This window comes from Oryza glaberrima, chromosome 1, assembly GCF_000147395.1.
Source record: "Oryza glaberrima chromosome 1, OglaRS2, whole genome shotgun sequence".
NCBI lineage: Eukaryota > Viridiplantae > Streptophyta > Magnoliopsida > Poales > Poaceae > Oryza > Oryza glaberrima.
Genome location: NC_068326.1, coordinates 18,829,516 through 18,899,387, shown reverse-complemented (window position 1 = coordinate 18,899,387; position 69,872 = coordinate 18,829,516). Strand labels below are relative to the sequence as shown.

General features: G+C 42.1%; 6 protein-coding genes and 1 long non-coding RNA gene across 18 annotated transcripts in view; 4 read left to right on the top strand and 3 right to left on the bottom strand.

Annotated features, from left to right (window-relative positions):
• The first annotated feature begins 19,187 nt into the window (after positions 1–19,187).
• LOC127771054 (uncharacterized) lies at positions 19,188–22,971 on the top strand. 2 transcript variants are annotated; one of them, XR_008017065.1, is made up of 5 exons: positions 19,188–19,940; positions 20,065–20,163; positions 20,230–20,332; positions 21,400–21,483; positions 21,584–22,971. It is a non-coding gene; the product is annotated as an uncharacterized LOC127771054 (long non-coding RNA). The 2 variants fall into 2 exon arrangements; XR_008017064.1 differs by having other exon boundaries at positions 20,226–20,332.
• A 7,000-nt stretch (positions 22,972–29,971) lies between these two features.
• Positions 29,972–33,599, bottom strand: LOC127761276 (probable protein phosphatase 2C 5). 2 transcript variants are annotated; one of them, XM_052285581.1, is made up of 11 exons: positions 33,041–33,599; positions 32,820–32,948; positions 32,607–32,709; positions 32,334–32,447; positions 31,735–31,814; positions 31,572–31,625; positions 30,946–31,062; positions 30,768–30,822; positions 30,643–30,675; positions 30,461–30,507; positions 29,972–30,264 (listed from the first exon to the last, which is right to left on the bottom strand). In XM_052285581.1, the coding sequence occupies exons 1-11, from the start codon at positions 33,373–33,375 to the stop codon at positions 30,138–30,140; spliced, it is 1,194 nt and encodes a 397-aa protein (XP_052141541.1). In that variant the 5' UTR covers positions 33,376–33,599; the 3' UTR covers positions 29,972–30,137. The 2 variants fall into 2 exon arrangements, with proteins under 2 accessions (XP_052141541.1, XP_052141613.1); XM_052285653.1 differs by having other exon boundaries at positions 32,334–32,444.
• Positions 33,600–36,140: 2,541 nt separating this feature from the next.
• On the top strand, positions 36,141–49,138 carry LOC127760221 (uncharacterized). 2 transcript variants are annotated; one of them, XM_052284438.1, is made up of 16 exons: positions 36,141–36,580; positions 36,671–39,244; positions 40,228–40,669; positions 40,840–41,068; positions 41,569–41,733; positions 42,034–42,306; positions 42,395–42,640; positions 42,759–43,127; positions 43,214–44,524; positions 44,611–44,667; positions 45,447–45,875; positions 46,640–46,863; positions 46,947–47,080; positions 47,744–48,004; positions 48,077–48,255; positions 48,384–49,138. In XM_052284438.1, the coding sequence occupies exons 1-16, from the start codon at positions 36,217–36,219 to the stop codon at positions 48,495–48,497; spliced, it is 7,371 nt and encodes a 2,456-aa protein (XP_052140398.1). In that variant the 5' UTR covers positions 36,141–36,216; the 3' UTR covers positions 48,498–49,138. The 2 variants fall into 2 exon arrangements, with proteins under 2 accessions (XP_052140398.1, XP_052140399.1); XM_052284439.1 differs by lacking the exon at positions 36,141–36,580 and having other exon boundaries at positions 39,100–39,244; positions 40,228–40,323; positions 40,859–41,068.
• A 324-nt stretch (positions 49,139–49,462) lies between these two features.
• Positions 49,463–52,296, bottom strand: LOC127760222 (putative protein ABIL2). Of its 8 annotated transcripts, none has more exons than XM_052284440.1 (10): positions 52,179–52,296; positions 51,707–51,837; positions 51,279–51,361; positions 51,039–51,189; positions 50,835–50,934; positions 50,619–50,711; positions 50,355–50,403; positions 50,177–50,274; positions 49,892–49,998; positions 49,463–49,799 (listed from the first exon to the last, which is right to left on the bottom strand). In XM_052284440.1, exons 1-10 carry the CDS (start codon positions 52,219–52,221, stop codon positions 49,626–49,628), a joined length of 1,029 nt encoding a protein of 342 aa, XP_052140400.1. In that variant the 5' UTR covers positions 52,222–52,296; the 3' UTR covers positions 49,463–49,625. The 8 variants fall into 8 exon arrangements, with proteins under 8 accessions (XP_052140400.1, XP_052140404.1, XP_052140401.1 ...); XM_052284444.1 differs by having other exon boundaries at positions 49,463–49,793; XM_052284441.1 differs by having other exon boundaries at positions 49,892–49,995.
• Positions 52,297–59,096: 6,800 nt separating this feature from the next.
• LOC127776935 (uncharacterized) lies at positions 59,097–60,444 on the top strand. Its single transcript, XM_052303509.1, has 3 exons — positions 59,097–59,699; positions 59,816–60,029; positions 60,440–60,444. Exons 1-3 carry the CDS (start codon positions 59,097–59,099, stop codon positions 60,442–60,444), a joined length of 822 nt encoding a protein of 273 aa, XP_052159469.1.
• A 2,327-nt stretch (positions 60,445–62,771) lies between these two features.
• LOC127766592 (protein NONRESPONDING TO OXYLIPINS 2, mitochondrial-like) lies at positions 62,772–65,311 on the bottom strand. 2 transcript variants are annotated; one of them, XM_052291689.1, is made up of 3 exons: positions 65,075–65,311; positions 64,853–64,974; positions 62,772–63,347 (listed from the first exon to the last, which is right to left on the bottom strand). In XM_052291689.1, exons 1-3 carry the CDS (start codon positions 65,206–65,208, stop codon positions 63,328–63,330), a joined length of 276 nt encoding a protein of 91 aa, XP_052147649.1. In that variant the 5' UTR covers positions 65,209–65,311; the 3' UTR covers positions 62,772–63,327. The 2 variants fall into 2 exon arrangements, with proteins under 2 accessions (XP_052147649.1, XP_052147642.1); XM_052291682.1 differs by having other exon boundaries at positions 62,772–63,013.
• A 4,011-nt stretch (positions 65,312–69,322) lies between these two features.
• LOC127758667 (ribonuclease 3-like protein 1) overlaps positions 69,323–69,872 on the top strand; it is a 5,533-nt gene continuing 4,983 nt past the window's right edge. Inside the window, exon 1 of the mRNA XM_052283964.1 lies at positions 69,323–69,872. This exon is cut by the window's right edge and continues 26 nt beyond it. Coding sequence (XP_052139924.1) covers positions 69,512–69,872 — 361 coding nt within the window. The 5' untranslated portion in view covers positions 69,323–69,511.

The following is a 69,872-nucleotide window of genomic DNA, read 5'->3' as shown; positions in this document are numbered from 1 at the left end:
GTCGTTGCTAGAGTTGGACAGTATAACGACTAGAATTGGTATCTTCTCTAGCCGGTGTCAACAGACAGCATAACAGCTAGAGGGATAGGAGGTTTGTGTGGGTTTAGTGGGGTGAAAGTGTTACTCCGACAACCGTGAGTGGCGGCGGAGCGGCTAGGATCACATAGAGCCCAAGAGTTAACTGTGCGGCATGCTGTGGAGGTCGAGGGAATAGTGAAGCTCCGACCACTATACGCATCGAGGCGTGGGGTGCCAGGAGCAGCACTTCGATCTTAGGTTTGGTTTTGCCGGGCTTTACAACCAACGGTCCGACGTCGGGGATAGTAAACTGTGAATGTCCCTATGGAAGGCGTAAAGTTCCAACCGGTGGCTTTTTAGTGGCTAAAGGGGTTATTTGAGATAAAAGAAAATATTTGAAAAGGCAAATATAAATTCAAACAGTATTTGAAAATATTAAAATAGCAAATTTGGGGTCAAAAGATAGGGTTTGAATTTAGATGAATTTAGGTCCAAGTTTCACTGGAATCGGATCTACGGTTTAGGAGATATGGGCTTCTAAAGATTGGGTTTTGAATTAAATCTAGAAAATACGAAAATGTACTGTTCATGGGCCCACCTGTCAGCCTTTCTTTTTCTTTTTCTTTTTCTTCTTCTTCCACCCGTCATCTTCCTCTTCTCTTCCAGCTGAGCAAACGAGAGGATGGGGAGGAGGGGCGCCATGGCTCTGGTGGTTGGGAGGCGGCGACGCCGACGGAAAAGTGTGTTCCCGAGCGTCGTGCGTCCGGGGAGGGTGGTTTCCAGTGGAGAAAGAAAGAGAGATGGCCGGAACAGGTGATGGAGTAACTTTGCTCCGGCCGGTTATGGGGTTGACGGTGATGGCTTCAATCGAAGGGGGAAAGGAAGGGGAAACTATGGGAATGGGTTTGCCTCGTCGAGGCGAAGGTATAGGTGCGAAGATTTGGCCGGAAATGCTCCGATGAGGGAGATCGGCCGACGGCCGGCATAGGGAGGAGAGAGAGAAGAAGAGCTCGAAGCTCAGTTATGTGGGAAAAGCGAGGGCTGCACCGGCTATTTATAGGCGGCGGATGTCGGTTCATGAAGGTCGGTTCGCCGGAGGAGGATGAGGAAGGCACGACGATGACCTCGTGAAGGAAAAGGGGACTGTCGGGTCCCAAAACTAATGATTCGGTAATCGACATATTAAAACTGTATCAAGCCCTGAATCAGTAGATTGATACAAGTTCAATGATCTAGATCGTCTTTGCATTTGTTTAGACATAGTTTTGAAGGAGATATTATTACATAAAGTAATAGGGAATTTATAGGATTGTGGCTAACTATTATAGCAGAAGCTTTAGAATGACTTAACTCTGCTGTTTTGCTATAGACTTAAACCATTTAAATTACCTAGACTTGAGGACTAAGTTAAAAGGGAATTAACTTATGTGATTGAACTCCTGACTTTGGCAAGAACATCAAATGGACTATGAAAAAGGAAGTTGAAGCAAGGGTGAGTACAACGTACTCAGCAAGCTATTATATCAAATAATGAATGCATGAAATAGTATTTAAGTAGATCTAGGTTTACTGGCAGAAAGCTGATAATATAGAAGAAGAAAGCCTGGGATGTCTTTATGCAACAGTATTTCGTAAAATCTTGAGTTAAGTTTCTAACCAAATACCATATGAGTCCCGATACTCAATTACGTGAGCACGGCTATTCGAATAGATTCATTTATACTTTACTGCAGTAAATGTACGCTTTACCCACAGTCCACGACTTGCCAATATTCATCATCTTAGTCGTAGCCCAGCCTTAGGTTATTAACAATAGTGGCACCTGTTCCATGAACTCTAGTCCCCATACGCTTTGAACGTAACGTTATCAGCAGCGAGAGGAGTTCTGGCGTTCCCGAGGTTTTTAGAGAGAACTGGATGAGATACCCCACGTCATCTCAACCAGGTTTTCACAATACACACACAGCGATCGCAATATAATCAAGATATTTACCTGCGCCTAGGTAAATATCACATTTGCCCTTCGCGGCATAAGTTTGCCTCCTTCACGAGGACTTATATAAGAACCACTGTACAGAGGTACCACATTGTTAATTAACCTAATAACTAGGTCTGTCCCCATTCTAGAAGCTGTGGTTGTACTCGTTCATTTGACATAAGTATTTGGTGGCAATTATATCGATCGAGACAGTACTAGCCACCCAGAAATTAACCAAATCTTACGTATTGTCCCAATCTAAGTTCATTAAATTTTATGCATATTCTAACTAAGCATGGCTAAGAAAAATCTAGCATATATCTGGTTTGCTATATGTTCAAGTTATGCATTCAAAATCATGAATGGCTAATGCATAGAATAAAGCTATAAAGTATAGGATAATTATGCTCGAAGGAGAGGAATAATAACTTGCCTTGCTCCAATGCAAATAAATCCAAGATAGGCAACTTGATTATCCGATGCTTGAAATACCACAGGTTGCCATTTAGAATAAAATAGACTCTATTAAAGAAAAAGAAGAACCAAATTCAATAAAAGCCATAAATAGCAAGAAAACGATGAAGAGCAAGAAAGGCTAGGTTTGGGGTATAACTATCTCCTTAGTATTTTATGCGTAGGCTCTAATGGGTTGGAGGCTAGGTTGGAGAGGGGATCAAGATTAGGCTTTGGTGGAATAGTAGCTAGGGTTTAGTTGTTCTCGAGTCGATGCTGAAATAGGATAGCATATCAGCTCGTATTTCATGTTTAAGCTATGGGTAGTTGGAGGGTAAATGGCTGGTATGGAGTTTGGATAGCAGGCTGGCTAGGGTTTCATTTGATTGAGCCGATATCGAGGTAGGATGAATATCGGTTGGGATTTGGGTGTTTGCTAGTTGTCATTAGAATTGGGTAGTATGACGACTAGGTTTGGTGTCATTTCTAGCCGGTGTCGATAGACGGCATATCGGCTAGAAGAATAGGAGGTGGGTATAGGTTTAGTGGGGTGGAGGTGTTACTCCGACAACCGTGAGTGGCGGTGGAGCGGCTAGGATCACATAGAGCTTAAAAGCTAACTGTGCGGTGTGCAGATGAGGTCGAGGGAATAGTGAAGCTTCGACCACTGTACGCATCAAGGCGTGGGGTGCCAAGAGCAGCACTTCGACCTTAGGTTTGATTTTGCCGGGCTTTACAACCAACGGTCCGACGTTGAGGCCCGTAGACCGCGCAAACGTCCCCATGGAAGGCGTAAAGTTCCAACCGGCGGCTTTTTAGTGGCTAAAGGGTATTTTGAAAATATAAGGAAATATCTGAAAGGCAAATCTAAGTTTAAATTGGAAATTCAAATGTAAGATTAAATCAAATATTTATTCAAATGGCATTTGAATAAATTAAGGAAATTCAAATAAAATATTAAAATTGCAAATTTGGTACCAAAATGTAGCTTTTGAATTTACGTGAATTTAGGTCCAAGTTTCATCGGAATCGGATCTACGGTTTAGGAGATATGGGCTTCTAAAGATTGGGATTTGAATTAAATCTAGAAAATATGAAAGTTACTGTACAGGGGCCCACCTGTCAGTATCTTATTTTCTTTTTCTTTTTCTTTTCTCCTTCTTCCTCCCGTCTCTTCTTTCTTCTCTTCCAGAGAGAGCCGAGAGAAGAGAAAGGAGAAGGCGAGCGGGGCGGCGGCGCTCCGGTGGCTGGAGGGCGGCGACGTCGGCGGCCACGCTTGTTACCGAGCAACACGCATCCAAGGAGGGTGGTGGCCGGCAGAGGGAGTTAGGGAAGAGGCCGGAACGGCGAGGACAAAGCCTCGTCCGGCTAGGAAAGAGAAACCTCCGGTGGGGCTTGATACGGGATGAAAGAAAAGGGGGAAAGGGGAAAAACGGATTCACCTCGCCGAGGCAAAGCCAATGGCGCGAGGGTTTGGGTTGTGGAGCTACGGTGGAGGAGATCGGTCGACGGCGCGGCAGCCGGGTATGAGAGGAGAGAGGGAAGTGAGGGAACTCGGTTATCTCCAGGGAGAGGGGCGACCTCATCGTTAATTTATAGATCGTGGAGGTCGGTTTGGAGAGGAGAAGGGGAACTTGTCCGTGGTGGTGGCGGCGTGGAGAAGAAGACGACGGCGCCGACTTTTGCTTGCTTAGCGGCGACGAAAAGGAGTTGGCGGCGGCGTGTACGTGCACTGCACGTGCGCTTGCGGGAGGAGGAGGGGGCGGCTCAGCTATGGGCCTGTTTGGGCCGGCTCGGCTTAGCTGGGCCGGCAGCCCGAGAGGGAGGAGGAAATAGAAGGTAAAAGGATTGGGCCAAAAATGAAGAAGGAAAGGAGTTTCGGCCCAATGACAAAAAGGAAGAAGTTTAATTTGAATAATTGATTTGGATGGGTAGATTTTGAAAAAGGATTTTGAATAATTTGAATTTGAAGGAAAATTGACTGAGAGAGTTTAGAAGGAAATTATATTTGAATATAATTTCCAAAAGAAATATTTCTCTAGTTGGTTTGAGTGCAATATTTTGGAGAGGGAGTTTATTTAATGCACTCAAATAGAACTTCAAAATATTCAACACCATAAATAATATGGCTCTAGATTTGAATATTTTTGAGTATGTGGAGGGAATATGGAGGGAATAGAGTAAATAGAATTCTAGCCCAAAATATGTGGTATGAAATTTAGAGAATTAGATATGGGCTAAATGAAGTTTTGAATTTGGGGCGGAGGGATAAAGTCTATTCAATTAGCACAAGAGCAATTACTCACAATATTTGTAATAATAATATTTCTTGTGCCGAAGAGGGAATCAAGCCATAGGGATTAAATTGGTGGCTAGATCAAAAGGAGGAACTTGAATATTTGGATCGAGGATCAAATGATAGGTTTAAGATCAAAGGATAGGTTTAATATCAAAGGATGAGTTAACAATTAATTCCAATAAAATTGGAATTGCTTTGGTTTAGGTTCTAGGACAATATGGGAAGATTTCTTGGACCATAATTCATAATAGTAAAAAGGGTTTTTCAAACTAAATTTAAATAAACGAAGTTTTAGGCGAAAGAAGGTTTTAGATTAAAACCAAATCAAGGAATACTTCAAAAGAAATTAAGTAAAAAGAGAGGTTTTATAGAAGTTAGTTTTAGAAGGTCTCGCTAATTGTATTTTCCTAGTTTAAAGAGGTTATTAAGAACATAAGACCCGGCATGATGCAAAATTAGAAAATAGCTAATTTTTGGTATGTTACAGGGACGGCGCTGGCTTCCGCTCGTGATTGGTCGGCGACGGCGGTGCTCACACGTGGCGGCTACTATATGGTTGGGCGGCGGCTGTTGACGAACACGGCACAGCGACGGTGGCGGCGCGACTTGACGGCGACGGCAAGGAAGCGGCGACGGCGCACAAAACTGTGGGCGGCGGCGGCGTGTGCGTGTGCGCGTCTGCAGAAGGAGGAAGGGCAGCTCGGCTGTGGTGGCTGGGCCAGCTTGGGCTGGAGGAGGGAAAGGGTTTCGGCCCAGTCTAGAAAGAAAGAAAGTCTAATTTTCCTAGAGATTCAAATAATTGATTTAGAGGAATTTGGATGGCTAGATTTTAAAAAGGATTTGAATTCGGAGATATTGATACATGGAGAGGGGTTTTAAAACAAGGATGTTCTAATTTATTTGAGTGCAATCTTTTGAGAGATAGAATATAACGGAATTTATTTGATGCACTCGATTGAGAGGGAAGGGAAATAAATAGGATGTTAGCCTCAAATTATTTGGCAAGAATTTGGAGAAGTATTTGAGGCTAATGGGGAACTTGGGTTTAGGTTCAAAGGTATTGTTGGAGGATTTCTTGGACCATGATTCATAAAAGTAAAAAGGATTTTTAAACTAAATTTAAATAAAAGAAATTTTGGTCGAAAGAAGGTTTAAGATGCAAAATCAAATCAAAGAGAATACCTCGATTTAACAAGATCAATTTTTAGAATAAAACCACGAAAGATTTTAAATACTAGATAGGGATTTTATGCATGTTAGTTTTAGGAGGTCCCTCTAATTATAATTTCTTAGGTTTAGGAAGTTATTAAAAACATAAGAATTGGCATGATGCATATTTAGAAAATAGCAAATTTTCAGTATGTTACATCCGTTGACATCGGCTAGACACCTAACCTAGTTGTCATACTATCTAATTCTAATGACGACTAGCAAACACCCAAATCCCAGCCGACATTCATCCTACCTCGATATCGGCTTAATCAAATGAAACCCCAGCCAACCTGCTATCCAAACTCCATACCAGCCATTTACTCTCCAACTACCTAGAACCCTATACCACTTTAAAGGATATATTTATACCCCAAGCCTAGCCCTTCTTGCTCTTTACCACTTTCTTGCTATTTCATGATTTTTATTGAATTTGGTTCCTCGTCTTTCTTAGTAGAGTCTATTATCTTTTGGATGGCAACCTGTGGTATTTCGAGGATCGGATAATCAGGTTGCCTATCTCGGATTTGTTTGCGTTGGAGCAAGGCAAGTTATTATTCCTCCCCTTTGAGCATAACGATCCTATATTCTTATATCTCTATTCTATGCATTAGTCATACATGATTTCAAATGCATAACTTGAACATATAGCAAACCAGATATATGCTAGATTTTGCTTACCCATGCCTAGTTAGATTGCATAAAATATAATGAACTTAGATTGGAACAGTACGGTAGAAATGGTTGATTTCCGAGTGGCTAGTATTGTTCCAACCGACATAAGATTGCAAGTACATGTGAAGAACATACGAGTATGACCGCATTTCTCGTATGGGCATAGACCTAGCTAATTAAGTTATCTAGCAAAGGTGGTACCTCTGTATAGTGGTTCTTCTTAAGTCCTCGCGCAGGAGGCAAATTTATGCTGCGAAGGGCAATTGTGATATTTACCGAGGCGCAGGTAAATATATGAGATGACTTGTGCACAAATTGTTTGTGAACCCTGATTGCGATGACATGGTGTCATACAATCAGTTCTCTCTAAAGACCTCGGGAACACCAGAACTCCTCTCGCTGCTGATAACGTTACGTTCAGAGTGCATGGGGACTAGAGTTCATGGAACAGGTACCACTGATGTTAGTGACTGAAAAGCTTTGCCATGACAAGGCTAATGTGTTTGGCACGTCATGGATTACGGGTAAAGCGTACATCTACTGCAGTATGAATATTCTTAAAACTATTCGAATAGTCGTGCTCGCGGTTATCGGGCATTGGGACTCACAGTGGCATCTTGGTTAGAAACTTAATTCCAAACTTTATTAAATATTGTTGCATTACAAAACATTGCTGGTTATCTTACTTCTACATTCTCTGCTTTCTACAAGTAAACCTAGCTCCACTCAGATATTACCTCTCATGCATTCGTTGTTGAATAATATAATAGCTTGCTGAGTACGTTGTACTCACCCTTGCTTCAACCCCCTTTTTCAGAGTCAATTTGGAGTTCTTATCGAAGCCGGGAGTTCAATCATATAAGTTAGTTTCATTTCAACCTAATTCTCAAGTCTAGATTAGATAGATGGTTTAAGTCTATAGCAAAACAGCAGAATTAGGCCATTCTAAAGCTTCTGCTGTAATAGTTAGCCACAATCTTGTAAATACCCTATTACTTTATGTAATAATATCTCCTTCAAAGCTATGTCTAAACGTATGCAAAGACGATCCAGATTATTGAACTTGTATCAATCTACTGATCTAGGGCTTGATACAGTCTAAACATGTCGGTTTCCGAATCATTAGTTTTGGGATCCGACACTCCTGCACCCGTAGCATTGCATGCTCCATCAGGAAATGCTATCCATGGTGTTTCATTTTCCTCTTTTTGTTCTACCCCAGCTGCTACAAAATCAACAAGCACTTGTGACTTTATAGCTGTTCTTGAGGTATACTTCAAATCAAAAGGTAAAAGCTCCATAGCCCATTTCGCTATCCTTCCTGCTACTTCTTTGTTCATTAGCACTTCTCCTAAAGGATATGCTGATGGCATTGCTATATCATGTGCTAAAAAGTAATGTCTTAGCTTTCTTCAAGCCATCACAATTGCATAAATCATCTTTTCTACCTCCGAGTATCTTGTTTTGGGTCCCTGTAATGCCTCTAAAACAAAATAAACTGGCACTTGTCTATTTTCCTCTTCTAGTACCAAAACTGCACTTACTGTCACCGGAGTTGCTGCCACATACATCAATAAAGGTTGTCCTTTTTGCGGGCTTGCTAACGTTGGCATATCTTGCAAGTACTTTTTCAACTCATCAAAAGCTTGTTGACATTCATTCATCCACTCAAATGTATTTGCCCCTCTTAATGTCTTGAAGAAGGGTAAACCCTTTTCCGCAGATTTAGAAAGAAATCTACTCAAAGATGCCATTCGGCCTGTTAGCCTTTGCATTTCCCTTATATTCTTTTGTGGTTCCATTTGATGAATGGCTGCAATCTTGTCAGGATTTGCTTCTATTCCCCTTTTGGACACCAAAAAACCAAGCAACTTTCCTGCTCTAACACCGAAAACACACTTTTCCGGATTGAGCTTAACTGAATACTTCCTCAAGTTCTAAAATGTTTCATGTAAATCTTTGCCATGTGTAAATGCTTGTTTGCTTTTTACTACTATGTCATCTACATATGCTTCAACATTTCTGCCCAATTGTCTGGCCAAAACTTTCCCTATTAATCTTGCAAATGTCGTTCCTGCATTCTTCAAACCGAATGGCATTCTAATAAAAAAATATGTTCCAAATAGTGTTATGAATGATGTTTTTTCCTCATCTTCTTTCACCATTAAAACTTGATGATAACCGGAATATGAGTCTAGAAAACTCATTAGCCCACATCAAGCTGTGGCATCTACTAATTGATCTATTCGTGGTAAAGGAAAATCGTCTTTCGGGCATGCCTTATTAAGATCCGTAAAATCAATGCACATTCGCCGCTTTCCTATTTGCCTTTTTCACCAACACCGGGTTCGCAGGCCATTTAGGATGGATTACTTCTCTGATCACCTTGGTATTGAGCAATTTCTCAAGTTCAATCTTTGTGGCTTGCTGCCTGTCTGTCGACATTCTCCTTAATTTCTGTTTCTTCGGCTTTTGATCTAGTTTAACTGCCAAATTATGCTCAATCAGACTTCTGTCCACTCCTTGCAAATTGTTGACGTTTGATGTCTCGACTATGGTATTTGGACAGTATGGGGATCGTCGGTGCTAGGATATACGCGAGACCGAGGTAAAAGAGATGGAGGCAGGGATTTTTATACAGGTTCGGGCCCCTGAATTGTCAGGTAATAACCCTACATCCTGTTGGCCGAAGCTGGTATTGCTCTTATTCATGATAATCACACCAGTACAATATTTGGATAGCGAGTAGCTTATCTAACTGTTGTCGACATGGCGGTCTGACGATCTGACTTGTAGTCGACAACAGGGTAGCCTTCCTCCTCGAATCTGTGCCCGACGAGATCAGAGATAGCGCTTTCGTCTCTCCTGACAGTATCAGGAGACACCGTAGGGGACTAGCCGTGCTTATCCCTGAAGTCGATATCCGGCGGCGTGTCTTGGCGTATGTAGGCTTCTATGTTGTGGCTTCTATGTTGATTGTGTTGGGTGTTGATCCTCCATGGTGAGTGTCCCCCTGTCCTCCTAGGGGGGCTTATATTTATACCCATAGGTGTCCCCTTGTCCAAGTATAACTAGGGAAACCAATATGGATACAATACGAGTAGTCCTTGTCGTTTCCATGTAGAACTCTGGTTGTCTTTCCTTATCCGAAGCTCCTCATATATCCGAAGGTTGTTTCCGTATAGGACATGGTATGTGGTGGGTCCTGCCGAGATTTAGTCAACTACTATTAGGTATGTGGTATCCATAACCCTGACAGTAGCCCCCGACTTTAATGCAAATGAACGAATTCATATTCTCGACCGCTGACTATGGAGTAACTGTTATCGAGCTCAAGTGACCGTTCTCGGTGAGTTCAGAGATAACGTTAGACTTCCTTTGTCAGCCTCATGTGGGCACCTAAAGGGTTTGTCTGAGTCAATCTCCGATGCCAACCAAGAAAGTACAGAACATGCGACTAAGTCTCCCGTCTTGCTGTAATCGAGAATTTGGATTCAAGTCAAGAAATTTTATCTCGGCGGGTACACCATCTCTTCAGTTCGTATTCCTTGTCGAGATCCAGCAACCGTTCTCGAGCGATCGAGAAGGCGTAGAGTCTATGATGGAGCCTTGTCAATATTTGTCGTACTCTCCGTAGTCGATCTTGGTGTAAAACCATAGAGACATGAGGTCTTCGACAATGTCGAATGGAATTTTCCTGAAATCAATACTCAGAAAAGAATATTAGATAGAAATAGCCCCTCGAGCGAACGCTCAAAGGGTGACATGTTATAATATGTATGGAAAACTGAAAATGAATTAAATTTACAGACCAATATTTTGTATATGAGCGTCTACTCTTTTACCGACTTCGATCAGTCAGTTTGTTGAGTTATACACTCTCCCTAGCCCCCAGCCTTGTCGTCGGAGAATCGTTCTCGGATGATAAGGCTCTTGGACCTTTGACCTGCCTCGGTTGAACAAGCACTGATCCTAGCCCCCAGCCATGAAGTTGGAAAACTCAATTTCCGATTACACGGCTTGGTTAATACACACGGTGAGAACTCTTACACGACCAGATCTTACATGGTTCTTTCGTCTCTAAAGGATCCGACAAGGCCTTATCAGCTCTGGGCGTCCCCAGCCGAAGTTCCCTTAGGTTCCTCGGAGGCCTTGTCAAGACAGCGTAAAGGACAGTAGGATAGGTTTCAACGCTAGGTGTCATTGTGGTAAGGGATCTCTGGGTAAAACACTTGGCGATCTTGTGTACCTGACATCAACTTTGTTGAAGCAGGGGTAATGGGAGAATCGCTACACCTCTAGTCGAGGACCAGGTGGTAGTCGTAACCCGACCACTTAAAGTGGAAGTAGTGGGAGAAACGCTACATCGCTGGTCGAGGACCAGGCAGTAGTCGTAACTCGACCACTTAAAGTGGAAGTAGTGGGAGAAACGCTACATCGCTGGTCGAGGACCAGGCAGTAGTCGTAACTCGGCCACTTAAAATGAAAGTACTGGGAGAAACGCTACATTGCTGGTCGAGGACCAGGCAGTAGCCATAACTCGACCACTTAAAGTGAGGCGAGAGAGATCACTGCGTCTTACTGGTTCGAGAACTAGGAGTAGGAGTCTCTTAATCACCTATAGGGGCGCTAAAGTTGGTTTATTACATGTGTATCTCATGTGGCCAGCATGACTCACGCACCCAACTTGTAGCATATCTGGATGTTCGTTCGCAATCATGTCGGGTGATCAAGCCGACGGCGTTCGCGAGGAATTATCTATTAACAACCTTTTCTCGAGTAGTCCAGCGATGGTCGGCGCTATGAGATAGGTCGTCGGTCTTCGTTGGTAGGTTGGGCGCGACGACTCTGCGTTTGTCGAGATCGTTCTCGATAATGCGGTGTACTCAACCACAACCTACTCGAGTGCTCAATTGTTCCTGAAAAATATTTTCTAGAAGAGAAGATATATAGCAGGGGATATCGAGTATGTACTCAAAAACTGCATGGATCTTCTAGTATCATCAGGATATAACGAGCATATGTAAATGTCAAGGATTATGTAAACCGTAAGCAAGCATGATTTATACAGAAGAAAATAGAGCGAGCCCCCAGCATTAAACCGTAGTCGATTTAACATCGGGGACACTCGCGCAACAGATATTATATAAAAAACATGCTCTAGGTAAACGTAATAAATTATAGATTTGACAATATTGTATAGACTAGAAAAATAGGTACGGTAAATTGCATATAAATTATTGCATACCTGTGTAGATATATGCCGAATATATCTACGGAATTAGTAGATCAATTTAAAAAATCAATCCACTAATTACCTGTGTTAATGTTGTGACGACCTCGTGTGGTCAAAGCATATGCAACAGCACTGTACGTACCAATATATATGCACACACGTACATGCATGTCCGGGTAGACATGTATGTGTACTGTATGCATAGGTGTTGGGCTCTGTACAGGGACATCTGATACGCCTCCTGACGTCAGGACGTCGGCCGGTTGGCGACGTGGCAACGCACGAGTGGGCAGGAAATTTGGCCATAGCTTCCTGTTATCTCGTCTGTTGTCCTGGTCGGTTGCGATCTGCTGCTTCTACCCAGGATAACCGAGTCTGACACGAGTCAACAAAGACCCTGATATCGGACTCGATGCCGTCGTCGGTGAATATCCACTCGAGGTAGTAGATCTGGCCGAGGCTTCATGATGCATAACATCAAAACGCCGTTCTCCGCGTCGGTAACGTCTTCAAAGCTGGGTCGATTTCGAGAGATCGAATTATTGATGACGATGGTTCCGATCTCGTCGGAAGATGTACTTGGACATGTTGGATCTCCCCACAGCCGAATTCGTCGAGTAGCTTGTTGTCGGAGAGTCCATCTCTTAAACCCATCTCGTCGAAATCCTGAAGCACCAAAATCCCCCTACCTGGCGCGCCACTGTTGACGTTTGATGTCTAGACTACGGTATTTGGACAGTATGGGGATCGTCGGTGCTAGGGTATACGCGAGACTGAGGTAAAAGAGATGGAGACACGGATTTTTATACAGGTTCGGGCCCCTGAAATGTTAGGTAATAACCCTACATCCTGTTGGCCAAAGCCGGTATTGCTTTTATTCATGATAATCACACCAGTACAATATTTGGGGTAGCCTATCTAACTGTTGTCGACACGGCAGTCTGACGATCTGACTCGTAGTCGACAACAGGGTAGCCTTCCTCCTCGAATCCGTGCCCGGCGAGATCAGAGATAGCGCTTTCGTCTTTCCTGACAGTATCCGGAGACACCGTAGGGGACTAGCCGTGCTTATCCCTAAAGTCGATATCCGGCGGCGTGTCTTGGCGTATCTAGGCTTCTATGTTGATTATGTTGGGTGTTGATTCTCCATGGTGGGTGTCCCCCTGTCCTCCTAGGGGGGCTTGTATCTATACCCATAGGTGTCCCCTTGTCCAAGTAGAACTAGGGAAACCAATATGGATACAATCCGAGTAGTCCTTGTCGTTTCCACGTAGAACTCTGGTTGTCTTTCCTTATCCGGAACTCCTCATATATCCGAAGGTTGTTTCCGTATAGGACATGGTATGTGGTGGGTCCTGCCGAGATTTAGTCAACTACTATTAGGTATGTGGTATCCATAACCCTGATACAAATCATCTGGTGACCAAGCAAATACATCCATGTTGTCTCTCCAAGTTTTCTCCAAGCAAGATATATTTTCCCAGGTCGTTTTCATCCAATAGTACTTTCTTAGTTTTCCCTTCTGGGACTGGCTTTTGCATTTTCAAGTATTCACTATGTTTTTGATCAACTACATGTACCCCTTTCACGCTTGTTGTTCCTTGAAGTTCAAACTTTCTTGCCGCTAGCTGAGCACCTCGGATAGTTATCACTCCTCCCGTAAGTTTCATGCGTATGTAATTATGGTGGATGATTGCTTCAAATATGTTCATCGCTGATCTCCCAAGAATTGCATTATACCGATACGGCATGTCAACCACATCAAACACTATTTCCTCCTTTCTTACGGTGTCACCCTTGCCAAAAACAACTTGCAAAGCTATCTTGCCAAGTGCATGTACTTGTTGTCCACCAAAACCTTGTAAAGGTATTCCTGCACTAGTCAACCTGTCTTCCGGTATTTGCATTTTCTTGAAAGCATCATAAAAAAAGGGACGTAACTATATAGCTAGTGGTAGCTGGTTTGTCAAAACCAGCTACTACTCCATCTATAAGAGGCACCATCCACCTATACTTCAAATACAATTTTCTCTTAAACTACTCATCCGATCTACGGTCCGATTACACCGTTGTGTTCGTAATAATTAAATCTTTACAACAAGATCTCACATGATTATATTTTGATGAAAAGTCACAAATTACTTTTATGATATGTCTAAATTACTTTTAGATTTCACTAAGTTACTTCTTAGATATATAAAAGTAAATTCAGTAAAACCTAAAAGTAATTTACATATATTATAGAAGTAACTTAGAACAAAACGAAGGTAACTTTAGTGTGTCATTTGAAGTAAATCTGTTGTAGAGATAAAAACATGACACTATCTAGAAATTAAATTAACCAGCACAAATATATATATATATATATATAGGGTGAGACTATTCTACACCCGGAACTATTCTATACCCCCTCCCCTTTCTCATCTGTACCGCCCCTCCCGTCCCCCTCCCTCCTCCCGATTCCCCCCACCCTCCCCCTCCCGATCTATCCTGCCCCCCTCCCTCTCCCGATTCCCCCTCCCCTTCCCTCTCTCTCTCCCGACTCCCCCCCTCCTCCCGATTCCCTCTAAATTTACTTTTATGATCTTTGAAGGGTAATATCTCTCATATCATGTACTACTTTTAAAAACCGTTTGCACCATGATGTTCGAAAAAAGTGCTTATCAAAAGTAGATCCATCATGACTATATTATGACTGAATTTTAATTTTGTTACTGCAAGTAAAACACGGTGTTACTGCATGATGAACAAGACGTTACTACATCGTTCCGATACGAGAGCTAAGAAGAGAGGGGGTGGTGGGGGGAAGTCATTGGCGGGTTTGACCGAGATTTGACCGAAGTAGGGGACCTTTGACTGAGGTGGGAGGTGGGTTTTGGGCCCTTAGAAGGAGATGAGGTGGGTTGGAGGGAGGGAGGTATAGAATAGCTATTCTATACCCTGGGTGTAGAATAGGGTGAGACTATTCTACACCCGGCACCCCCCTCCCCTTTCTCATCTGTACCGCCCCTCCCCTCCCCCTCCCTCCTCCCGATTCCCCCCACCCTTCCCCTCCCGATCTATCCTGCCTCCCTCCCTCTCCCGATTCCCCCTCCCCCTCCCTCTCCCGACTCCCCCCTCCTCCTGATTCCCCCTACCCCTCCCTCTCCCTCTCCCGACTCCCCCCTCCTCCCGATTCCCTTTTTTTTCTGGTTTTTTCTTCCCAAAACATTTTTTTCTCTTTTCTAGGAAAATAAAAAATAAATTTGCCAAATTCAAAACTTGAACCCATAACCTCATAATTCAAAGCACATTCTTCTAACCAATTCACCTAATGATATTATTTGTTTCAAGAATTTTGTGAGAAAGTAATATGATTATCAATTCTAATATCTTTCACTACCACCGTAAAACAAAAAATAAAGATATGTTACTACGAAACTCATAACATGTTACTATGCTCCAATAGTAAAATTATCATAAAAGTACAGTAACACGTCACGTTACTGTAGAACACATAGGACGTTACTATAGTAACGTCGTGGTACAATTGCAGTAGACCAGGAATCGAAACAAAAATATATGGGTTAAAGCCTCACATGCTAACCATATACTTGTTACTGCACAAAAGTAGAAGTGTTACTACATAATAGGTGCATGTTACCACTTCCAAGTAGCTATGTTACTGCATGATAATTGTAGTTTTACTATGTCATTTTTACAAGATGAAAATTGAATAGGTGGGCCATAGGTAAAATCTGTAGTTGGCTTTGAGCGAGGTCTGATTGATGTAGGAGTGTTTTGAACAATTTTATACATTTGGTCAAACCATGTTACTGCATGTATATGCCCCTGTTACTGCATATTACACATTCCGTTACTGCATGTGGAGGGTTAAAGTTCAAAATGCCAATATTTGAAAAGCAATATATCACAAGATATGCATTATTTTTTAAAACCGTTTCCATCATAATGCTATAGTGCAACTGCATGTGGAGGGTTAAACTTCAAAATGCATCTACATACTCCCCTCCTCAAGAAATCGTTCTTCCTCCCTCTTCTCAAGAAAACCGGTCTCCTCCCTCCAATATAGTGTTACTGCGTGCATGTATATGACGTTACTGCACTTTTGACAGTAATATTATGGTGAATTGTAGTAAACCTGGAATTGGAACAAAAATATATAGGTTCAAAGTCTCAGATGCTAACCATATACTTGTTACTGCACAAAAGTAAAAGTGTTACTGCACGGTAGATACACGTTACTACCTGATAGTTACACATTACCGCATGTTTATGCAGTAACACTATCCAAGAACTGTAGTAAAAAAAACTTTATTACTGTAATACATATAGAGCGTTACTGCATCTTAATTTGGCAGTAACATCGTGATGAAATTGTAGTAAACCAGGAATAAAAAAATATATGGGTTAAAACAAACGAGTAAACCGAGCCAATTCCCCATATTCTTGTAGTAATGTTACCAAGTAATTGCAGTAACACACTATGTTACTATGAAACTTATAATCATTACTACATCTTGTAGCAACGACATGATGTGATTGCAGTAACGCAAAACATGCACTAGTAACACCTTTTGATATACTATTACTGCTTGTAGAGAGTTAAATTTTTAAGAACAAATCTTTGAAGGGCAATATCTCTCATATCATGTACTACTTTTAAAAACTGTTTGCACCATGATGTTCGAAAAAAAGTGCTTATCAAAAGTAGATCCATCATGACTATATTATGACTTAATTTTAATTTTGTTACTGCAAGTAAAACACGGTGTTACTGCACAATGAACAAGACGTTACTACGTCATTCCGATACGAGAGCTAAGAAGAGAGGGGGTGATGGGGGAAGTTATTGGCGGGTTTGACCGAGATTTGACCGACGTGGGGGACCTTTAACTAGCCTTTGACTGAGGTGGGAGGTGGGTTTTGGGCCCTTAGAAGTAGATGAGGTGGGTTGGAGGGAGGGGGGGTGTAGAATAGCTATTCTATACCCCGGGTGTAGAATAGTTTTTCTATATGGTGCACCTGCTAAGTACATACGGTTTGGAAAGTGAAAACACCTGCATGCATGCACACATTTGGAAACATCAATTCTGCGTATTTAATAAGTTGGCATGAATGTTGTTCGGTTGGCAATTGGTTTCCATATATTTGTCAACGGAAATCATGGAGTTGCGGTTTATTTGGTAATGATACAATCGTGTATATGGTAATATACTCCGAAATTTTGGGACAAAAGTATATGGAAATCCAAGTATACGTATACGGTGCAGTTGTAATCTAAGTATACGGAAATCGAAGTATATGGAAATCTAAGTATATGGAAATCGAAGTATATATATGGAAATCTAAGTATACGGAAATCAAAGTATATGGAAATCTAAGTATATGGAATCTAAGTATACGAAATCTAAGTATAAGGAAATCGATATATATGGAATCTAAGTATAAGGAAATCGATCGATGTATATGGAATCTAAGTATATGGTATGACTATGTACACGTAACTAAATTAGTCCGTAGGACTTTCCAAATACAAAAAATGTTTATACTTATTAATGGAATGTAATAGCTATGCATGGAATGTAGTAGGTACCCATTTAAACATGTATATTTATTTTTCCCTGAAAAAAAAACATGTATATTTGGTATATACCCATTTTAAAAAAAAGTATTGCGTATATGTACCCATGCATAGAAATTGTTTTTGGAAAAGGGCCCACGACACACACTTGGGGCCACTTAGCCTTTCTTTCCGAGTTTACTCAACAGTTTTCTACAAATTATTAGATGAATTGTTTAGTTGTTTTCAAAATGTGAGTTAAATGTTTTAAAATTTGAGATGAGAGTTTCTAATTTTGGTTGAATTTTTCTAAATGTTTCTAAGTGATTGGCACCCTAATTTCGAATCCCGATACAAGTGCAAATTAGCAAAACCAATTAGATAAGAGTTCGATCCGGGTTATGTACATCCTGTGTGTGGTTGGGTATATGCTTTTCCCTTTTGACTTAATCAATAATTATGGTAGAGATTTAGAGAAAACGATCGAATGACACATTGAATAATCAACATTAGGGCATGTTCAATGGTAAAGACGGGTATGGTCTCTTAAACAATACAAGACTATTTAGAAACCATATCTTTACAATAGTTGAGACAACAAAGGCTCTAATCATTAACTCAAAAAATATTCCTTTTGTTAGTATTCTTTCTATATTTATATCCTCATGCAACCATATTTCCATATTGTAGTGACTAAGAGTCGTTGTTAAGCCGTTGTCATGCATAACAACAATGTTTTGTTTCTTCTCTTTCTCTTTCCTCCATGTCAACAAGTATTCCTAATTAGCAACGCTAAAAGACCACTATTAACAACCATTGTACATGCCCTTATATTTCTAACTAATTTCTAGCTATCCTGTCGGTAATGCAGCCGTGCATATATATTTTTTGGATTGGATACGGAAATACAGAAAGGGGTGGTAACTAAAGTGCAGTAAACATTGTTTCAAGATAGATGCCACTAATTTTTACACTGTATTTTGTAACTTGTAAATATCAAACTCCACAAGTGATGCTTAGTTCTCCGATATGACTTCATTTCTGGCATATACCCTTCATTTGGTTGATATGTGCAGTAGACATGCTCTCAGCATTTGGATGAGCAATTTTGCCGTGATTGTGTGATCTTGAATTTGATCGCTAGGAGGATGAACGAGCAACTTATTAGGAGGATCCGCTCCCATCTTGAGGTCTTGATTACCAAGGGAAATTGTTTACACTAAACCTGAAAAAAAAGGTAGAACTGATACATGTCAGGATATAAAAATAGATTGAAACAAATTACCCATGAACCACGCCAGCGACCGGCTATGGCAGCGACGAACCTCGTGGATGACCGACAGAGACAACAACGTATCTCATGGACGACCGATGACGACGTCGTAGCGTCAAAGCTTGCCGATGACTGCCGACGGCGAAGAACCTCGCAGAGTATGACTGGCAACAATGCGGCAGTGACTAATTAACCTCACGGATGACCGGCAGCGTAATGACATTGAAGCTTGCAGCAGCGCGGAGCAACGGCAGGACGTACTTATACCGGCATATAATTTAATAAATTCTAAAATTTGGAATCCAACGGGATATATACAGAGTATATCTATATATATACACAGAAAAAATGAAACGTCTAAATTCATATACATGCAAAGAAATCAATCCAATGTAATTAATGGCCTTGATCTATATATACTCTATAGTTCAATAAATGGTTTCACTCATCACTCGTTCTTTCATTCCTCGTAGAACGGTCCAGATTAACTCGTGAAATCCGGACGGCAGACACCTGCGCCGCATCCCCAATCCCGCTCCCGCACGCGCTGACGCCGGAAACTGCTCCGCCATCAGCGCTCCCCTCCCCAACAGCCTCGCCGATCTGCCCCGCACGTCGTCAAGGGTGCCGGCTCGCCGCAGTCTACATCGCCGCCCACTCCGTCGTCATCGAATCCGTCCTCGGGCAGGAATCACGTCGCCGCCGGTGCCCTCCGCGCCGATCTATTCCTCACCGCCACCGATCCCCGCTGCCGGCTCGCCCTCCACCGACCCCCCGCCGGAAGCCCTTCTGTCGCCAGGTCTCCGCCGATGCATTCCACGCCGAGTTGCTCCTCGCCACCACCGATCCCTGCTGCCAGGTCGCTGCCGACGCCTTCCGCACCGAGCTGCTCCTTGCCGCGCCGCCACGGCGACGACGATAGACTCCTCAGCAAATTGCTCCTGCCGACCACCTAGCTAGCTAGCTAACGTCTCGACGATGTGTTTGTGGCTAGCTAGAGCTCTGATGCGGCAGCTTGTATGGTGTGGCTAGAAGACGACGACGCAGCGTGTGCGAGAGGATGGGAGTCACAAGCTCCAGCCTTATGGGAGGGGAAGGAGCATAAAAAAAAATTGAGGGATGAAAAGAGAAATAAAAAGTTAAAAACAGAGAGAAGACAAAATAGAAAAAAATTTGGAAGATTGGAAGAGAGATTTAGAAAATTTAATTCAGTGGCACATGACCGTTGTTCTAAAGGTAAATAAGCATGATTTTCTACTTGTATATTGCAATTGTTAATCGGTTGATGAAAGGACTCCAAAATCTCAGTATCAAGTTATACTAATAGCATCACTGCATTTCAACGGTCATGATCATGCAGATAGGCCTGCAGTTCGCTACCGAGGTGCAGGATAGCTAGGAAGGAGATAACTGGAGCAGTACTTGTGTCATAGACTGATAGACAGTGCCGATCGACGAGGTGAGCTCTTAATTTGTAGTTTCATATGTAACTGCATTATCTGATTATTGTCAGTTCATCAGACAGTTGCATCGAGGATACTGGGCTTTTGGTCCCATAGCTTCAAACAAAAAGACCGCTTTGTAGTTTCAATCTGAAAATCCATTTTCGTTGGTCCCATGCGGTGAAGGTAAAGACAGTTTGACCTATTGTTTCTGCTATTGTTAATATGTACAAGGTGCTATCGGTGCTTATATGAACATATGCTATCAGTTATACATATCAACTATCTGTTTATTTTCGCTTTCCCAAATGATGAATACTATATGTTCCATGGCATTTTACAGGGCACTTTTTGGAGAAACCATAGTAATACACTTGTATGTTTATTATTGTGGGTTAACTGCATAATTTACGTTCGGACTTGTTCCCTGTAAAGCCAACATAGCTGGACTTTGTATTCGAAATACCGATAGCCATCTAAAACTTGGCCAACATTGTTTCAGATTTATGGGTCAAATATTTTTCCATTTTTTCCAGCATTTGGTTGTTTCTTGTTGTTATTTGAGATTTATAGGACTCGTCTTGATCTGGGTGAAATGCTTAATTGATGTAAAATTTGACCTTAAATTGCAGCCATTATCCAGTCAATCTTGCACAGAAGTACTGGTAGTACTGTTGAGCTATAAAATACAGCTCATAAGAAGTTTATTTTTTTCACATTTCTCATAACTTTGTCGATTTACTCGGTAATTGTGCATAAGACTGAAGACCCTTTCCCAGTAACTGGTCTACATGAACCTTTGTCAAAGCTGCTAAGCCTTTTCAACAAGTTGGATCTGCAAACTGATAATCATCTGAGAAAATATTAGGCACAATTATTAGACTCAAGTAAGAGTGTCTCGTTACCCATATTTGTCTATATGATTCAAGAATTCAAAATATTTGTAGCCACTGAATCCTTATTAATACTTTTCTATTCTTCTATGTAGACTTTACATATATATACTAACCCTCTACTGACTGGAGGGGTGCTTTGATCTTTGCATATAATGACCCTGTACTAATTTGTTCTGGACTAGCATAATTAGTATAAATGGTAATACTGTTCTACATATTTATATGCCTTTTCGCATGAAACTGTTGTGTTTCTTATTTAGGAGCTCCATAGCATTGGTGCTCTGAGCACTTAAATGCCAGCATAGAACTCAATTCAAGTACTTGAGTGATTTGATTGTCTGTCTTGAATCTTATTAGAAAATTGGGCTCCACTCTGCGCCGGCAACCCCGGCGGGCAACCTCTGCACGGCCACCTCCCCCGTCGTCTGGTCTCCACCACCGGTAAGAAATTGCAGAACCCCACGTTTAATTTAATTAAAGATCTTTTCTATTCAGAGCTGCAGATTAGGTGTTTAATTTCTTCATGGCACCCTTTATGCAGAAGGAATTACTCAAATCAGGTATGTCTTTATTCCTATTATTACCTACTCATGTACTCTTGTTCGTATCTTCTGACTGAATTCAGAATGTATTATCAGATCGATTGCTTCAGTAAATTTTATGTTACATAACCAATTGAATGAAGTTTGTATCCATATGGTGGAACCTGGGTTGTTCCAAGATGAATGACTGGGTTACTCGCTCAGAAAATTATCAACTGAAATTCTCACCAAACCACCATACTTAACATGGAGAAGCAAAATATTTTAATGCCGGCTGAATTTACATGCTTCACATTAATCTCTTATGGTCAATGTGTTGTTGCAACCTATGCTGAAAATAATGCCCCTTCCCACCTTGATTCCTTTACTATATTGGGTTATTATTGCAAGGTGTACAACTTAAGGGGTCCAATCTGCACTGTATCTTGTACATGTCATAAATTAGTAGGTTACAGCTTCCTGCAAATAGTCGTTTTCAATGGATGTTCCTGATAATTGCACTTAGTGATTCCCCTTAATCATTGAATGTGAGAGGTTTTTAATTTATTTAATGTGAAAATAGATTTATTTCCCATGTGAACTATTAACTGTGACAGTTTCAATGTTGAGGCAAATTGCTGACTTTCTCAAAACAGCTATGCGATAGTAAGCTAAACACATACATGGAGTATTGTTCTTTGTACATTTAGCTAGGATAGCAACCGTGCTAGCAGCTCTTACTCAAATCTGATATAACTTTCAGTATACTGTTAAACTTTGAGTCATTTATATGCGTGGAGTGCAAACTTAAGTTTATTATTTATATGCCCTGGAGCGTATACTGAAATTTATTATTTATATGCCCTTGCTTTTATATTCAGCCATCACGTTTTGCTAATAACTGTTTTATATCCTTACTCGTACTGTCGGCTCATATCAGACACAAGTGAAGCTATTTGAGGGATCACTAGCTGTACCAATTTCTTTCCAGTTACATTGGTGAACAAAATTGATATAGGTACTGCAACTAGATTGTCACGCCCGGAATTTCTATCCAAAATTCCAAACGCTTACATGTGTGTTAAACCCTCGTCCAGGAATCAACCGAGGCACACAATAACAAATTGATAATAGAGTACAAATAAATAACTATTTAATATTCGCAAATAATAAATTATTACAGAGGTAGATAGTTCCTCTCAAAGAATAACCTTCTACGCAGCGGAAAAAAAATAAAACTATGACAAACTACGGAACAGCTATGGCGACTCCACTCCACAGGCATCTTAACCAGAACAAGCTCAATCCTTCGGATCATCACCTTCGCTGAAATACTCCTCTTCTGATGATTTAATATTGCAAGAATGAGCATATGACATACTCAACAAGCCACACAGCAAATATGCAAGTGCACAGGATAACAAAGGATGGCATAATATAGCTCATTTGCATAACAGCATTTAACAAATATTTAAGAGAATAGTAAAACAGTTGTATAATTAATCAATATTAAATAAACACCATACAACACACCCGTGTTGCATAGGCCCAACCTCATTTGAACAACCAACCCCAGTTGAACAAATTAAACCTCCAAACTAGGAATATACCATTCCAAACCAGGAGTTACATTAACTAACACCGTTACCATTTAATGTGTAATATGAGACTAATCACGAAAAACATTGCTCAACTCACCCATAACCGCGGGTACGGCTATTCGAATAGATTAAACTCTGATCAGAGGTGTACCACTGTACCCACAAGACACAATCCCACAACATGTTACCATGCGCCTTAGTACCACCACGGTACCTCGGAAAAGAACTGTGACAATACCCCTCGCACAACACAACTCACCACAGTGCACCGTTCCTGGATCATAATCTCCCCCTCAAAACCAGAGGCAATGGACTCCCCAGCGACCCCCACGGACTTCTCGCCGCTTCACAGTCTGGCACACTATAATGAATCATGCTACACAAAAGATAAAGCCGTTGCCCACGCTGGCTTGTGGTTGGCACGATAAATGTTTCACAACAGTAGCTCGCGAACCGGTCCTTAATTGTCATGAGCACAACCATCAAAACCATATGCTCACAACCCACCTTAACCAGGTTTTAATTATCAATTAATTAACATCACACGATTAACCATCGTGAGCTACCATTTATTATAACCATCATTAATAATCACAGTATAGTATAATTTATATTTAACCCCTTTAGTTAGCTAATGTTTCTAGGCATGGCTAAGCAAACATACGTATAGCATTTAGCTGAACCAATCCAATATATAAGGTTCACGCTAATCAAATTATAACCCATAGGAAAATAAAGTCATCTTCGGCCAATAACTAACTGGGAAAGGTTCACCACCCGATGACATTCGAAAATAATGCATAGTTGAAATAAAATAATAGCTTTAAACGGGTTCAACATGCTCAAAGGGTTGTTTGGGATCTGTGTGACTTGCCTTGGGCTTCCGCAAACGCTTCGGAACCTTCCTCAACAGAAACGCTCTCCTCCGGAACGTCGGAAACTAAAGCAATTAAACAAAAATCAACAAAACAGTACAAAAACAAGCATAAACAGTACATGTGGATATTTTTAACATGTAGATCTTGATTTTAGAAAAGTTTAGCAACTTGAACCACCTGAAACGGATCTACGATTATTTAGTTATGATTTTCCGAAGATTTAATCTATTAGAAAAACGGGAAAAAGAAAAGATGATGATGTCACGATGACGTCATCAATGGTGGCCGGCTCGGTTTGCACCCTCGCCGGAGCTAGGGTGGTCGGCTGCGAATTTGGAGGACATGTACACGTAGAGGACGACGAGACGAACGCAACGGTGCTCACCAACACGTCTAACGACGACCGATGACGGCCGGCGGCGAGCTTGTGCGGCGGCGGCGGTTCGGTCGACGGCGGCGACGGGTCTCCGGCGACCGGCGACAGCGGGGAGAGGGCGGCCGAGGTTCCTCACCTCCTTGCACACCTAACGGCGGCGAGGGGAAGCGGCGGCGACGACGGAAACGAAGGCGCGGCGCGGCTGAGCGTCGGCCGGCGACGGCGGCGGCTTTCTCGGCGTGGCGACGGCGCTACAGAGCACGAGAGAACTCGGGAGATGGGGCAAACAAAAGAGGAGGACTATGGGGTCCTATTTATAGCCTTGGATTGAAGAGATCGGACTCCTCCCGCAAGAAATCGATCCGGGAAATCAAAAACTCGGTTTTGGAGATAAACTCGAAACGAGTTCGATTCGGGCAAGATACTCAACCATTTGCTCCGATTCTTGAGGGGAAAGATAGAGGAGGATGTGGGGATAAAAACCCCCCTAACAATCGGACTCGGGATGGCCGGATTAGACGCGGATTTGAGGGAGAAAAGGGGCGGCTCGGGCGACTTGCTTGGCTCGGCCGGCCGGCTACTAGAGGAGGAAGAAGGGCCTGACATGTGGGCCCCACATGTCAGTGCCTAGAGAGGAGGGGGCGGCGGCGACGGGCTGGGCCGGCTTTGCCGCGCGGGAGAGAGGGAGTGTTGGGCCAAAAACGGCCCAACAACTTAAGGAAGGGTTTTTGAACTTTTTAATTAAAATATTTTGTGAAATATCGTTCCAATTCTTAAAAATACTTCCCTTGCTCAAATAATTCCCAGAAAATTCTAGAAAATAGAGGAACAAGCAAAGTATTTAATAAAATTTTATCTAGCTCCTTTTTATGTTGAAAATTTTCCTAGATTATTAGAGTTTAGCTTGTAGGCTTTTAATTTAATTTCTAAAAATGATTTAAACAATGCATTTTTAATTTAGGTGATTTTTAGGGCGTGACAAACCAATCGCACAGAACTTTCTCCAAATTGGATTGGCCTCATTCCTGATGACTACATAAACATCATGGAAAAAATTGTATGAGATGTGTGTTTGATCCTAGGAAGTATGTGATGTGGATTTGGGTGATCTTACCATCTTGTTGGCTTTTACATGGCATGATTGACAGTGTGTAAATAAAATTATTTAGTGCTCTGTAAAAATATATGTTGCTTGTTGATGTCTTAATGGGCATGGATAACATTGTCATCTTACATAAATACTATGATTTTTTTTTCACTAGGCTCTGGACAAATTTATATTCAGCAGCACAACATGCACACTTAAGTTCCACTTGAGCATATAGTTCTGCCACATCAATCTCATGGTCTGCTCTGTTTCATACTATATGTTAACACTTGTGTCTAAATATGTACTTTTGCCATTGGTAAATTTTAGTAGTCGCTCCGTGTAGATATTGAAGAAGATGTTAACGCGATGACCAACAATTGTTATATACATCATGAAACTATTACTTTGATATTTGTATCATATCAAACTGTTATTTGGATTTATATTCACGCCCTTATGCTATGTTCTCAATGGGCTGCGGTCCACGTGTGCCTTGTGTGACAAATTGAATTGCACCATAGCGTTTAGCACGGGCATATTACTAGTCTTCTCAACGTAATTATAATCACGTTCAATACTACGTTTAGAAAACGCATGCAAGCAAATGAAATATGGAATGGTTCAGATGCTAATATTTCTTAACGGGTTAAACCTGATAATTTGATTAATACCCATTTTTTGGTTTGCACGAATCCTAAAGCAGCTAGACGGTGGATGATCATTGAGCCCGGGCACCATGGAGCACCAAACAAATTTACTTAGTGATAATATGATAATTTGTTCAATGAAAAAAGGCATTAATTAAAGTTACTTTCTTTTTGTTACAAGTTACTTCTATAATATATGTAAATTACTTTTAGGCTTTATTGAATTTACTTTTATATGTCTAAGAAGTAACTTAGTGAAATCTAAAAGTAATTTAGACATATCATAAAAGTAATTTGTGATTTTTCATCAAAATAAAATCATGTGAGATCTTGTTGTAAAGATTTAATTATTACAAACACAACGGTGTAATCGGATTGTAAATCGGATGAGTAATTTAAGAGAAAATTTTATTTGAAGCATAGATGATAGGAATATTTCCCCTACTTGCTCAATGGATTAATAGCAACCAAAACTCCTAAAGTACTAGCATGTGGGTGTCTCTGGTTAAGACTAATTGGAGAGGCCTCTCCAATTAGATTTACTATAAAAAAAAAGCAAATCCGCCGAGCTTCCCCCATCAATCAACACCCTTTGTACTTCACATTGGGCGATTTCTACCGAAACTACCAAAGGATCTTGATGGGGAAACAAGATTCCCTCAGCATCTTCTGGACCAAAGGAAATTACTGTCTTTGAGTAAGTTGGTGGGTTTGACTGGTTACTTGTTCCTACATGGTTTATCTGTCTGACATATGCCTTTCTTTGTCTCTTTGACTCAATACCCAATGAAGATCCTCCTGTTATGGCATTGATTACCCTTTTCGGTACCTCATCAATTGTTTCTATCTTTAAAACTTGCGGTGCTTCTATAGCATTTTGCGCTCGTTGCTTTCGAACCCCTTTATACTTGTTCTCATATTGATTGATGTGTTTTTCCACCAAATGGGCCATGTGCTGGTATTCTTCTATTGAATGACCTCCTGGTCCATGAATTTGACAAAATTTGCTATAACATTCCTCCGTGGAATGACCACTTGGGCCATGTGTTTGAAAGAATTTGCTTTGATCTTTTTGACTTTCTCGTCCTCTACCTCTTCAATTATTCCACCATCTTCCTCTTCCACGGCTAGAATTCCACCATTGGCCTCGACCTCTACCAGATTGCCCCCAATAGCTTTTTCCTCCTTTTGGGTTATCCCACTGGTTTTTACCATTTCCATCTTGCCGAAAGAATCCTTCACCATTGTTTGATCCATCACCAATATAGTTGATTTGTTTCTTCTGTTCTTGCTTGTAATCATGTTTGAACTTTTTCCATGGTTTGTTTGTGTTTTCCATTTTTTGTTCTTCCCCTTGGGAAACTTGCTTGTTCTTTGACTGTTTTTTTACCTAACAAAGCTACTTCTTCTTCTTGCACTTTCAATTTGTCTTCTTCACCTTTTGTAAAACTTTCCATTCTCTCAAACAGGTCTTTCGCTGTCTTTGGTCTGTTCCTTGCAAGGTCAAAACGAAGTGGACCAGGCAACAAAGCTCTTTTTGCAGCTGCTATGAGCATTTCGTCATCCACTTGTCTAATTTGACACCTAACTCTGGAAAACTTTACAATGAAACTCCTCAAAGTCTCGCCTGGAAGTTGCTTCATTGCATATAAATCATCTGTCTCTGTTGGTTCTTCATAAGCTCCAATAAACCCTGCTCGAAAAGTGTCCATCATGTGTTCCCATGAGTAGATTGTCATAGAAGGAATGGTTGTATACCATGACAATGCAACTCCTTCCAACATGGTCGAAAGTATTTTAGCTTTTACTGTATCATCTCCTCCCGTTTCTTCAACTATTGTTTCATACACCCTTAAATACTCATTGGGGTCTATATCTCCTCTATATTTTGTGATGTTTGATAACTTGAAGTTTGTTGGGCAAGGTGCCATTTGTAGGTTTTGGCTTAAAGGGTTTTTTTTTGTATCTATGGCTCTGGTTGGTTGAAAGTAAGGTAGTGTGGGCTGGAATTGGAAGGTTTGGTTTGGTATTTGACCTGCATATTGTATATGTTGGCCATTTGTGGGATGTACCCTTGTTTGAGCATCATTTTCGGTTGCTGTACATGGAAGGGGGAAAAACCCTGGGAAAGTTGGTTATGGTTTTGAGCTGCTTGAGTGCTTGGTGGTTGCATATGTGCAAATTTGGGTTGGGATGTTTGAATTTGAGGTATCTGAACTTGTGGAATTTGTATTTGTAGTATGTCGTTTTGTGGAAGTTGTGTTTGTGGGATATCACTTTGTGAGATTTGCATTTGCGGGATGTGAGTTTTTCTGTACATGAGGTTGGGGCATCTAGATTGGAAAGGATTTGATAGGTTTGGTTTGGAGGAATACGAATTTGATGGAATTGTGTTTGAGGATATTGTATATGGGTAGGGATTTGGGTTTGAACTGGGATATGTGGCTGAATGGGAATGTGTGTTTGAATGGGAAGTTGGTTTTGAAGAGAAAATTGTGTTTGAGTAGGAATTTGATTTTGGACAGGAGTTTGGACTTGAGCTAGAAATTGAGCTTGAATTTGATTATGTGTTGGGTTAGGATTTTGAGTTTGAGTTGTATTTTGGTTTTGACTAGGAGTTGGGATTTGAGTTGGATTCTGAGTAAGAATGGGAATTTGGCTTTGAGGTGGGTTTTGAATTTGACTGGAGGCTTGAGTCCACGGTGGGTCTTGAGCCTAGGTGGCTTTGATACTTTCTCCTTCTTTGTTTCCCTTCTGAGCATCTTCCTTTGTCTGATCTGATTGCTTCTCACCAACCCTTGGTGTTGCACCTTGATCACTTGATCCTCCTGCTCCTACTGCCTAGCTGTGTAGAGCTTGCAATTTTTGCAACTCCTCATATTGTCCTTTACTCATCATGACGGCCCCGCTTGGACCAATTCAGCGAGTTCTACTTCATTTAGGGGTGTTTTCCCTGTTTCTTCCACCACTGTGCTAGCAATTCTTTCTTCTTGACTTGTTCCATTACCTTTCGCTGGTGTGGATGTTTTGGCCATTTCTGCCCATCGCTTGTCAAGTGCTTCCGTTGCTTTTACCAAATCACTTTCCTCCACTATTTTTTCCCACTCTCTCTTAAGTGGGGCTGTTGCGCTTGCAAAAGCTCCCATGTAGCGTACCGGCACAATTTTCCGTCGTTGCGAGCGTCGCATTTACTATTTGAGCCCAATCCAACGGAGACTTTACGTCCCCACGGACAGCGCCACTGTTGTGACCTTAGGTCACGAACCAGTTCGGGGATAAGCCGGAAAGAAGTTTTCCCGCCTATCCTTAGAGATGAGCTCAAACAGCAAACACAACTTTTGAGAATTACTTTTATATTAAAAATGTCTTGTCCTGCTACGGGAATTTGACCAGCTTTTATAGCCCACAGTCTTACATATGATATTATATTTCTACCCTCACAGGCTTTAGTGAACTTCCTATAATGCCCTTGCCATGTCAGCAACCCTAGGGGCATTATGGTACATTTTTAGGGTCATTATAGTCTTTTGGCTCCAGCTGGCAAGAATGGTTAAGAAGTGGTCCCCACAGAATTTTTCATTCGACTTCTTCTTTGCTCGAATATGTTTTCCCTTCGAGTTCTCTAGCCGAATGTCTTCTGAGCTTGGGGGCCCGTACATTCTTCACCAGCTTCCCCAGTTGCAAGGTTCCCGTGTTGATCAAATATACAAAGTTTGTTTTCTGAAATAAAAAAAAATGACTTATGTAAATCGACGGAGGGAGTAACTCTTTAATACTACTTCGATGTGGTGAGTTACTGAGATGAATCAAAGGATCTTCCAGAAAAAAAAAGCCCCATTAATATCTTGGCCAGCAGGAGCTGAAGTACATATTCAACGGATATCCTATGCATTTACCCTATAAGAATGTACATTATTTGCAGCTAGAAGTTGCAGACCGTAAAACTGTAAGTACTATACACACTTGAAAGAACTAGCTAGGCCTACTGCAACGCAAGGAGCGATGAAATATAAATCCCTAATGAGACGGCCCCAACTGTTGCAACTGCTTGAGTTAACTCCAAGAATAAATTTGGCCTTTGAGCAGGCAGCTCCTTCCAGTTTGTCCTCCTGCCAAGAAATAAGATACAGTGAATGTGGTTAAGAGATGCTGACCAAGGAGCAAATTGTGCGAAATGGGCATCATCTCATAATGCGTTTGAAATCGGAATGGGAAGAACTCTAGAACAAGGACAACATCGCTCATGCACAAAATGCCTGAATTCGTTCTAAACAAACATCCAATGTAAAGGTTAAGAATCATTACCCCAAGTCAGCTATGACTATACTAATGTTGTCTTGCGACCGACGATCCTGCAATTGGAAATAAAGCAAGAAATTTAAGATACAGTTTTCGATATGCAGGGTCCACCAAATCATATTCGATAATTAACTTTAGAAATAAGAGAATAGATAAGTGGAAAAGTAAAAGGTGGCAAGAGTCAATACCAGAGCTATCTGACCAAGTGCCTCACAGGCAGCCTACACAAACAAATGAAAATAAGCAATATTAAAAATGAGTTGCAAAAAGAAACATAATGAGTTCTTAATTTGAGAGGAAATAAAGTTCGTACCTGGACATCCCCATGTTGTCGTAGTTGATCCCTAACTAATGCTACTGCTTCAGAGCTACATAAGATAGCCAATTATACATGTCAAAGTGTTGAATAGCCAACTAAAGGTGTCTTCAGGAGGCAGACAAGAACGAATATAAGCAGGACAACTACACAATAAAAAGATTTGTGTATATACCTTTTAATGTAATCCCAAAGACCATCTGTTGCTAGCAAAACAAATTCCACATCCGGTCCAAGTTCGACCAGGGATACGTCAGGTGAAGAGACTATTAAATCTCCTTTAAAATTTATTCTGCAAGAAAGATATTAATTACATACAGAATCACAGAAGAAGAGACATATATTGTGTAGTTAAGACATCTCATGACATGAGCAGCAGCAGTCGCCAATAAAAGGTGTAAAATTTGGAATGCTGAAGAATGCTTGTCCTTGAGAGTAAGCAGATATATAATTGAGAACTCAATAATTAGCTCTCATGATCTTGGCAACAGTTGATAAGGAACTCAATTGATAATTGTCAACATATAAGAAAAAAAACAAGTTATTACATACTAGTAGAGGGTAACTTGTGGCTAAAAATTCAGATGATATTTAGCCCTGCCATTGTGTTTTATTTTAACCATGAGAATGAAAAGAGAAGATGCAACTAAATAAATGGCCTCGCTGTTGATCAGAATTAAGAATAGCTGCATTGTATGTTTCTGAATTCAGATGTAACGGAACATATCAATACAAAAGAAAAACAAATACTTGACAACTAGTCATAAAAAAATCATAAGAACAAAAGCATTAGAGCTTAACCGTGAGATAAACTTTTCAGTCCATCTCCCTTCTTTAACTCCTTTTACCAGCATCCTGTACAAAACCATGAGAAGTTAAAAATTAGCAGGGTATTGTTTGGGAATGATGTAACAAAAGGTATGCTTAATGTATGAACAGAGAACATAGAGTATAAGGGACGAACTCATTCTTCCGTGTCTTAAATCTAATGTCTCCAAAAGCACGAGACACGGAAATTTCTCCACATATGCGTCCATCAACAATCTACAAAAAGTACATCGATATTGTAACAAAGGAGAGTCAAATGAGTGAGATCGGCATTTCAAGCAGTGAACAAAATATCCATCAGCATATTATATTACTCCATACAGCACCGAACCCATTGTGATTGATTAATTTATTCCATTTATTCTCTGTAAAACCATAATAATGGGCCTAAATGGACAATATGCAACCACAGGCTCACAGTAGTAGTATGACTAGTAACCACTAGCTTAGAATGTGAATTAAGGTAGCTGTGAAGTAGTTGTATATTTACTACTAGCTACAAACTAGAAGAGCCAACCATGTCCTAAAATTTCACCGGGTCAATCCTGTTGATTGTTGTTCCATATGGCCATATTTGAAAAATGAACTGCAATTTTTATGGGGAAAGGCAACATATTTTTATTTTCTCATGGGTGGTAGTAAGCGTTCTATACTAATTATGTGAACATGATCTCTACAAAGCTAGAACAACGGTAGTTTAGAAGATAGAGTGGAACTCTGGAAGAGAAAACACACCCATCCACCTGCTGCTCTGATCCGCTTCACCTCTTCAAGAGACGCTTTCTTGTTCCCGTACGGCCGGTGGAAGTTGGTCACAGCTTGAGGCCTCCCACCGCGTGATACGACCTGCTAATCAACATCCAAGAACCACCCTCATCATCAGCAGAATAAAACTCACAATTCACTTCAGCATCACAATCACGATGCACTAGCCAATGACAATGGGATATATGATAAATTGATAATTGATATATACGCATGTTATTATGTGTAGGGAATTGTTGGTACCAAGCAGGAGTCGCCAATGTGCGAGACAACAAGGACATCGTTCCTGAGGAACATGGCCGTGGCCGTCGCGCCGGACTCGTCTTCCTTGTCCATCTGCTCGAGCCTGTGAAGAAGAAGAAGCAGACGTCGCACAGCGTTGAACATGCGAGGGATTAGTAGCTAATCCTAGAAGGCAAATAGGCAATCACAATTGTTCAGCGGAATCGGCCTGACCAGGTGGAGAGGTTGGCGTCGACGGTGGCGAAGGCGCGCTGGATCGAGTCGGTGATGGCGTCGAGGTTCTTGGTGCTCAGCACCGCGCCGCCGTCCAACGCCGCCGCGCATTCCTTGTACAGCTCGTCCCTGCATGCAGCGCCGGTTAGCGGAAAGCGGCCATGACGAAGAGCAGGAGGAAGGGGGGGGGGGGTGATCGGTGGTGGGGTGGTTGGGTGTGCCTGAGGAACTCGACGGCGGAGAATCCGGCGTGGCCGTCGAAGACGGCGGCGAAGGAGAAGCCGTCGAGGAGGGAGCCGGGGCGGAGGACGACCTCGTCCTCCATCTCGTCGCGCGCGCCCTGCAGCTTGGCGGTCCCCCACCGGATGGCCTCCAGCTCCGACGACGACGCCGCCACGCTGCCGGCCGCCGTCGCGTGGCACCACGCCGCCGACCCGGCCCTGCCGACGCCGCCGCCGACGCCGACGCAGCACCGGAGCCCCGCTCCAGCGGCGGAGGCGGAGGCGGAGGCGGAGGCGAGCGGCAGCCGCGGCACACGCGGGCTCAGCAGCGCCATGATATTTTCCCTGTGTGTGTGTGTGTGTGTGTGTGTGTGTTTTTTCCCTTCTTCTTCTCGGGAATTTTGGTTTTTTTCCCTTTTTCTTTTTTAATTTCAGTTTGGAGAGGGATAAGAGGCGAGCGGCGCCGCGAACCGAGCTTTAGGCTGAGCCTCTCCTCCTGCGACGCCACGTCACGGTCGTGCGCTGCTAGTCACTCGCTAGTCGCTACCCTCTCTCCGGCTTTGCTTGCCTCCTCCACTCGTCTCCTTTTTGTGAGACTGTTTGCGAGTGCTAGAGTGTTGTACTTAGTAGTAGTGAGTACCAGTACTGCCTGTAGTACAAGCACATGTAGTACAGAAAATACACCAAGAGTAATTTCAAAAATGTTACTCCCTCTGTTTTAATCTTCTTTTTGATAGAGAAGAGAACCAAAAAAGATAAAAGATAGTGGTTGTCATGGATTCAAGAATCTTATGCGGTAGAACGAACTCTTCTATCATCTTGAATTTTCTTTGGGGACCGGGTAACACATGTTCGATCCATCGTACTAGAGCGATTCGAGAAGAACGATTAGGGTCATATTCGTTCCTTACTACAACGCCAATAGACAAAATGCTTCATTTAAGGTTTTGACCTTTTTACTACTCAATTTTCTTAACTTTATGAAAAAAATATAGCAATGTTTTCAAAACAAAACATGCATATTATCAAAATATATTCAATGTTGTATTTAATAAAATTAATTTGGTGTTTTATATATTACTAACTTTTTCTATAAAATTGATCAAATCTGAAGAAGTTTGACTAAAAAAAGTCAAAACGACTTATGATATCAAAACAATATATTTTGACTAGTTCCATATATGTAGAACTTATTTATCCGACCATATCCTTCCTGTCCCTCTTACCATATCCTTCTGCCTCAAAATAATTTTCAAAGACAAATACATTTCTGTATGACCTCTAAAATTCCATGGAATGATCCTAAGTGCACTTGCCTTCACTTCCTCCGATCTTTTGATTCAACTGATTCTTGATGTGATGTTGATCATTCATTTTTATTTAAAAATTTAATATAAATATATAGAAATATAAGTCATTCTTAGGAAAATACAAGTCAACCAAATAAATAGTAATTACATAGTTTTCTTTAAATAAAAAAATGATTGGTCTTATCTATAGTCAATTGCGTCAAATATTTATCACTAGAGGGAGTACATCTTTAGCATCGGCCAATAACTACAGTGGCAAATTGTCACTCTTATAAAAAGATGATAGTATGATTAGATATACATTTATATTTGCCGTAAAATCTTTTGCTATGTTGGTTTTCATTAGGAAAATAGTGGCAGCCTATCCGGTGTCATGGCATTTCATGTGGCAGAAGATTTCAAAAGTCGATTTGGTTGTCAATCGAACCTAAACATTTAGATAAGACTAAATGAAAAAATGACAGGACCAATTGAGAGTACCTTATTATAGTATGTAATATATTGCGTACCCACGCACTAAAGAACCTTGACATCAATATCCGTTCGAAGTGGTGAGAGTAGGTTGGCAATAAGCACCACCCCCATCGTCACCAATATGCCAAGTAACCGATTCAACCTTCACTCGTGCTCCTATCATTGTGCTCGGGCAGTTGGCTTGATCTTCACTAGAGCTAGGATGCAAAGGGTTTCGGTCTAAGGTGAGGGACTGCGATGGCGTCAAGATGCTGAGAGGCTTGATCTGAGACGATGAAATTGTGGTAAGTCAATGCTGGTGTAACGAAGCAAATAGCAAACTAGCTCTCGTCGATTCAGCAATAAAGGGGCTCGATGCAGTTTGGTAAGACAAAAGGACTACATTAAAGTTAGCATTGTTGTGACGGAGTAGATGGCAGGATCGCTTTCAGTCAATTCACAATGAAGGTGCGGAGACGGGTTGCTTTGAGTAGCAACTCTAGCATTGGTAGATATCCCCACCACCTTGCCACCATGAAAACAAACATGAGCTCGAGTCCTTCGCTATTATTGACATTCGATATCATGCCTCCTCTAGCTTAGGAGGTCCTCACCATTACTACCGCAAGAAGTCTTGTCTCAATGGTCGTCTTTACCAATATGCATCGCTCCGATCCAAGGTGTCTTTGCCATGGTTTATCCCTCGCCGATTTGATGGTGTTATGAACAAAGTGGCATGGATAAAATTTGGTATCCCGATGGCAAATTTAAAAAAAAAATACTCCCTCCATTTCAGGTTATAAGATGTTTTGACTTTGGTCAAAGTCAAACTTGCTTCAAATTTGACTAAGTTTATAGATAAATATAGTAATATTTACATTACCAAATTAGTTTTATTAAATTAATAATTAAATATTTTTATAATAAATTTATCTTGTTCGAAAATATTACTATTTTTTATAAACTTGGTCAAATTTGAAGCAGTTTGACTTTAATTAAAGTCAAACATATTATAATGTGAAACGAAGGGAGTATGATTTAAGTGGTAAATATCAAAAGATGAATGAATTAGACGGCAAATTCTAATATTATTGCAAACTGAGTGGACGTAACGAAATTTCTCCTATCACGGGGCACATCCATGCGAGCCTACATTGGTTACATTGACAAACGCTCGGAAGGCCGGAAGGGTATAAAACTATAACGGGCCCTTTCTTGTTTTTCTAGTGGGGACAAGGATTACGGCCCCAAGTAAATCCAATCTGAAGAGAAAGCATCGAACGGGCCAGGAAAAGGCCCATACCTAGGCCCACACAACCACGCCCCCCTACCGGTGCCGTCGCCGGCTGCCCAAACGATCGGCCGCGGTGAGGATCCAACCGCCGCATCTGATCCCCGCCACCGGCCGCCGCGATGGGGGAGCCGGACGAGCTGCCGCCGCTGCCGCTCGCCCTCCACCCACCGCATCTCATCCCGCCGGCGCCCGCCGCCGACCCCCGCGCCCTCTCCTTCCTCCCCGACCTCGGCGGCCTCCCCTGGGTCGCCTACGGCGCCGCCTCCTTCCTCGTCGTCTCCCACCTCCCCTCCCCTCCCCGCGAGGGAAGCAGCAGCGGCGGCGGCGGTGGCGGTGGCGACGATGGCCCGTTCTTCCGCCAGGCCATCGACCTCCGTGCCCCCGTGTCCGCCGTCTCCTGGTGCCGACGTGGCGGGGGCGAGCTCGCCGCCGCCGCCGGGAGCTCCGTGTCCGTGTTCCAGCCGGCGCCGTCCTCTTCCCCAGGTCCGTTCGTCCTAGCTCGCCTCTGATTCTCGTCCTCTCGTTGTTTTTGCTAGCATTGCTTAGCTTCTGGAGATTGGACTTGGCTTGCAGGATCGTTTGGTTGGGTGCTGAGATGGGCTATCACCGAGACTTTCGCTGTCGCCGCCGTGGCCTGGACGGGCTCCGGCGACGGCATTCTGTTGGCCGGCGAGGGCGTTGCCATGTGGGCTAGGGCAGAATCCTCTTGGCAGCTCGCTTGGAGGTGCTCACCTCAGGTGGCTCAGTCCCTTGCCTCTGCTACACACTTGCTCCAGGGCCCCGTCGCGACAGCGGCCGCTGCTCCTTCATCCGAGGGCAGCGTGCCTCCTGTTCTGGTGATCGTGAATGATGCCAAGGTGGGTGTGGAGAAAGTCGAGCTTGCGCATCCTAAACCAGTATCCATGATCCAGTGGAGACCTAGGTCGTTGTTTGTCAGTGATCAGTCTGAAGTGAGGCGAGAGATACTCATGACGTGCTGCTTGGACGGGACTCTCCGGCTGTGGAGCGAGGATGAGGCAGCCAAGTCAAAGAAGCATCGGGTTTTGCAAAGGTCCTTCAGTGTCATTGCGGTAATTGAGATGAGCAACACTCTGAATGGAGTGCTGGGAGTTGATATAACTGTGAAATGGGCGATTGAAACTGGCAGTGTTGTATCGAGAGATGAAGATGGCAATTTCACATTGTTTTCAGGTGACCCTGGGCACAACCAGGTAGGCAAATGCGAGTGGTTAGTAAGTGCTGGCCCTGAGGCTTCTGTAAACTTTTGGGCCGTCCATTGTATCGATGATGTATCTCCACCAAGGTATCCACGGATTACTCTATGGAAACAAGTCAAACTGCAGAGTCAGACGCAGTCTGCTTCAGGACAACAAAAATCCATAGATGACTCGTTTTTTGTTGAGGCTGTTATATCAAGAGGGCTATCTTCTGGCCCACCTACAACATGTTCTTTGCTTCATTTGCTGCATGATAATTCATTTATTTGGTCTCGCTTATCCTCCAATTTATCATTGAATTCTGGGGGGCATGCTTTGAGTGATTCTGCTAAAAGTTTGTCATGCTATTCATCCCAAACTATCAATCAACATGGGCATAACGGTAGCATCAAACAGGTGTCTGTCCATCCATACAGCTGTGAAATAGAGCTAGCTGTTTCCATGGATTCTAGCAGAACTCTACATTTCTGGTCTCTTTCAACCTTATCAACTCTCATATCAACTTTGCATGCACCTACTTATCCATTATGGAAGCTTTTGTGCAAATTTGATCTGTGTGACATTCAGGCAGATGTGGAATACTCATGTCTGTGTTGGGCTCCTTCTGTTATTCAACAAAATAGGTTTCTTGTCCTTGGAAGTGAAAAAGGAGCCGATTGTTTTGTAGTCAGTATTCAGAACGAAGGGGATATTCTTTCATGTCAGAAAATGTTCACAATTCCTTTCTTTGAAGGTAGTAATGCAGAAGGCCCACCTGACAGCATTCATACCATACCTTTAGCTTCTAATTGCGATGGGCCTTTTGTCAACAACAGCTTTGTAGTTGTATGTCTATGGAGGACGAGTTTTCAAGCATTATCATGGAAAGTAGTCCTACATCTAGAAAATCAAAACAAATGTGGGATGTGTTTGTGTGGTTTTTCTGCTAGCTCTCTTTCTACTGCAGATCAAGGGAGACATGGAACCTACCTTAATGCTGATATGTTTTCAGCAGTTATTTGTAAAGGTTCTTCAGTCTTCCCTACATGCCTGGATGGAGAATATCCTACATGTATTTCTGCAACGCCACTGAACAATACTGTATTATCTCTACAGCAGCATGGTTCAGGAACTGCTTCATGTTATCACATTGCTACTGGGTATTCTGATGGCACTGTGAAACTGTGGAAGATGTCTTTTGCAGATAACCCTTTGCATACTGAGAAAGAGAGCCACATCTGGCAACTAGTAGGCACGTTTGGTGCCGATCGAGGACCAATTACTGCAATTTCACTGTCCAATTGTGGTAGAATTGCTACTGTTGTTAGAAATGTTCAGAAGAATACCACCTACATTCATATCTGGAAAGCAGTAAAACTCATGGGAGATGGGAGTTTTCTCCTGGAGGATGCACTAACGCTTCAAGGTCCTGTTGTTGGTTTGGATTGGCTATCTTTAGGCGATGGGAGATTTTTACTTGCAGTCTACCTTCTCAATGAGTTGCACATATATTCTCATAAGCACCCTTCCTTTAAGAATGTATTACACACTGTGAATTCAAAAGAGAAGCATCTTTGGAGCTGTATTGCACTATCCCATTCTCCACATGACATTGCTAGCTTCCTTTGGGGGCCAAAGGCAACTGGTGTGCTTGTTCATAAGAATCATCTTGCACTCTTCAGTTCATGGTTAGTAAGAGCCAATGAATCTAGTACCCATATATGTGATTGTCCAGCTGCAGACATACATGAATTGCCTTGTACTAAGCATTTTAATGAAGATATCTTTGGTAGATTCAGTTTATCAGAAAATTACAGCAACACAATGTTACTACAGAAACACAGTGCTCACTGTTCTAATGATCTATGGAACTTGTTGGATATAGCTGCCAAAATGAGTGGACCTCTGGCATCATATCACCCGAGAGCACTTATTCAGTCTCTTTATTCAGGTGTCCACTATTTTAGATTCTCAAAATATTTTTTCTCTAGATTCTACATGTTTTGCAAGGCCTCGCTAGTCTGTTTGTTTATAAGCTTCTATTTTAATCTATATGTGATACTGAGAGAGTGAAACAACACTACATGTTTTTGTGCACCTTTCATCGCTAACAGTAGCCGATTGTTTTTGTGCTGACATAGCCGATTGTTTGAGATTTGGGCCATTTAATGTTCTGTTCTATCATGTGGAATCTAGTTTGTCAAGATAATTGTTATCATTTATAATAAAATATTCCTGTCATGTCTCATAAATAAAGCCTACACACAAATAGATTACCCAGGAATGATTAAGTAAAACTACAGATATAAAAGCCTCTGCGGTACTAAGCAAATCCCGACTGCATCACTTGGATTAGGGTGTTTGGATTTAGGGATAAAACTAGAAGGTATGAGTAGGGATTTGGATATGGAGATATTATTAGAAAAATATTTAGATCAAATAATCTGGAACTTGCCATTTCCTATCAGTTATCATTTAGTTTCATCCATCGAGAAATATACTGTAACAACACTACTAAATTTTGTGCAACATGATAAAATGTTGCATCAACAACCCTACTAAAGTTTGTGTAATATGATCTTTTGAGTAAATTTCTGTTTTGACATATTGTGGCTTTCAATATTTTCTGAAATCTTTGGTATAAATGCTAATTATTTCTAGCTGAAATTAATTCTGGCCTTTTATATTAGCGGTGTGGATCAAGTTGAAAGGATAGAATATAATAACGCTTTGGCAAAATGTTATATTGCTCTTTGGTTTGATATACCTTCTTCAAATTGACAAAATCCATGATGATTTAATCTGTACCCCGCAACCTATTGGATTTTTATCTTTATGACCCCCCTGTACAAGTCCAAGATCATGATTGACAAAATCCACAGCATATTGTGTAAATCAGGTAATGATATTAACTCTTTTTATTGCTCTGCGTAGGTCAATGGAAACGGGCAAACACTGTTCTGCAGCATCTTGTTCAATCCATGCAAGCAAATAAAATATCAAATGCCTTGTTGGAGTGCAGTTTCTGTGGTAAATCATGCCATAATATTCCTGAATGCCCTTTGTCTGAAAGCTTCACCGATATGACATCTAATGACATATCTAATAGAGGGTTTCTTTGGGGTGACAATCAACGTAGCACAGCCTTTAGTTTGCTATCACCATCAAATTCATATCCTCGGATGGAGGATATCAACACCACCACTAGTACATCTCAAAGTTCAGAAATAAATAAGCTCCTTGCTATGAATGTTAGCATATCTACAATAAGTGACATGGAGAGAACCCAGATAGTTGCACTTTCTGATCTTTTGGGTAAAATTACTGATCAGAGCCATGCATCTCCCTATAAAAGCCTTGATGAAGCAGGGAGAAGGTAAAAGTAACTCCTAGATTAACATATGTAACTGTTTTTTTTTTCAGTGACATATTGCTATATATATTTTTTGTTTTACTAGAATCCAGGGGCTTGTAAGTGTTGTACAAGTTTATGCTACTCATTTTTGTGTGGTATCTACATTAATTTTTAATTTTGTTTCTCTTAAGGTTCTGGGTTGCTGTGCAGTTCGAACGCCTATATGCACTTAGGAGATCTGAAGATCCATCCAGTGCCGAAGTCTTCCATGTTGATTCTGCTTCTATCGCGTGGGCCTTACAATCTGATTGTCAGGATGATCTACTTAATTCTGTTCTTCCTGCAGAACCAAGTTGGTTTGAGATGCGAAACCTTGGTATGGGGTTATGGTACACCAACGTGTCCCAGTTAAGAACCAGGGTATGTCTCAACAACAATTTATGTTCTCATAGGTTTTGCTAAAAGCAAATGGTCGAAACAGTGATAAGTGTTTGTATGTGTGAGAGCAAGACTCTCTTGTTGACTAATAAAATCCTCATAGGTCATTGAACGTTTATGAACTATGCTATATCTCAATTACTGAAATTTCTGTTTACAATTTGATCTGTAGCACTATAGCATTTGAATTAATGTAGATCCTTGTTTTGACCACTTATCCTACATTGAATGATTCCCTCGACATGATTGAAGTATTATGTTACAGTTATTCTTGAGATGCCATCATATTGAACTTAGCTTTTCTCAACTGCTGAACTATTTGTCATTGTTTTAGTCCAGTGTCCAGATTCTAGGAATTAAATTCAAATGAATCTTCTAATGTTCTCTCTCTGCCCTATATCTGGACACTGTAATGAATATTGTTCACATTTGCAGTTGTCTGGATAATCACCTGTGCTGATTAGGTATGTCTGACATTGTAGATGGAGAAGTTGGCAAGGCTGCAATATCTTAAAAGCAAGGACCCAAAGGACTGTGCTCTTCTCTATATAGCATTAAATAGAACAAAAGTATTAGTTGGCCTATTCAAGATTAGCAGAGATGAAAAGGATAAACGTCTCTATGAGTTTCTCTCCAGGAACTTCCAGGTATCTTGGTTTGGTAGAGACTAGTAATTGGATAGTTTGACATCTTTAACTATGCGCTTATGCTTAACATTCTTATCTACATGGTTGTGTCATTATGATTGTAAATGTGAACTAACTTATACTTGCTAGTTTTGGCATTGCAAATGAGCATTCTGCTAGAAACAAGATAGTTTTATCAGTATACTTGGACTGTATCTTTGTTAAGCAAAATGCACACGAAACATGAGAGGAATTTCAGATACATAATGTTGAGAAGTATATTCTACATCATACTTATTGGGATAAATCTTATCTATCTAGGAAGAAAAACACAAATCTGCTGCTCTAAAAAATGCATATGTGCTAATGGGAAGGCATCAATGGGAGCTTGCTATAGCATTTTTCCTCCTTGGAGGTGATACATCCTCAGCCATCAGCGTTTGTGCAAAGAACCTTCAAGATGAACAACTTGCTATTGTAATTTGTCGACTTCTTGAGGGATCTGGAGGGCCCTTGGAGCGTAATCTCATTGCTAATGTGCTGCTCCCTGAAGCAGTTGATAAAGGAGACCACTGGCTTTCAAGCCTACTTGAAGTATGTCATTATGTCTGCCTTCTTCTTTAATGTTCTTCATTTTGAACTATCATTCAGCTTTTCAACTAAAGTTCATGTAAATTTTCAGTGGATGTTAGGGAACTACTCTCAGTCTGTGAATCAATTACTTGATTGCCACCTCAAGTCACTGATTGAAGAATCCAGCATTCCCGGTGATACAAATGTCTTTGCAGACCCTGGAGTGGGTCAGTATTGTGCAATCATTGCGACAAAAAGTAGTTTCAGAAACTGTGTTGGTGAAGCTCAATCTGCAAATTTATCTAAGCTTTCATTAGCAATGGCTTCATGCGCCTTGAACAGATGTGGACTGCCTGTAAGCATTCTTATCACATGAATGATTCTTGCTTGGGTAAAGGGTGCCCTGTTGACATCTCAATGTTATATATTCTAATTTGTATTGTTCTAAATCTTGTTTCTTTCTCACTGATTAGCTTGAAGCACTTGAATACCTATGTTGTAACTCGGGCATAGAGGGAAAGGACAACACCTCACTGGATGGCGGAGACAAGAAGATTGTTTATGGAATATTGAACCCTTTCCATGCTTCGTCCAACTGGCTCTCAGCATCTGTAGTCAGTGATGTTGAATCAAACCTGAAAATAACTATGGCTTCAAAATATCTGTCGCGCATGCTGAGAAATCAGTCACTCTGTTCACGGTGCGGCCTACCACTAACTAAAGATAAGGTCCTGAAAGAATTCAACAGTAATCACGTGAATGAACTTTCACGTGATGTCAAGGCAGCGCTACAAGTATTCGATAAAAAATTCTCACTTCAAGTTGCTGATATAGCTGAGAAGGTAACATAAGGGATACCATATTCTTTTATTTTTGTTCTTTTTGTTGGACTTCTCATAACAAACCATATTATCTGTTGTGTATCCAGATCCTTACCTTTTGTTGCAACGATGGTATACTTTTTCTCGCGTATGTGTTGTTATGGGGTAGTATATCATCAGATGTTGGAACTGGTACTTGTGGTCTTGAAGGTTGTGCTTTCCATCCAATTGATTATATGTTTATGGTGTCAAGTAAGGAGAGCTGCAAGTTTCTTACACAATATGTTGTCTCCTGCTGCTTCATATGTTCTACTCTGAACATGGACTGCGCTAATACTACTCCATGCACAATGAAAGTGGGCAAGTACATTATGGCAAGTTTATCACACTTCCTGAGTACTAGCAGGTTACTTCTGAAACAAGACAAGACTAGAACTTTTGTGTTAGGTCGTACATCAGCTATGCTTACAGTTATGGACCTCCTTGAATACAACATGGAGTTTTCCTTTTCTTGGTTATGTCATGACATAAAAGCATTGCTTACCATGACCAGTCCAGTTATAGGTGTTTGTGTCAACAGAGAGTCCTTTCAAGTACTATTAGATCAGTTGCTGCAAGCTGTACATGATAAAATTCATGGTGTATCAATTGGCACAGATGGGGGCACAGTCAATGGTTTGTTGTGTAATATACAACAAGAAAAAAGTGAGAATCAGAGTCTTCCAATTGATGAAAAATGGCATTTGATAGGTATTTCTTTGTGGACTCGATTGTCATCTTTCATGAAACAGTTTTTGACTGAGTTCGTTGAAAAAGAGAGAATTGAACTTGAAACTAGTGCAAGTGATGTGGAATTCAAGGACCTCATATCTTCAGTTGTTGCAAAGTTTTTGATGGGCTCCCTCCATTTTGTGTCATCTTTGTTAGTAAAATTGCATGCTTCATTTTTCAGAGAGAAAGTACTGAAGAAGTTAAATTCAAGTGTGCTTTTCTGGTTATCTCAGCCAAGGTCCAACAACAATAGCCATGAGCAGTTCTCGAGTATTTTTCAGCTTGCTAACAGTGAGAACATCGAAGTCTTTTTTGATACTTTGTGGGAAATATCTGCTCATCCTGTGGATATCTGCACTGCTTTTGTGGATGAAGAAGTGAATTGCTTTCCTTTAAACAGCATTAGTTTAACACGATCCTGGAAGGCTATGACAGAAGCTACATTAGTTGAGTCTGAAAATAATTTTGCTCAAAGAAGTGAAGAAAATCGTGACAATTTTAGTTCCAAGAACGATGAGAAAATACAGAGATCAATTGACAATACCCCTTATGGTGTGGAAGTCACTTTTGAACCTAAAAGGAAAGGTTTAATTGCAGATTTTGAAAGACCCAGAGAACTTGTAAGGAGAAATGGTGAACTTCTTGAGGTATTTACCATCAGCATATTGACAGTATAGATGCTAATCATTTTGCTTCCCTTTCTTTTACTGCATTTTAATCCTTTGCGGTGCAGGCAATATGTCTCAACTCTATCAATGAGCAACAAGGTGCTATCGCCACCAATCGGAAGGTACTATTTTTCAATCATTCATTATTTATGCATTCTGGATTTAAATTGTTACTTATATTGACTATTTATTTGAAATTGTTTATCTAGTGATTAGTGAATCTGTGAATTTGAGGAAATTGTTTGAGTGAACACCTTTCCTCAGTTATTTTACTCTTTGTTTCCCCCCCTTTTTTTTGCATTGTTTCTTTCTTGTGTTTCCTTGGTCATTATCATTGAAAAATAACTATTCTATTTTATTAAATTTTACAACGAAAGTGTAGTTTTCAAAACTGTAGATTTACATGTTTTCAGTGTTTCTTTGAACAGGTGTAAAATTTTTAAAAATGGTTTGATATTCACCCCTTTGTTAAGAGGTGAATGTGTATATCCATTCCAACAGTGAAGATGTGTTATGTTATTTTCTTGCATTAGATTATTAGTAGTGCCAATACTAAGATATAATTGAAATGGGCCATGCTGCTTCAGCTTTTGTGGTTGAAATGAAATAACCAAAGTAGCAGGTGGTTTTTTTTTATGGATGATAAATAGGACTTTATGCAGTGTATTGAGTGTTGGTTCCCTAGACACCAGAAAGATCGAAGATCTTTTAATCAGATATTTGTAAGAATTTTTGGTTACCCACATTGAATGAAGGTTATGATTGTCTTTTCTATCTCAGACAATCTACTTGCTACTCCATAAGGGGCTCTTCATTGTAGTACCATGTGGACTGTTTGTCTCCTTAAGTAACATATAATTATGCCGTGCATCAATTTTACTGTGTGGTTATCCATTTTCAGGGCCTTGTTTTCTTCAACTGGAATGACCAGCAACATAACAAAAATTTAGCAGAGTATATATGGGCAGGATCTGATTGGCCCTTGGATGGGTGGGCTGGTTGCGAATCTACACCTACTTCAACTTCTTTTTCTCCTAGTGTTGGTCTTGGCAGAAGAAAAGGATCCCATCTTAGTTCAGGTGGACCAACTATTAGTTTAGGTTCATTGGCAAAACCTGGAAGGGACTTAACTGGTGGTGGAGCATTTGGAATTCCAGGTTATGCTGGTATCGGCGCATCTGGATTTGGGTGGGGGGAACCTGAAGAATTTGAGGATTTCGTTGATCCTCCAGCAACACTCGAGAACATCCATTCAAGAGCATTGTCTCGCCACCCATCTTTGCCATTGTTGCTAGTTGGGTCAAGCAATACTCATGTTTATTTATGGGAGGTAAACTTTCCTTAAAAAATGTGTAAATTTGTCTACTACTTCACATTGGACTGGGTTTTACTTGTTAGCATATCTGTTTATTGTTGATGCCTTGATTTACAGGAGGGCAATGAATTTTGCTGCTCCAATTTTACCCTTTATCATAGATAATCAGTGATTATAAACCTTTCCTTGTATAAATTAAAATATTGCGTGCTAAGGATCATGCAAGTAAACAGTTGACACAACTGAAGACATTAATTTAAAGGACTGGAATCTTGGTCAGCAGAACACATGGTTGATGACATGAGAAGGGCCTTGATGAATCTATTCTTAAATTTTTTTCCCTTCATGGAAAATAGGAAAATCGTTGGATTGCAACCATCGGTGCTTGTAATTTTCACTCTAAGCTTGACTTTACCATATTTTTTGATAGATTGATGTTTATGATGCTCGATGCGAACACATCTAGTGCAGAGTGCAGACTCTCATTTTGGTTATATGATATATCATGCTAACTATTTTGGTTGAGGAACCACAGAAACTTAAAGGAAATCTAAAAGGACAGCACCTCAATTTAATGTACCATCGCATAATTTTTTTGACCCCAAGCTCAATCTGTTCTGGAAGGAAAAAAAACAGAGCTGAACTTTGCTGATCTGTTAATTTTTTTTTACTATTTTTTAGTTCAGTCAAAAGAGTAAATATGATACCTAGAGAGGGTTTTGCACTAGATTTGCCGCCATGTTTAATTATCCATTGATATCATCTGTTCTTTTTTACAGTTTGGCAAAGAAAGTGCCATGGCTACCTATGGTGTTCTCCCTGCTGCTAATATCCCACCACCTTATGCCCTTGCTTCCATATCAGCTGTTCAATTTGATTATTATGGGCAACGGTTTGCTACTGCTGCATTAGATGGTACAGTTTGTACATGGCAAGTTGAGGTGGGTGGAAGAAGCAATGTCCATCCTACCGAGTCATCCCTGTGCTTTAACACCCACGCATCGTACGTGAAACAAACTTTCTGAATGGAATGGTCACTGCTTGATAGAGCTCCCAACCTTACCAGTCTATTCTTATTGATCACAGGGATGTCGCATTTCTGACTGCAAGTGGATCAGTTCTTGCTGCAGCTGGATGCAGTTCAAATGGTGCAAATGTTGTTATTTGGGATACATTGGCGCCACCATCCACTTGTCAAACTTCTATTATGTGTCATGAAGGTATTCCACTGATTGATGCTTTGTTCCATTTGGAACTATAATCATGAAAACAATGCATATGGATGTTGGTTTCTAGTAGTCTAATGCAGAAATAGGAATGAGAACAAGTTCAGTTTATAGTATCTAATCACACAGTGGTCAGTAGGATAGAGAGGATAGCTGTGTCATGGGTTTGGAGAAAGAAGCAAAGGTTAATTTCTTGTCAAGTCCAATATTACCACACATATTTGTTGCATAAAAATTTCCACATGGTTAAAACACAAAATTTGCTAATCTAGTTTCCTCTAAAGTTTAAGCAATAACCATGCTAATGAGATAAATAGTGTGACTAAACCTTCTTGTCTTAAATTTTATTGCACATGGGGCCACGACAGCTGTAAAAGATCAACATAAGTAAATTTTAATTTGATCATCTAATAAATAGAAGTCTTCAGCACCACCCTGCCAAGCTGACAATGTTGTCCACACTTTTAACTAAAACTAAATAACAAACAGAGAAAATTCATTGACTTTGTAAGTGGTGAGCTGAGAAGGCATTAAGGATTACATTGTATGTACGCTTGTCCAAAGGGGTAGCTATATTCACTGCTATCATCCCTCCAATGCCCCTTGTTTAGAATTTAGGAGATATGGCTGATGCTGACCATGGACTTCATCTTTCAGGAGGAGTTCGTTCTCTTTCTGTGTTTGATAGAAATATAGGCTGTGGATCTATCTCACCGCTGATTGTAACTGGTGGGAAAAGTGGAGATGTAACTTTGCATGATTTTCGGTTCATCTCTACTGGAAAGACTAAGCATCACAGAAGTTCCAACGAACATGATGTTAAGGCATCTTCAACTTCAATGCATGACACTAAGTCTGGAACTTCCAACGGTGTTAGCAACAGTGGGATGATCTGGCATATACCAAAGGCACATACAGGTAAGTTTGTGATATTACCATGGTACTTTTCGAGTTGGTTTTTCTACCTGATCTCTTCTGTTCTATCTGCAGGTAGTGTCAGCAGTGTATCAACCATCCCAAATACCAGTTTGTTCTTAACTGGAAGCAAAGATGGAGATGTGAAACTTTGGGATGCCAAAAGTTCTCAGCTAGTCTTCCATTGGCAAAAGTTGCACGAGCGGCACACCTTTTTTCAACCAACTTCTAGGGGCTTTGGTGGTGTTGTTAGGGTATGCCATACTAAGTAGATCCTAATATATAATCTTGACTGATCTCATTGGGATTTTTTTATCATGTTGTGATAAGACAAGTATATGACAGTTTTATCTCGCTAATACATCTATATGTTTGATTACAGGCTGCTGTAACAGACATCCAAGTCTTACCTAATGGTTTTGTCTCATGCGGTGGGGATGGTTCTGTGAAACTTGTGCAGGTAAAAAATGATTTTGCAGATGTACGCCCGCATTAGAACAAACAGAAGGGAGGAGATATGCTAGCGATGGTTTTGTTGTGGTGGGTTCAGATTGTTCCTTTGATCAATTGATCTCATTCTGCAATTTTGTTTTCCCATGAGATGTTTTGCTGTTGCAAGGGATGGCATAGCAAGAATGTAGCCATAAAGTAAGAGCTGGGCAGAATCTGAACAGTTTAATGGGATTTGTATACAAAGGTACTCCTGTTAGCTGTCTGGATGTGGGGCATGGAACTCGCGTCTTGTATGCGGTAGGTCATGTAGGTGTTGATTTTTGTTTGTCCATGCATGTCCATTATATATACAAGGAAATGCAAAATTCTTCGTAAATCTGGATAGCATTGTTTATTTGTTTACCAGGATGACAATGATTAACATGCAAGGCTGTAAATTAGTAGGGTGACATACTATACAATCATTTTCTCTTGTGGTCTGTTCACTTGTATGAAATTGCTAAACTCTTTTGCTGATTCATGCTATAGACATATAGGCGGTGGCAACTAGACATCAGGCTGACTCTACATTTATGTGGATCATATTTTAAGAGAATGAATTTCATGTATAGTATCATATGATGTAACATCTTTTTTTTCTGAAGATTAATGTAACATGTAATTGGCTCGCTCAGTTATTATTTAGTTGCACCCAATGCTATTTCTCGATGACACATGTATTAGCACCTATTTTAGTTTCTTTTGTTATTGTGGTTCTACGATCTCTATAACTTTCATGTATTTAGTTAATGTTATTATTCTGTGCCGTGTTCTGGTAATTTTGGTGGACAAGGTTAGTAATTGTACCGAGGAAGACACAGACACTCAGTTGATAGACATTGCTGCTTATTTGATCTGGAGCTCAGCATTGTAAACTGGAGACTGGCTGGCAGTATGGCAGTGTGCTGAATGCTAAGTATTAGGTGATCAAACAAAGCTACCAACAAAACTCTTGCAAAACTTCAAGAATTCTTGGTCTCCAGTAATCATCCTCAACAACTTATATATGCTATTTGCTATTATGCTATACAATGACAAGTTTTTCATATCAAGGACAAACTTTTTCATGGGAAGAAACGATGTAAAAAGTATTCAGAGATTCTTGCTGTGCCATGGGATCTCTCAAAGGGACTCAGTAATCATCAAAGTAACAGGGCAAAGGCTCCTCCTTTCTGGACTTGCGCCTGCTGAGCAGCGACTTGAGAAACTTCTTGCCCTTCTTTGGAGTCTGCTCGCCTTCCTTTTCATCGTTTCTGTCAGCTTGTGACCTCACCGATGCCAGTTTCTTGTGCTCTGATGTCTGCATCTTCATCAACGACAGATGAACATATTTCAGGTTTATTGACAGGATATTCCAGTTCTTTGGTAGACTGTATTTCACAAGGCCGTGTGGTTTACCTGAACTCTGACACTAGAAGTTTTCAACAAGGATGGCTTTTGTGGAAGTGACCCGGACCTTGTTAGTGGCGTGGTCCTCGGAATTGGCGATTCTGACCTCTTATCTGCTGCAGAAACGAGCATGTGCAATTGAACATGAGCAAATCTGATCAAAGATATAAGCACCATTTCCTTTGAAACAGAGGAAATTTTGCTAGAATCGGGCTAAATCCTATGAAAATGCCATAAAAGTTCCTGTGTTTCAAGGGAACCCTTTTTCTGACGGTGAGTTGCTGATTGCTTTACCTCGTTTGGTGGGTATTGTATTCTCAGAAGGTGGGCGCTGTGCTGGTGACGACGAGCGTGCACGTTGCGAAGGTGCACGGGCGATCGACCGAAGCTTGCTGCAAATTGTCAAATTTTCAGATCACCAAATTAGCTGCAGATGGACAAACGTCCAAGCTGTTGTGCATAGCAGACTGACCTGAATGAAGGTTGCTTCTCTTTGGCTTTTGCTTGGGATGCTGTTGCTGCTGCAGCGGCAAAACATTGCAGGTCAAAAGGAGATCGAGACAACTAGTACATGCTCATCATTGATTGAAGAGTTGCAATAATTCTCATGATTGCTCCCTCCGTTCTAAAATATAAGGGATTTTCTCTGTCCAGATTAATAGTACTAGGAAATGTTCTATCCGTCTAAAACTTTTTATATTTTGGAACAGAGGGAGTACAATTTAAGCTCCCTTACCGCTGAAGACTTGTTGCATCTGTGCAGCTCTGTTCTTGGCCTTCCTCATCTCGCTGAAGTTGGGCACAGCATTAGGCATTGAACCATCTCCTGCTGCGATTAATGGATAACGGGATTGAAATGTCTCACACAAATTAATTCTTGTTTACTCCCTGCCATCAGAATTTGCTGACAAGTTGGACCAAAACAAAAGGAGAGGTATACATATTTAATTACCTGGTAAGATGTACCTCTTGTGATACTTGGGAGCTGTGATCACCAATGATTGCTGTGAAAGGCCTTCCTTGTCCATGCATGCTTGGCTCACTTGGGCTCTCTTCAGGTTATTATTATTGATCATCACTTTATTAATTCAAGAACTATACTAGATCGTAGTACTGAATTCAGGTACTATTCGTGATGAACTCTGAAAATTAGTACCTGATGGATGCAGGACATCCGGAGATTTGTGTCGTCAACCTCATCGAACCTTTGATCGATGAGGCTTGAAACCTTGAAGGATATGGATCCCAGGTGATCGACAGTGTTGACGAGAGCCTTCACGGAATACTCCTTCAGGTTGTTCATCACCCTACAAATAATATCGTTCGTACACATTTTGAGATAATAAATCTAGCAGCAGAAAAAAAGGAAGAAAGAAAGAATCGGTACATCACGTACTCCTGTTTGTCATCTTCCTGCGTGTAGGCTAGTTCGAAATACTCCGCTGCAGAGTACAGCTGCGACTTCAGCATCTTGAGATCCTGAAAACGAAGGTTGCAACGTGTTGCTGATTACCGGTGAACACTCGGATCTCATCAAACTATGCAGTATATTTCTTTAGTTGTCTAATGTCAACGAGAAAAAAGAAAAAGAAACAAAACAATATACTGCCTAACTGCAAAAGAAACAGCCACAATATTTGTTCTCTTTTCCCTTGATGAGCTCAACGCCAAATCCAATTTGACAATATTTCATCATATTTTCATTGAGTTTGACTGTGATTAAGCTTGAGCAATGACAAATGATTTTGCAGGCAAAGAAGAGGAAGGGAAACCAAAAAGGGAAGAACAGAATATGCCTGAACTCTGAAGTTTGGGACTACTGACCTTGATGGTATCAGAGAAGATGAGCGTCTCCTGCATCTGCACCTCCTCCAGAGTGCTGCTGCTCATCCCGGCAATGCCAACGCCTCCTCTCCGAAAAGACGCCACTGCCTCCACCATCCTAGTATCCTCCTCTGTTGCCAATTCCTCTTTGATCAGAGAGATGAATGCAAGTACAACACAAAACACTTCAAAGAATATTCTTGCGATGGTGGTGGCGAAGAAGAGGGGATGCAATTATGGCCCGAGGAGTTCAACGAGCTCCGAGGAAGAAGAAGAAGAAGAAGACCATAGGGAAGGAAGAAGGCAAGCATGTCATGAGCATGACAGATACTCCTATTTAACTATAGTACCAGGAGTAGTTATGGTGCTGGCCTGGCAATGGCAGCATCAGCCAACAGCTACATATAATAATGCCCGTGCAAACCAAGCCAAGGAGACCAGTGATAACTGCTGCTCTCTAGTCTCTACTTACTCCTCCTCCTTCTACTACTGGATGCTGACTGGTGAATATTCATGGCACAACTGCTAGTAGCAGTTATAGTACTCAGCTAGTTTCACTATTGCTATGTCTGCATGTTCCTCCATTGCCATGTTGATAATCAATTCTCCCTTGTACTATCATCAGCTCATTCAGAGCATGATCCCTACCTCTACAGCAAGGAACAGCCAAAACAAATATTCAGAGGGGCAGGTCCAGTCTGAATTCTGAAGTGAAGTTGGTACTTGGTAGGGCTAGCCATGCACTGATTTAATTACAACAGTGCTCAGTTGGTTAAGCAGTCAGTAAGTAGATGGTTTGGCTGATACTGTGCATGGAGCTAATCAAAAGTTCAGAAAAGGAGCAGCTGGGGTGAGATTTGATTGGGATGGAGGACAGGACTCCTCTTTGCTTTATTTGCTTCTTTTTCTTTCTAATCTTGTGCATGGTCATGATTTGGCCCCATGCATATGGGGCCCTCCTCATGAGTCATCACACTGACTGCAGGTTCAATCATAATCACAAGAGCTCAAAGATGTCTCCCAACAATTTCAGAATTTTTTTATCAGTTAACTAGCCCTACCTTGGCAAACTTACTACTACATCAATTCATAAATACTAGCAGGTGTTGACTTTAATAGGTATAATTTTGACATGTAATTTGTGAGCTATACAAAAATACACTCCTTTTTTATATTGTAGGGCGTTTGGACTTTTTTTAAAGTTAAACTCTTTTAACTTTGATCAAATTTATAGATAAACATGGTAACATTTTTAACACAACAAATGTAGTATCAAAATATTTTCAATATTCGATTTAACGAAATTAATTTGGTAGTGTAGATGTTGCTATATTTTTCTAAAGATATGGTTAAACTTTGACTTAAAACAGAGAGAACAAAGTACTTTACATCGCAAATCTATAATTTAATTTGAGAATTACTGCTAGCCAAAGCATGATCAGTCAAAGTCAAACTGATATGTATTTACAAACGGGGGTGACCAATATTAATTCCTCATCAGATTCATGTATGTTACACACATGATCCATCAAAAGTGCTCCCCCGTACCACCACTAGGAATGAGAAACCAACCCCCTGGAGCAATGCATGCATCATTACACATGGAATTAAGAAATGCTCTCGTGTTTGGGAGACATCATTGGCTTTAACTCTTGATTAAGCAAAGCCAAAAAGTGCTTGTGTGTCCTCTGCACTGTCTCACCCATGAACAGAAGTTGTAATCTTCTTTTTTTCTCTCATGACACGATAGTACTCTTGTGACATGCCATGCATGATATGGTCTTATCATCTTCTTCCCTGCTATAGATTGCTTTTACCCATTCTTTCTCGTCTTTTTTCTTTTATCTGTCTCTCACAGATGCTGGCTAGCTTGGGGAGCTTTGATGTTGGGTGTGAAATGGATTTGATCTCATCTGCCGAGATTCGAAGAGAATTATTGGCGCTCATCGCGGCGGATCACGAGAGATGTCGTAATGTGCTGGATAATTTTAAGTGGTGTGACTTTGTTCCCTTTTGTTGGGTTCGTCAAACGGCTATGGTCCTAGCTAATGGCTGCCTCTGCATGTCAGCATATGTAGTCGCTCGCACGACCTCTAGCATGTGTCGAGTAAGATTTGATGATAAACTCTTTCATGCGCGTCTCTCCCCTCATGTTCTCCTGTCGTGACACAAAATTATGCAGCATTGCTTCTGATTCTGCTTCTTCTTATTCCTTTTTTTTTTCTCCTAACTTTGGATTTACTAAATGACATTCGGTAGAGAATTTGGTGAATTCTCTACATCTGTGAATTTTTGACTTTTTAGGAACCTGTGAACTCTAGTTGGTGATGGCCAATTGGTAATTGATATAAGAAAGCACACAACTTAAAAGGGAAAGTCATGATCTAAACCAATATAATCAGGCTAATATTTTGGATTGGGTAGGCTCAAGGGATGACATCGAGAGTGAATTTTAAACTCTCGAGTGGATGTCCTACCAGCATACAACTGAAACGGCAACAACGAACTACGTGAGGAGTCTGAGACACCGCTATTTATGGATCGGTCCAACGCCATGATGCAAGCCCGCTTCTACGTCATATGCAAAGCCCATATACAAGTCTAGGTGAGTCGCCACCCCGGTGACTCCTCGCGCCATAATTGCATACGTACATATTAAAAAAATTAAAAATACGTCTCGTACACAAATTTATACAAACTTTATATACGTATATGTATAAACTTTGTATATAAAGTTTGAAGTTTGTATACGTACATATTAGGAAAACCAACAAAAACCGGGATAAAAAAAGAAAAAAACCACAAAAAGCCAGAAGGAAAACTAGAGAAACCATCACGCACCCCCCCCCCCTCTGCGTGCGCCACGTGGCTGTGCTGCGCGGGAGAGGAGGCGCGCATCTATCCGCCATTAGGGTTTTCAGTCCATAGCCAGGCCTTGTTGCATGTTAGTGCGTCATTCCATGTTTATGTGTGTTTTTAATGCATGTATTAGGGGAAAGAAATCGTGTCAGTATGCATGCACTCGTGTGGGCACATTTGGAGTAGTCAACCTAATTACCAATGGCCTGTAGTAGTGTAGTAACCCGCTGCGAGAGTAAGCCACTCTGTAGTGGTCTTAGAATGACCATAACTCCCACCCGGTTATAAATAATCTGGTTTTCAACTTCTGCTCTATCAATACAGTAATATATATAAGGCAAATTTCATGCCTTTCTTTTAAAAGAATTCTAGTAGAAGATTTTGACAAAGAGAAACTTTCATCAATATGTTTAAAATTTCATCTATATGCATACAAAATATTTCATACAAATATTTCTTAAAAAGGTTATAGTGCAAACTTTCATCCAAAGATAAAAATGGCTTTTTAACTCAATAGAAAATTTCTTTTATTTTTTATAAAATGAAGAAATGAAATGCGCTACACGATGTAGAGAAAAGTAGGAAAGCGTGTTCGTGAGCCATCTTAGGGAGCGTTGACTTTAGCTTCCAAGCTGCTAATTAACCACACGATATAAGTGATTACCGCACAATTAATTAATTATTACATACTTAAAATATAATTTATTTATTTATTAAACTTCTATATATTTTTTTAGAAAAATACACACTATTTAGCAGTTAGATAAACATGTTTAAGAAAAACGACGAAGTAACTGCACTGATTGAATTAGTAGTTGAGCATATCATTCCAGCGGTACATAGAACGAGACAAGCCATTAGCGCATAATAAATTATTTACTATTACAAACTTTAAAAATATTTATTTTATTTTATTATGATTTTTTATATAGAATATTTTTTTAAACATATTATCTAGTATTTTGGGAATAGTGTTAAAAAAACGGAGGAAGTAGGCTCGAGTTCTTCAAGCGGTGCCTTATCCGAGCATAATCTTTCGATGCCTTAAATAGGAAAAGCTCGTGTTCATAACCCACAACCGTACGCGCATACATACACCGCAAGGCATGCATATCCACACTCACCCACCACCCACCCATGATTCATCGAATACGCCCGTGGCATGCCCTATAAAGCCATAATCGACTAAATATTTTGAACAGATTTCAAATGTTGATCTATATATTATCGTCAAATTCTCCTAAAACTTTTCTTGATTATATTTGTACATATAACATTTCATCTTCAAGAGATGAAATGAAATCACTTTCATGCACACTTTACGTCCCTCGATAACATCCCTAAATCACAACACCAAAAATCTTGGCCCACAACTTACAAAACCAGGTTAGATAGGTCCTCCGGTAATAATATAAATACCTGGTTTCGCTATCATGGCAAGTTGATCGGTCTACTTGAGCTGCCTAGGTATTTGTGTGGCACAAACAAAACTAGGCCCACACAATATTCTCACTCTCCTCCCATCTTCTCTCTCCCTCCGTTCTCTCCCCCCTTTTCTCTCCATCTCTCTCAATGGAGAGAGGAATGGCATCCTCGGTGGCAAGAGAGATGGTGTAGTGGCACCATCTTGTGGGAGGCCGGCACCGATGAGACCAGTGGAATGCTAGTAAGGGAGATGGTGTGGCTGAGCCATCCCCAAATGTCCCACCGTCCACTGCCATTCTTCTCCTCTCTGTCGTCTACCACCATCGTCCTCCGATCTTCCTCGCCCCCGCCTCCTTCGCCACCATTTTTCTTAGACAACAGTGGGCTATCACCTCGAAGATCGGGTATAGTACATTAAGCAAGTGCATCCAAACAACATGACACTTGGTAACCATTGAAAAACCAAGCCAATCCCCAAGATGACATTTTGAGGATGGCCAACATCAAAATATTGCTCAGGCATGGCAAGAAGTGAGGAAAGGTTGGGCTGATGAGATAAGATCTCCTAAGAGATGAGAAAGGGACTCAACAGGAAGACGAATGAATCATGAGAGAAACACAAAGGTCAACCTTCTACAAATATGGAACATGGATTCTTCACCTCGATAAGTATCTCTGACTCCGACAGCTGGGTGTTCATCCCCCAATTTTAGACTCTTCACCTCAATATATGTAACAATGTACTCGCTCTCCAGAACCGCGCAATCCAGCCCATCTAACGGGTGCACCCACTTACACTTCCGTCCTCGCTTTCTGTAAGAGGGTTAACCCAAAGAGTGATATGACTGGAGGGATAATACCTTATAAGTTGATTTCATTCTTGCTAGACTAGCAATGCAGTACTAAACATGCGTACACAACTCTCACGGGCCATCAAAATTGGGTCGCATGTCACACTAAGCCTCTGGGTGATGTCGTCTAGCAACGCCGGATCCATCCCCTTCCTCTGACTTCTTGAACCCAAACCATCCTCTCAAAACTTCTCAGAAACACATGAGCAGTAACAGTAAATAACGAACTTTACAGCAAGAAACTTAAGCGGAATTGAAATTTTTTTCCTAGAGCTCTGGAGGCACTGCACCGCTGGGGGTCCACCTCGAAGAAGCCGTGCTATTTACCGGGGAACTCGACAAACTCCACATGTTCCCTCCATACCTCCCTTTAGCGCTTGGTGGGGATGGACTCCTGTGCGACTATCTGGTGCTCCTAGCGGATGCGCATAACTGACATCGATGTCGGCACGGTCCCGCCATGGTGGCTAATGAAGCTCCTCCCCCTCGTCCCTGCTCTACAAGAAAGATGGGGGGAATAGGATAGAGAGGGGAGGTGAAGACTGCAATGTCACTCATGTGTGAGGCACACTTATAATTTTTATTTATTTCTAATTTTTAAGGTCAGTACGTAGGCACCATGTAAGCCAAAAACCATCCTCCATATTTCCTTAGGACATCATTTACACTAGTTTTGGGAGATAAGGGATGCATTGTACCCGGTTCTGCACGCGGTCGAGGACCACGATTCAAACTCGACGGAAAGATGAGGGACAGACAATAGACTTATTACTTATTCAATGCGGAATGTGCAGTTAGTGTTATCACTGGGCCTGATCTAAGTCGACCGGGCCATGCTTCCGAAAGCACATCTGACCCGAAAGGCCCAACTGTAGCCCAATAGACTAAAGCCCAGCAAATGGAGGGCATACACCGTCATCATCCGGCAGGCACGTTCACACGTTCGCCCATATCCATCACCCATCCATCGACGATGACGCGCATCCGATGTGTGTGTGTACGTGCACACGTCACACGTCTCTCCGCCGCGCGCGGCCGCACACGACGTCAGTCAAGCGCGGACGCATCCATCATATCATGCATGCATGCATATGCATGCAGGCGTTAGTTACCGAGGCGGTCATATCCATCCATCCATCCATCCGTCGATGGTGAGGTAGTGGACGCGTGCGTTTTTAAACAAGCAAACAGGTTGGTTAATTATTACCTGCATCGTCTTATCTGAAAGCGTTTTAATTTTATCCTGTGCACGCGCCGCCGATGAATCTCAGTGGAAATGATCAATCAATCCTCGATCGGCTCGGGAATACACGAACGCATCATGCAATTGATCCACCAAATCTACACATTAATTGCTGCTTCTTGCTCATCTCGCCCTCTTTTCCCCCATCATGCGAAATCTCTTTTCACGATTTACTGTACACACACATCCACATATGTAGGAGTATACTAGTATTCCTACGCGTCTGGTTGTGTGTGTATATAAATAGGCGCACTATTCAGCATCCATCGGCAACTCTGAGATCGATACCGTTGCTCCATCCACCATCAATCAGGCTAAATTTGCAGTACGTTCTTCGCTAGGTAGCTTCAGTGGCCAACTGCCGTCGTCGATCGATCGATCATGATGGAGATGCACGAGTGCTGCTACTACGGCGGCAGCATCGGCGGCGACTGGCTCAACCCACTCGCCGCCATCCCGCCGCCGTGTTCTTCCTCTTCTTCTTCGTGGTCGTCGCAGCTTCTCCTCCTCAGGTCAGTGCATTTCATTTCATCATCGCTTTGGTTATTTTTGGTTTTGTAGAATTCACGAGTAGGAGTGTAGTAGTACATGAAACTGACATTGTTGTTGAATCGTCTCGTGTAGTGATCACGATGACGTACTCTTGCACTCCGCCGGCGATCATGGCGGCGCGGTGGCCGGAATAGGCGGCGCCTGCATGACCGCCGATCTCGTTGTCAGGTGAACATCATCATTTCTTCACCTTCTTTCTTTCTTTCTGCAACTCGATGGATTTATTACAGCCTAGAATTTGAACGGTTTTGATCATGTCGTCATCAGGGACGAGGAGATGGAGATGGCCGCCGGCTACCTGCCGGTGGCCGCGTCGGCCGCCGCCGCCGCCGACGTCGACCACTACATGTACCAGCAGTTTCAGCTCGAGCCTGATCAGTTCGTCTCGACGTTGCCCGCGGTGGCGGTGGTGGTGGCGGCGACGGCGGGCGGCGGCAGCCACGACGACGAGCTCCTGAGGATGCCCTTCACCGACATCGACCTCGACGCGTTCGCCGACGCGCGCGACGTCGTCGTCGGCGTCGGCGAGCCCAAGCCCAGTCCCCAGCACACTCTCGACGCGGCGATCGCGCTCCCGGCGGTCGGCGGCGGCGGCGCCCACCACTTCGGCACGCAGGACGACGACGTCAAGTTCGACGTGACCAAGCAACGCAACGACGCCGCCCTCGCCGGCGACGACTCCCTGTCCATGGTGATCGTAGAGAGCTACGAGATGGGCATGCGACGTCACGCCGCCGAGCAGGGGCAAGAGCAGAAGCCAAAGATCATCACATCAGCCGCAACGACATTGACGCCTCTTCCTCTTCCTCCACCGCCGCCGCCGCCGCGCGTGACGAGGAGCCGCCGCGACGGATCATCGGCGGCGACGGCGGGCGGGAAGACTCGGCTGGACCACATCGGATTCGAGGACCTGAGGCGGTACTTCTACATGCCAATCACCAAGGCGGCGAGGGAGATGAACGTGGGGCTGACCGTGCTCAAGAAGCGCTGCCGCGAGCTCGGCGTCGCCCGGTGGCCTCACCGGAAGATGAAGAGCCTCAAGTCCCTCATCCTCAACGTCCAGGCACGCATCAACCTAACCCCTAGAACCTTCTCGATCAGCCTCGTCTTCGTCTTCTTCCTCCAGACCAATTCAGTTCTTGCTTTGCTTGCATTGCACCGTCCGTCCATGGCGTGCAGGAGATGGGGAGCAAGGGGATGTCGGCGGCGGCGATGCGGCGGGAGCTGGAGGCGCTGGAGAATTGCTGCGCGCTGATGGAGAGGAACCCGGCGGTGGAGCTGACGGAGAGGACCAAGAAGCTGAGGCAGGCGTGCTTCAAGGAGAATTACAAGCGGAGGAGGGCGGCTGCCGTCGACGTGCTCGACCTCGACCACTGCTTCAGCTTCGCCGCCGGTCATTGCCACCGCCACCACCACCAGCAGCTGGCTCTGCCGCCGCCGCCAGCTGCCGCCGCCGACCACCGTAGGAGAGATTTCTTCGGCTACTGATTGAACGGCAGCTGCAGCATGCGTGCTCGATCGTAGTGGTACCCAATGATCCATACGTAGTAGTATTGGTATATAGTAGTGGGATTTTGGCACTGGCAATCCACTAATTAAGTAAATCAGTAGTAATGTTTTGATTCCCATCAGCTGGGTTAATTAAGTTGAACTAAATTGTACATGTTCATATCTAATATGGCTATCTGAAGATCGAGCACTCACTTCTGCCATTACCTTTTTTTTTTTTTTGGCCCCGGGCTATTGTGTTCATTAGCTTGTTGATGAGAATTACTACATTGATTAAAGCTAAATTGTGTTCAGCCTGATATAAAGATATGATACTCTGTTCATACTCGTAAGGGAAGTCGTTTAGGACAATGTTTAAGTCAATTTATAACTCTTAAGTTGTTGAGTTTCAAGATGTAAAAATTATATGAATAGATTTGTCTTGAAAAATACTTTCATAAAAGTATACATATATCAATTTTCAATAAATATTTTTATAGAGACTAGTAGTGAAAGTTGTGTTTTGGAGACCGTATCGCTGTCCTAAACGACTTTACGAGTACGGAGGGAGTATGCAGTTTTTGTTAGTTTCAAGGCGAATATTGTTAAATTGAAGTATAGTTTTATAAAAAACAATGTGAATTTTTGAATCCTCGAAGATCCTGAATTTTAAATTTTGAGAATGGAGCTGCATGCATATGCTTGCAGCTTGCTAGCGAGCTCGTCGTGCTGCATGCAAGCCGGCGACATACATACCGGCAATAGCCGCCGGCTTCGCTGTTTTCCAGCTTTCCAGGTATCTCAAAATCTGGGATCAAACTACAGTGTAATAAATCACACCACTTTCTCGGTAAATGTGAGCTCTTAGATTCGAATCTGACGGTCCTTGCCTGCATATAGACATGAGAGAGGAACAAACTAGGGCATCGCGTCTAGGTACATTATCTATCAACTAGGACATCCGAGCCCTTAGATTTGGTACCGTATCTATCAACTCGACAAGAGTAGTTACAGTCTACATAATCTAGACAAGGGTAGTACAGGCTCCGGGATTAAAAAAAAAAACAGAGACTATTTATATATCTATTGACAGAAAATCCCACCTCTCATCTTTCAAATTTTAGCCCGTCGGATATGCTTTAAGATTCGTGCATAGTATTAACCCTAACTCTCCTCCTATTCCCCTCCCCTCACTCATTCCACCGCCGCCACTCCCTCCCATCGCCCATTCCACCGCCTCCGCCCGATCCCCCGCCACCGCCCGCCTCGCCGATTGGCCAAAAGGCGTCAACGGCGCCGGCGATCCCCCCCCCCCGGTGGGCCCCCTCCCCGTCCCTCTCCTCTCCTTTTCCTCAAGTGAGTTGTCTCGTGCTGCCGTCTTCTCCGTCTCCAGCGACGGGGTGCCACCACCGGCCTCTTCCTAATAATCCGTCCGCTTTGCCCCGCCGCCTACGCCGGTCCACCGCTCGCTCCTGACCCCACGGTTTCGGCGGCACCGCCGCTGCCTCGCCGCAGCTCCCGACCCCACGGCTTCGGCGGTGCCGCCGCTGCCTCGCCACCGGGCTGTCGCCTCCTACGGCCATCCCTTTAAAGCCGGCGAACTCCCCTCTCTTTCTCCTCCCACCCCCACCCCACCCTGGGACCCTAATTCGTCGGCCCTCTGCTGGAGTTTGGGTTCGCCGGCACCCGAGAAGAAGAGGAAGTTGCCAGAGTTAGAGAAGAAGAGCACGAATCGTGAAGCACATCCAGTGATCCAAAATTTGCAAGATTTGAGGTTGTATTTTCAGTCGACAGAAGTTTAGCAATTCCGTAAAAAAAAATGCATTAGAACCACAACGAGATGATAAAATTTGTAAAATTTGACGACTTTCAATCAAAATTGCACGAGAACAGAGCAACTTAGGTAACCCTCGAATTTTGTTGTGGAAATCGTGACCTTAGCGTCGAGCAGGGTAAATTTATCTTTTCCATTTTCATTTTTAAAGTAAAAACAACTTCCCACCGTTTTACCAAAAACACCATATGGAAACCAACTAATACCGACCGGTTTCACAAAGCCTGATCAGTTCTGTGAACCCTGGTCTCGAGAACATTTCATGATATTTTCATCGGCTGTACTATGCTATCTATCTACAAGTAGGGGTAGATAACGATCCAGCTCAACTCGTTAAGGCTCAGCTCGTTTGAGCTCGTTGTTTTAACGAGCCAGCTCGGCTCGGCTCGCGAGTTGGCTCGTTAAGCTCGTTAACAAGCTATATCTCATTAATATCATATTAATAATTTTAAATTTAAGATTTTATTATGTATTAACATAATAATAAACACTAACTAATATAGTACTCACTAAATATGAATAGTTTTGATGTAACTAAAAGACTAAGCACTAGTCAAGAAACACTAAGCACTAGTCAAGAAACACTAAGTTCATGAAGATATGGTGATATTTTATACTAACGAGCTAAAGGAGCAGCTCGCGAGCTAGCTCGTTAAGCTCATGAGCTAAAAGGGTAGCTCGACTCGACTCATTAAAACTACGAGTTCGAATTGATCCGAGCCGAGCTTGCTACGAGCCGATCCGAGCCATGAGTTTCGAGCTTTTTGTCCACCCCTATCTACAAGTGAAGGAACTTTCAAATAGCAGGGCAAATGAAGGGAAACGCAGCAACAATCAATCGTACTGAAGAGGATAATTCATGGGCCATAGATCCCAGGATCAACAGATATTATTCAAAAAACCCAGTTGAAGCACATTACAAAACCAAAACAAGTTTGAAGGCAACACCACACAGTTATCTAGGTGTTACAGCCCAGAACGCAATGTCTGTAATTCCTAATAATGTTCATTGATTTCTTCAGGTGCAGCTCTCTGTCACAAAGGCAAAGCATATCCTATATCACCAAATATAAGAGCAAGTCAGGTCATGAATACACAATCGTTGCCTCATTTCAATTACGAGTTGCTTTATCTCCGGCTCAAAATAAAAACAGGAATGCATTTGGTCATTATCAAGATTGACTGAAAACCAGAGTCAAGCATGTTGTTACAAAGGAACTAACTTTTTGCTTGCTCCATTATTGTGCTAACAGGAGTACACATATGGAGCAACTGCAAAAACTGGAGTTCTAGAACTATCTGCAAATAAATGCAATTTGTTTAAACTCAGCGTGTCTTCGCTTCACTGCAGCACAGCTCCTAGCCATGATCAGATGCGCTTTTTTAAACCTATAATAACCCAGAGTCAAAAGATAGAAACCCCATACTTTTAATAAAGGAAAAACATAATATTTTTTTAAGATGAGCTAACCTTATCTACAAGCATCTCAATTCAATGTATCACTATCCACATGGATTCAGTAATTTACTTAACCAGACTGGAGGACTACAGCAACAACAATCCTTCGAATTTCAGAAACAAGAAAAAAAAGTGGAAATGCAGTTCGCAACTAGATTCTTGATAGTCTACTATACTAACCAATTAACAAATATTAGTAAATCCAATAAACCCTTGTTTTAGAACACAACAAAATCCATGATTTCAACATAAAAAGAGCAAGGGAACCACAAGCAACAGCTGCATTTGTTAATTCATTACCAACATGAAAAAAGGAAGTAGTATTAGTTTTTGGTCATGAATGCAAACCTTAAATGCAAGCATCTTTCAACAAAATTTTGCCCAGGAAGCTCATCCAAAGAAAGTTTGCCCTTACTAGAGAAGCTCAAGAAGATCAAACTTACCAAGTGTCTATGTGTCTACAAATCAATGAATACGAACCCAAGCATTGTAGAAAATTGTTCTATGGGCTTACTGATAAATACCTCAGCAAGGTTTTACAGTAGCAATAACAGCAGGAGATCAACAAAAAATGTTTCTATAGATCTCAGCTAAGCCTCCTTACGTCTAGTCATACCAAAAGAGCTCACAGAACAGAAAGCAGAAGCTCTAAGTTGGTCACAAATGTAGGGAATAACAAAGTACAAAAAATGCACCAAGCCCTTCAAGTGAAAAATCCATGTATTTTGAAAAACATTCTCCTTCAGATATAGTCTCTGATCATTTTATTTTTCAAAAAAAAAACAGATATTAGGAAAATAAATTGTCAAAGGTGTATCAATCTATCAGTGTTAGTGTATCAAACGAAAAATATAAAAAAATGGAGGTATTACAGGGTAAATCAAACAAAGTTAACCAATAAAGGAAGGGTTGCCAGCTAAATGCGAAAACTACACAACCCAAAGGCTTCTAGAATGTCATATGTCAGTGTTTGTTTTTCTAAAGTAGTAGTACTCTGAACTCCTACGCTTTCTGTAAAGCTGGATGATATATCTTGTGTTCAAACTATTTAGTGAAAAACGATGCCTCATATCTAACTGACAAAGAACATAACTTACAACTCATACCTTAACTACGGATTTTAGCACGACAATTTTTCTAGGTGCAGACCAAGTTTTGAACAGCACAGACAATAATTGCAAACTGAGTGGTGCACAAACCAGGATGGTACTATCAACCGATTCTATTTTTAGTTTCTGTAAACCAAGGATTGGTAATAAGTTGTATGGTTTCACTGAGGAACTCTATACTGAACCGACAATAAGCATACATCCACAAGAATAATTCACACACACCATGCAACAATCAACAACAGATCCAATGCAGGCTTACGTTTGCAAATGTGAATATCCATAAGATTAATCCGAAAGGGAGGGGAAGCATTGTCGGCGTTTACCTTGGGACAGCGAGCTCCAGCAGGAGGAGTCAGCGGCGATGCAGGACCTCAGCCGCGCCCCGGCCACCGCGCTGTGCAGGGGCATCAGCGTCTCCAGCCCCGCGGACGCCGCCGCCGCCGACCTGCACCGATCCCATAAAGCAAGCGCACGCCACCATGAACCCAATGTATATGTACGACGATGATGCATCGAACTCTCACAAGTTTAGCCTAGGCGCCTACCTGCGGAGGATGCGGGCGGCCCGGGCGGGGGCCAGGGGCGTGGGGAGCGGCGAGCCGAGGACGCGGCCGGCGAGTGGCGCCGGGCGGAGCGCGGCCCTCGCGGCGGAGGCGGCGGCGCGGGCCAGAGACGCCATTATCTTTGGTTGGAGACGGAGACGAGAGGCGGCGGCGGCGGTGGAGTGCGCGAGGGCGAGGAGAAGTGGCGGCGGAGAAGCGAGGGGAGGAAGGAGGGCGTCGGCTGAGACTGAGAGTGGGACCCACCCGAGCCGAGCAAAGAGTAGGGCAACGAGCGGTATGGACGGTTGGATGCTGGCCTTCTGGGCTGAATCGGACGGCCACGACGAGGAAAGGTGTGATCAGCAAGACAGCAGCAGATACGGGGCAAATGCTTTGTGCTCCCTCCTTTTCTAAATATCCGACAACATTACCTTTTTAAGCACATATTTGATTGTTCGTCTTATTCAAATTATTTTTTAAATATGTAAGACTATATGTATACATATAAGTATATTTAACAATAAATCAAATGATAGGAAAAGAATTAATAACTACTTAAATTTTTTGAATAAGACGAATGGATTTAAAAAAATCAACGACGCCAAACATTTAGAAATAGAGGGAGTAACTTGTAAGAGCATTTCTGACAGCCTCTCAAAATCGGACTTTCCAAACATTTATATAACCAACTCTCCATCCGATTTGGCTAGTCAAACTAGTTATTTACTCCAACAGCCTCTCCATCCACTCTCTCTACTTTGATTCTATGACACCGGGACCCATATGTCAGCCTCTTCCTTCTTCTTCCTCATCTTTCTTCCCTTCTTCCTCTTCTCTTGCGTTGGCATACCACGGCACGCGGCATCGAGGAGCAGCGAGGCATCAGCCCAGGCGCTGGAGGCGGGTATGGAGGGCGGCGACGGCAGCGGAGCGGAGGAAGAGGAGTTCACCTCCATAGATATAGACCTGCGGATGCAGAGGCAACTGGATATGGAGCTCGTGGGCGAGGGAAAGGGGCAGGGGCAGCCCGCCGCTCCCTCGTGCCACTCTCCTGCAGCGGTGGCTTGGCAAGGCGCGGCGGCAGAAGTGGGGTTTTACTGGGTAGGGAGGCGGCAGCGGCATGCGTCGGGGAAGGCAAGCGATGAGTCCTCATGCTCCCTCGCAAACGACGGAGTTGGCGGAGATAGGGACGACGGAGATGGGAACGACAACAGAGATGGGGACGACAACGGAGGCGCGACGGCGGGCACGGGCGGAGATGGGGACAACGACGGAGAGGGAGGGGCTGCATGTCCCAACTGTGCCGTGCCGGACAAAGAGGGAGGATGGCATGAGAGAGGAGAGAGATAGTGGGGCCCACATTTGGCTAGTCTGTTTGAATGGCCAAATTTGGCTAGTTGGGAGAGGAGTTTGACCAGTCATTTTACTTGGCCATCTGAATAGAGAGTCTGTTGGAGTACTATTTTCTGCTAAAGTTACCAAAATTTAACTTGGAGAGTCTGATGGAGAGGCTGTTGAAGATGCTCGGGCCGTCTGATCTAGCGTATCTGGATCAGAGAGAGCACTCGATGAAAAAAAAATTAAAGAAAAAAAGAAAGATATGTTTATACGGAGTACATACTTAAACCATACAGTATGTGCCAATTTAAAACGTATCGATCCATTAGTGGACTATAAACAAATATTCTCTAACTCTATTTATCTTCTTCTTCCAAGTTCTAAGATATACGCAATAGATATCCTTTTCATAGTAAGATTAATGTTTGTTGCAGCTTTTTATGGTTACAAGCGTTTAGTTGAATTGTTGCAACACTGTATTTGAGTTGTTTCTTGAAGAAACTATTTTTTCCTGCTTGTTTTTTTTTTAAAAAAAATATTGCATTACATCAATCTCTTGTCGTCCATGTGTGCGACCTTTTACCTTTTTCATTTGGGAAGCGGACATGTTTCTAACCCACGTCCAATGTGCAACGACCCATTTGCATGCATGTATTCGGCCCAATAAAAAAAGGCTTGAAACCATTTTTTAAAATAACACAGTAGAAACATAGTAACGAGCGCATACTCACTTTTATGAATACACACATCCTGTCCTTATGAGCACATCTAAAATATTGTACCAGCGTATGTTGAGATTGATGAAGTCACACGAACGACTTATATACATGGAAATTTTCAATATAGAAACTTTATAATCCCTCTCTAATAATATAAACACATTTGGAGTTCTTTTAATTAAGATCAAGATGAGTAATGGTTATGATTGATTGAGATGTGAAAATATGTGAAAATATTAAATGAGATATGACTGTGCATGATTGGTTTGGATGAGAAAGCATATGGGGATGTGCTTATATTCTTGGACAAATTTTAAATTTTATATGTGTTTATATTCTTGATAAGGAAATGCATAGCAATATTCAACAAAGAAACTTTATGTATGGGAATATTCAAATTGAAAAAAGAACACGAATGACCATAGGGTCGCAAGTGTTCAGCCCAAAACGGATTTGGAGTTCCGAAAGAATTTCCGCCAGACCCTTTAGCTGTACCAACAGAAGACTTTTTATTATGTACTCCCTCCGTTTCACAATGTAAGTCATTCTAGCATTTCCCATATTTATATCGATGTTAATAAATCTAGACATATATATCTATCTAGATTCATTAACATTAATATGAATGTGGGAAATGCTAGAATGACTTACATTGTGAAACGGAGGAAGTTTGTAGTATCGATTATATCTTTTGATAAATTCCTGCAGAAAGATAAAATCGTTTTGATGTTCCTTAGCGACAAGTGGGATTTTATATACAGCTGCTGAATTCAACTTGTTAAACAATGGTAATTTGCTAAACATAAAATGGATACTGTTTTTCATTTGAGATAGTAGATTATAGTTTCAGGGTTTTGTTAGGATTTTCTCTACCTATTTCAACTATTAAAGCCTCTGGATTTTCCTCTCTTTTGTAGCAAGTGTTGGCTTAAAAGTTAAGTCAAGTCAATGACTAGAAAGTAAAGGGTCTCTACCCTGCATAACCATAGGTGGTTTTGCCTATCTTCTCAAGTCAGATATTGTACATGACATATGGTTATGTAGCCTATCTGATCAAGTGAGATACGAGACAAGTTAGAACCAGGGTCAGTGCCTTGTTTGTCACCGCCAACCTTTCCCCCTTATGGCTGACTGAATGAAATATTGCAGTTCACTCTGACTTCGGTTCGTTACCTACTCTATATCTGAAGATTGACCACGGCGTAACGCCTTATCACTTTACACCTTGCTTTGAGTTCGATCCGCCTATCCACTGAATTGACTAAGTAAATCTCAAAACCTTATTATTTCAACGGATTCTCTAATAGCATCACCAAGAGCATCCCAAAATTTTAGTTATAATTCTCCTCAGCGCGTCTTCGCTTCCATCATCGGTGTTATCTTCACTAACTTTACTATCATTCGCCCTTCTCTTCGCCATTCAGATCGAAGCCCCCATGGGCAAGATGGCCAGATCCACTTAGGGTCGGGGTTGGTCGCTACCACTTCGGAGGTGCCAGATCTGGCTTCCCGAAGGTTGGAGACCATCAGATCTAGCCATCCACACAGTTTTGGTAGGCGGCGACAATGGTGATGGGGACAATGACTATGACGGTGGCGATGAGCTTCAGAAGGGCAAAGCGATTTTATTGTCATCATCGATATTTTTGGTTTTATTTTCACGGGTATTTTATATTGGTGATGGGCCGTGTTGTATAAACTGATTTTTTTTCCTCATTGTCCACATCGGCGACGGGTCACAATTAAAATTAACACCCTTCAGAAATAAAAATCATCAGTGATGAAAGGGGATCCGATAGATGAGGTTTTCATATCGCTGATCACTCATTGTGATCAAGGCGTCCATCCCCCGCATATAATTAAGGGTTATAACTTGTTATGAATGACCGGCTCCATAGTAGTGTATAATGTCATGAAAAAAATATTGCTGGATCCATGTTAGAAAGTATTTTCTTTTACTATAATAATTCTATAACCGTAAACGAGACAGAGTAAGACTTATTTTTGACAGTCAAGATACGTTTAATGCATGAGAGAGTATATATATAGTGCCCAAGTGCCTTCGTCCCGAAGTCTATTATGCATGGTGAACTGGTGGTGTTCCGAGCTGTGGTCGCATATATATCACTCTCACTGCCGACACAAGGACGATCTACCACCGGGTGCAGTATTATCCATCCAAAGGGCAAACAAGTCGCTGCCGAAAGGCGCCCGCCGGCTAGCTACGCTAGTGGCAGTGCCCATCAATCCACATTCCAGCCCCTTATATACTCCAGTACTCCACATACGAACAATCGGTCGAAAGCTCTAACTCTAGCTTTGATCCATGCATATCTATCCATCCTTTCTTTGATCGGTCGCAACGCCCAGAAACTGATCGACGATGCAGCAGCAGCAGCATCCGGCGCCGGGCGCGGAGTTCGTGGCGGACCGGGACGCGGCGCGGGCGGAGGTGGAGCGTGCACTGGGCGGGTACAGCTTCCGCGACGGCGGCGCGCTGCTGCTGGAGGACGCCCTGACGCACAGCGTGCACCCCAGGGACGAGGCCGGCGGGCGGGCCAGGCACCAGCGGCTCGAGTTCCTCGGCGACGCCGCGCTCGGCCTCGCCTTCGCCACCATCTTCTACCGGGACGACCCGGGCCTCGACCAGGGGGACCTCACGGTGCTCCGCTCCGCCAACGTCTCCACCCAGAAGCTCGCCCGCGTCGCCGTCCGCCGGCGCCTCTATCCGCTGCTCCGGCGCT

What these genes read in the sequence shown, in the direction of transcription:
- LOC127760221 (XM_052284438.1), top strand. Translation starts at nt 36,217, where the DNA reads ATGGGGGAGCCGGACGAGCTGCCGCCGCTGCCGCTCGCCCTCCACCCA. An exon ending in GGCGCCGTCCTCTTCCCCAG is followed by an intron (nt 36,581 to 36,670) that starts GTCCGTTCGTCC and finishes CTTGGCTTGCAG; the next exon opens with GATCGTTTGGTTGGGTGCTG. An exon ending in TGTCCCAGTTAAGAACCAGG is followed by an intron (nt 41,069 to 41,568) that starts GTATGTCTCAAC and finishes CTGACATTGTAG; the next exon opens with ATGGAGAAGTTGGCAAGGCT.
- LOC127766592 (XM_052291689.1), bottom strand. Translation starts at nt 65,208, where the DNA reads ATGGCGTCTCTGGCCCGCGCCGCCGCCTCCGCCGCGAGGGCCGCGCTC. An exon ending in GCCGCCCGCATCCTCCGCAG is followed by an intron (nt 64,975 to 65,074) that starts GTAGGCGCCTAG and finishes GGATCGGTGCAG; the next exon opens with GTCGGCGGCGGCGGCGTCCG. An exon ending in CTGGAGCTCGCTGTCCCAAG is followed by an intron (nt 63,348 to 64,852) that starts GTAAACGCCGAC and finishes GGGTTATTATAG; the next exon opens with GTTTAAAAAAGCGCATCTGA.
- LOC127761276 (XM_052285581.1), bottom strand. Translation starts at nt 33,375, where the DNA reads ATGGCGCTGCTGAGCCCGCGTGTGCCGCGGCTGCCGCTCGCCTCCGCC. An exon ending in TTTAAGACACGGAAGAATGA is followed by an intron (nt 31,626 to 31,734) that starts GTTCGTCCCTTA and finishes GGTTTTGTACAG; the next exon opens with GATGCTGGTAAAAGGAGTTA. An exon ending in GACAACATGGGGATGTCCAG is followed by an intron (nt 30,676 to 30,767) that starts GTACGAACTTTA and finishes TTGTTTGTGTAG; the next exon opens with GCTGCCTGTGAGGCACTTGG.
- LOC127776935 (XM_052303509.1), top strand. Translation starts at nt 59,097, where the DNA reads ATGCCCTTCACCGACATCGACCTCGACGCGTTCGCCGACGCGCGCGAC. An exon ending in CCCTCATCCTCAACGTCCAG is followed by an intron (nt 59,700 to 59,815) that starts GCACGCATCAAC and finishes CATGGCGTGCAG; the next exon opens with GAGATGGGGAGCAAGGGGAT.
- LOC127760222 (XM_052284440.1), bottom strand. Translation starts at nt 52,221, where the DNA reads ATGAATATTCACCAGTCAGCATCCAGTAGTAGAAGGAGGAGGA. An exon ending in CAGGAAGATGACAAACAGGA is followed by an intron (nt 51,190 to 51,278) that starts GTACGTGATGTA and finishes TATTATTTGTAG; the next exon opens with GGTGATGAACAACCTGAAGG. An exon ending in GATGCAACAAGTCTTCAGCG is followed by an intron (nt 50,404 to 50,618) that starts GTAAGGGAGCTT and finishes TTGCCGCTGCAG; the next exon opens with CAGCAACAGCATCCCAAGCA.